Raw genomic sequence first — 72,089 nt, 5'->3', positions numbered from 1 at the left:
TTGTAGTTCAAACTCCTTTTTCCTCACGAACCGGTTTCGTACCACCACTAGTGTCTTCTCCACTATCCTCCGGCCTTAGAACGGGATTGTGGAATCCGGTGAGTGACTAAACTTGGGAGGGATTTTGTATATATGAAGAGAGTGTTTGTGAGAGGTTTTTTCTCAAGGTTTTTCACCAAGAAGAAGACCTTCCATGTACCATGATTACTCTATTTAAAGAGTCATGTTTGCATGTTAATGCAAATTTGAGTTCACCAAATTTTGACACTCAAAATTCCACTCAAATGTTTGGGATTATGTGGCAAGCATGCATGTTTGAGTTAACCAAATTTTAACACTTAAAATTCCACTCAAACTTGTGGGGTTTATTTGGCAAGCATGAAAGTTTGGTTAAAACCAAATTTTGACACCTCAAAATTCCACTAACATGTATTTTTCTATTAAATGAAGTCAACATTTTGACTTTCTTCATTTTAATTCAACAATTAATTTGAATAATTAATTTCAAATTAAAGTAACATTAAAGGATTAATTAAACTATTTAATTAATATTTAATATTAATTCAAATGTCAATCCCAATCAATTCCGACACATAATTGATTAAGATATTTAAATCTTATTTAAATATCTCATATTCTCTCTTTTTGTTTAATTCGTAAATAAAACAAAAATGCGATTAAATATATCGTATATATGTAGCGCATATTCCCTAATTTGAATTCGAACACTTCGAACTCACTCGTCACACTGTTCTATGGTTTAGTCCGATATGAGCTAGCATAGGGACCTAATGGACCTATAGATCATGGGCTCCAACGATCCAAGATTAACAGGTTAAACTCATTAACCTACTTCCAACATTCGTTAACTACTAGGACACTCCACTATAGCCTAGTAGTTGCACTCCCTTCACTATAGATATATTTCTGTCCATTTGATATAACCATGATTAGTAAGTCGATCCTTCACAGGTTGTTCGTAACTAGACCTGGGTCAATTTACCGTTTTACCCCTAAAGTTACTTCTTGTTCCTTATGTCTCACTGATCCTCTAATGAACAATTGGTTTGTGGTCCAACCAGTAAATCGAATCCCTCTAAGGCCAATGAGAGGGTGGGGCCCCTTGTTCAAGACCTGGCGTCAGTGCTTAAGGGAACTACCTCTCTTCTATCCCTAAAAGTGGGTAGGAGTGAATTCCATCTTGCACCCCACGTCCCCAACCATTCACCCAGTTTTACCCCTGAAATGGGAGGCCTATTGAGTTGGCGAACTAGAGCCACTCTCACCCATGCAAATCTAAGGATAATTCCGAATAAACAGGAGTTCATGGTTAGCTCAGGATTAAAATCGAGTTACCTAGGTTATCGAATGAAAAGAAAATCAGTCTCAACAGTAAACGACATTATAAAGTGAGAGTGGTTTTCTTCATGGTCCGATCTTATACAATACTCATTGCATAGGACGCCCCCACTCACATGTCTCCACATGTACAATTTAGTGATCACATTGTTTATATCATATACAAAAGTGGGCCGCATCCATAGTGTCCCCAGAATAAGGTACTCAGCCTTATCCTTGTACTATAGATCATTTTGACTATATACTTGAACTTGATCCACTCTTATGTCTCTACATATAGTTCAAGTAATCATACTATAGCCAGAGTGTTCTTAGTTTATTCTATTTAGATTAATGATCGTAAAATTCTCTTTATTCAATAACAATCTTTACTGAATAAACAACAATAATAACTTTATTGAAAATAGAATATCTTTTTGTTTACAAACTATGAGTTTTAGGACATAAAACCCAACAAACTCCCACTTGGACTAAAACTCTAGTGGGGTTTTATAACGTTGAGTAGAGAGAAATACAATAAACTAGGGCATCACATACTCATGTCATTTCTCCCACTTGCCCTAGATTACATTACTCGTAGTCCTAGACTCACTAGGTGCCCTTCAAACACTTTAGCCGTGAGGGGCTTTGTAAATGGATTAGCAATGTTGTGCTCTGAAGCTATCTGTGTGACGATCACATCTCCTCGTTGCACAATCTCCCTTATGAGATGATATTTGTGCTCAATATGTTTTCCTCGCTTATGGCTTCTTGGTTCTTTTGAATTTGAAACTGCTCCACTGTTATCACAATAAAGAGTGACGGGAAGATGCATATTTGGAACGACTTCCAAATCAGTTAAGAACTTCCTAAGCCATACAGATTCTTTCGCTGCTTCACAAGCAGCAACATACTTAGCCTCCATGGTGGAATCAGCAATGCAACCTTGCTTTATGCTTCTCCATATTATTGCTCCTCCGTTCAGAGTGAAGACAGATCATGATGTCGATTTTCTCGAATCTACTTCGGTCTGAAAATCTGAGTCAGTGTACCCTGTAAGGATCAGATCCTTAGCACCGTACATTAGCATATAGTCCCTCGTTCTCCTAAGATACTTGAGGATATTCTTAACAGCAGTCCAATGAGCACGTCCTGGATTGGACTGATATCTGCTGACAATTCCCACAGCATAGCATATGTCGGGTCGGGTACATAGCATGGCATACATCAGACTGCCGACCGCTGATGCATAGGGAATGTGTCTCATATCCTCAACTTCTTGAGGTGTCTTAGGACTTTGTTCCTTCGACAAATGAACTCCATGCCTGAAAGGTAATAATCCTTTCTTGGAGTCCTACATCTTATATCGAATCAACATTTTGTCGATGTACGATGCCTGAGACAATGCTAGTGTTTTGTTCTTGCGATTCCGAACAATTTGGATTTCAAGAACAAACTGAGCCTCTCCCAAATCTTTCATTTGGAATTGTGTCGCTAGCCAATGCTTAATGTCAGTCAGAAATCCCACATCATTTCCAATGAGTAGGATATCGTCAACGTACAACACTAGGAAAGCTACTGTAGAGTTGACTATCCTTTTATAAACACGAGGTTCGTCAACATTCTGTTTAAAGCCATAAGATTTGATCGCAGTATCAAACTTTATATTCAAGGATCGAGATGCTTGCTTCAACTCATAAATGGATCTTTTAAGCTTGCAAACCCTTTGCTTGTGATCCTGTTCAATGAACCCCTCTGGTTGAGCCATATAGATACTCTCTTCAAGATTTCCGTTTAGAAAGGCTGTCTTAACATCCATTTGCCAAATTTCATAATCATAAAATGTGGCAATAGACAAGAGTATTCTAATCGATTTAAGCCTAGCAACAGGAGAGAAGGTTTCTTCATAGTCAACCCCCTCTCTTTGGGTATAACCCTTTGCTACTAGTCGAGCTTTAAAGGTCTGTACCTTACCAGTTTGGTCTCATTTCCTCTTATAGATCCATTTGCAACCAATAGGTTTTACCCCATCTGGTTGATCTACAAGTTCCCAGATTGAATTGAAGTACATTGACTCCATTTCAAGATTCATGGCTTTAATCCACAGATCTCTATCTTCATCATTCATTGCCGTTTTATAGGAAATGGATCCTCAACGCCATCATCAGGTATGATGACTTGAGTTTCTGCTAAACCCAAGTAACGATCGGGTTGAGTTATAACCCTCCCCTACGTCGAGGCATTCTCAACTCTTGAGAAGGATGTGATTGACCAGAAGTGTCAGCTCCATCAACAACTCTAGTTGAAGGACCAGCTTGATCAACAACTCTTGTTCTTTTATCAGTAGCTTCTTTAGAAATCTCACTTAATACTAGTTTGCTACGAGGTTGATGATTTCTTACGTGGTCTTCCTCTAAGAATGTAGCGTTTGTTGATACAAACACTCTATTTTCTTGAGGGTCATAAAACAAACCACTTTTCGTCTCTTTGGGGTATCCTACGAATAGACATAATTTTGAACGACGTTCTAATTTCTTGGGGTTTTGCAACAACACGTGCTGGACATCCCCAAATTCTGAAGTGACGTAAACTACCTTTACGCCCTTTTCATAACTCATAAGGTGTTTCTGAAACACTCTTAGTAGGAACCATGTTCAAAATGTATGTAGCAGTCTCCACTGCATATCCCCAAAACGGATCGGGTAATTGAGCGAAACTCATCATAGACCAAACCATGTCTAATAGAGTTCTATTTCTCCTTTCTGATACACCATTTTGTTGAGGCATACCAGGGGCTGAGAGTTGAGATCTTATTCCATGTTCTATCATATAGTCCTGAAATCTTAAGTCCAGGTACTCTTCTTCTCGATCTGATCGAAGTGTTTTAATAGTTTTACCTAATAGATTCTCAACCTCAGTCTTATACTCTCTAAATTTTTCAAGAGCTTCGAACTTGTTATGCATTAGGTAAAGATAGTCTCATACCTTGAATAATCATCAATAAAACTGATGAAATATTCATACCCTCCTCGTGCTTTGACATTCATTGGACCACAGAGATCTGTATGCACGAGTTCTAAGGTTTTTTTGGCTCTATAACCTTTTTCGGAAAATGATCGTTTAGTCATTTTACCCTCAAGACAAGACTCACATGGAGGTAAAGAGTTGTCTTCTAACTCATTTAGAAGTCCTCTTTTAACCAATCTCTCAATCCTATTGAGATTAATGTGGCCTAGTCTTAAGTGCCAAAGATAGGTATTAGGAGAAATCTTTTGTCGTTTATTTTGAGTTTCAGCTGTTTGAAACATCTCGGTATTTAAAATAGCTTTTGTTTCGCTCGGTTTTAACATATATAAGTTGTTTTCTAGTTTTGCAGAACAAATATGAATACCTCTTTTGCAAATGAACACTTCATTGATTTCAAAAGATACTTTATACAATTGTTCTAATAAACAAGAGATAGATATTAGATTTCTTTTCATTTCAGGAATAAAAAGTACATTATCTAATATATGAATCTATCTCCAAAAAACAACTTTAAATTTCCTACTGATCTTGCTGAGACAACCTCTCCTGTTCCAACCCGTTGTGTTATCTCGTCGTCCGCAAGCATTCTCCAGGAGCTAGTTTCCTGGTAAAAAGAACAAATATGATTAGTCGCCCCTGAATCTAGTATCCAAGTTGAGTTGTCATACTCTACTAAACATATGTCTACAACGAGTAAATCATATTTACCTTGTTGTGTCTTTTCGGCTTTCTTCTCTGCAAGGTATTTTGGGCAGTTTCTTTTCCAGTGCCCGTTTTCGTTGCAATGGAAACATTTTCCTTTATCTTCTTTTTGAACCTTGTGTTTGCGGTCAGTAGGAATCTTATTTTTCCCTTTACCCTTCTTCTTCATCAAAACACTTTTAGAAGTTGAAGGTCCAGACTTATTGTTGGAGGACGATCCTCGTAGTAATTTCTTGGAGATAGCAACATTTGCTTCTCCTATTTGTCCCTTGTTCGTTAAGAGGGACTGATAAGTCTGTACCTCATTGAGAAGAGCAGTCAAGTTATATTCTATTTTATTCATTACCACATTGGTGCGGAACTGGAAGAAGCTCTTCGGAAGAGACATCATGATAAAACTGACTTGACTCTTCTCATCAATGACAGCTTCATTTTCTTCTGCCACATTGAAATGGACCATCATGTCCAGGACATGTTCTCTAACTGAGGTCCCTTCTTTTGTACGACAGTTGTAAATGTATTTTATGGCTTCATGTCTAAGGGAGAAGGACGGTTGTCCAAACATCCCTTTTAGAGATTCCATAATCTCTTTAGCAGTACCCATAACATCGTGTTTCTTAGCCAAAACATCAGATATGCTGGCTAGAATGTACACTCGGGCTTTTGTCATTTGCCTATATCCATCTGCCATATGCATCCCGAACTGTTCGGTTTGCATTTGAGATGGGGTTTGGAGGACACTCCTCAGTTAAAACAAACTTTAAATCATCAATGACCACTATTGTGTTTAGGTTTGATTTCCAAGTTGTGTAATTGTCGCCGTTTAATTTCTCAGAAGCGAGTAATCATACTATTGAGTTTGTCATGCTGTGATATAAAGAAAATTCTATTAGTGATTTGACTTAATCCTGTTTAATCCAATTAGTTTTAGCAAATGTAATAATGTACCCAAATCATTATTAATTTGCAACGATACTTTAGTGAGTTAGAGCAACTGCTACCGAGGGGCAGTCAATCACTCATTCATTAAACCAAGACATTCTTGACTTAAACACTAATCCCAGAATAACTCTTGTTCCTATAGTGTTCTTAGTTATCGCTGTTTTGGTCAAGAATATACCAACTCTTAGTATTTCTTCGTAAGTGTGACCTGCCATTTTCAGACCTCATAGATCGGTCCCAACAATGCTATCGAATGAAAAAGCCAAAGTTGGGAACGGACCTAAGAAATGCTATCCATTTCTGGAGTTTGCGTTGTTTCGACTCCCATGTTACGACCCTCCGAATGGGTAGTTGCTCTAGGGCAACATGCAGGTGGAACATGGGAATCTCACGGTGCAACCTAGTGGTGGAGACCATAGGACGTATTTGATATACTTTCTTCTCCCACTTACTATAAATACTTTCTCTATTCACCTTGTTATTGACTCATGCAAATACCTTCCGAATGGAGGACGCTCCCAGGGCGACACGAGGCCGAGCATGAATCTCACTGTGTGAATTTTACAGAGAGCGTAAAAAGAAAACGATGTATCTTATACACCTTTTTCCTCCCACTAAGTATTTTAGATGGTTGGGTATACTCATTACTTAAGTATATTCTGGCTAATTAAATATAACTTAAGTCTAGGTGATTTTTCTAAATTTTACATCACTTAAGCATGCTCATAAAACTGGGCTAACTAAGCTCAAGTACTGGTCCGATCTCCAGGTAGTAGGTGTTCCGTAAACCGTCAACTTAAGTACCTCCAACCTTAGACAAGATCGTGCCAGGTGAGCTTTCTCGTAACCCCAATTTCGTAAGACATCGACCTATTTTAACTATTAAAATTGATCGTGCTCGGTTCTTAACCCTAAGTGAGCATGCACTTATCTTTATTATAGATTTTAATGTCTATCTCGTTTTATGACGTTGAAAATAACCTATAACATGCATCTAACATGCTTTATATAACAATTATATAATCATCCATTCCATGCAATAATATAACAATTTATATCTATCACTCTTGGAACCCTAAACATGCATACTATACATTATAACACTTATAACATACTTGGAATGCATGAAACATGCTTAGCCTATGGTGGGATTTTAAATCTATATGACATACTTTATGCATATAAATTTTCTATTTAATTAAAACATACATTCATAATGCATAATTAATTAAACACACTAAAGTCGGTTGGTTTTTGGGCATTTTAAAGCAAGCAATTAACTAAATTATTTCATTAATAATTAAAAATAACTTGAGCCACTCCCGAGGATCACGAACTGGGCGAACCAACCCTTAAAAACGTTGAATCGGACCCCAACGGCAGAAAAAACACCCGAACCGCCTCTTCCATCTTCTTCGGTTCAGCTTGCTATCTCTTCCATTTTTGATCAATTACAACCTAAAATGGACTCTAATGACTCCATAAAAATTACAGACATTTCTTCATTCATTAAAGCTCATACACATTAGGCTTATTACAATAATTGTATCAAATGGAAGCATAAAAAAAATGCCAAAACCAAAACCATCCACTTTAGCGACCACAAATTTCATTCATGAAATGGTACCCACCATGATCAAATTAATGTAAATAAAGTGCCTAAAACTTGCTCTGATACCAATTGATGGTGTTAATATAACACATGCGAAAGCAATTTGGATCTTAGGCACTTTTAGAACATCAATTATAGTAAATAACTAGCATGTTCATAAGTATTAAAACTTAATGAGTTTAGATACTAACCTTTTGTAGTTCAAACTCCTTTTTCCTCACGAACCGGTTTCGAACCACCACTAGTGTCTTCTCCACTATCCTCCGGCCTTAGAACGGGATTGTGGAATCCGGTGAGTGACTAAACTTGGAAGGGATTTTGTATATATGAAGAGAGTGTTTGTGAGAGGTTTTTTCTCAAGGTTTTTCACCAAGAAGAAGAAGACCTTCCATGTACCATGATCACTCTATTTAAAGAGTCATGTTTGCATGTTAATGCAAATTTGAGTTCACCAAATTTTGACACTCATAATTCCACTCAAATGTTTGGGATTATGTGGCAAGTATGCATGTCTAAGTGGTATGATTATCATTTTGGGTGTGAGACGTCTCAAGTTCGATTCTCAAAATGCCCCCAACAATATTATATCAAAATGAATTATGCAGAATAATATGATTTAAAATGTGGTTTTTAAACATTGAACCAAGAATATGAGAAGATAATATGATTTAAAATGTGGTTTTTAAACATTGAACCAAGAATATGAGAATAGAGAATGAAACATATTCTAGGAAGAATAAAGATCGTCTCGAGCCGCTCTTCAAAAATCGCATTACACAAATTGTTCTATTGTATTCTTTCTAGGAACTTTTCAGTCAAATAGGTCATCTGTTGTCACAATCCTTTTAAGGAAGATGCGCCGAAATAACCGATGAAGAAGTTTCAGAGAGCCATAGGTTCGAATCCTGTCACCTTGATGTGTTATTCTCAGGGGCCCAAGTGCAAAGCCCCGTAGTCTATCCATGGTCAGGAAGGCTGATGGTGTTAATATAACACATGCGGAAGCAATTTGGACCTTAGGCACTTTTAGAACATCAACTATAGTAAATAACTAGCATGTTCATAAGTATTATAACTTAATGAGTTTAGATACTAACTTTTTGTAGTTCAAACTCCTTTTTCCTCACGAACCGGTTTCGAACCACCACTAGTGTTTTCTCCACTATCCTCCGGCCTTAGAACGGGATTGTGGAATCCGGTGAGTGACTAAACTTGGGAAGGATTTTGTATATGTGAAGAGAGTGTTTGTGAAGAAGAAGCCCTTCCATGTACCATGATCATTCTATTTAAAGAGTTATGTTTGCATGTTCATGCAAATTTGAGATCACCAAATTTTGACATTTAAAATTCCACTCAAATGTTTGGGATTATGTGGCAAGCATGCATGTTTGAGTTAACAAAATTTTGACACTCAAAATTCTACTCAAACTTGTGGGGTTTATTTGGAAAGCATGCAAGTTTGGTTAAACCAAATTTTGACACCTCAAAATTCCACTAACATGGATTTTTCCATTAAATGAAGTCAACATTTTGACTTTCTTCATTTTAATTCAACAATTCATTTGAATAATGAATTTCAAATTAAAGTAACATTAAATGATTAATTAAACTATTTAATTAATATTTAATATTAATTCAAATGTCAATCCCAATCAATTCCGACACATAATTGATTAAGATATTTAAATCTTATTTAAATATCTCAGATTCTCTTTTTTTGTTTAATTCGTAAATAAAACAAAAATGCGGTTAAATATATCATATATATGTAGCGCAATTCCCTAATTTGAATTCGAACACTTCGAACTAACTCGTCACACTGTTCTATGGTTTTGTCCGATATGAGCTAGCATAGGGACCTAATGGACCTATAGATCATGGGCTCCAATGATCTAAGATTAACCGGTTAAACTCATTAACCTTGTTAACCAACATTCGTTAACTACTAGGACGCTCCACTATAGCCTAGTAGTTGCACTACTCTCACTATATACATATTTATGTACATTTGATATAACCATGATTAGTAAGTCGATCCTTCACAGGTTGTTCGTAACTAGACCTGGGTCAATTTACCGTTCTACCCCTAAAGTTACTTCTTGTTCCTTATGTCTCACTGATTCTCTAATGAACAATTGGTTTGTGGTCCAACCAGTAAACCGAATCCCTCTCAGGCCAATGAGAGGGTGGGGCCCCTTGTTCAAGACCTGGAGTCCGTGCTTAAGGGAACTACCTCTCTTCTATCACTAAAAGTGGGTAGGAGTGAATTCCATCTTGCACCCCACGTCCCCAGCCATTCACCCAGTCTTACCCCTGAAATGGGAGGCCTATTGAGTCGACAAACTAGAGCCACTCTCACCCATGCAAATCTAAGGATAATTCTGAATAAACAGGAGTTCATGGTTAGCTTAGGATTAAAACCGAGTTACCTAGGTTATCGAATGAAAAGAAAATCAGTCTCAACAGTAAACGACATTATAAAGTGAGAGTGGTTTTCTTCATTGTCCGATCTTATGCAATACTCATTGCATAGGACGCCCCCACTCACATGTCTCCACATGTCCATAGTGTCCCCAGAATAAGGTACTCAGCCTTATCCTTATACTATAGATCATTTTGACTATATATACTTGAACTTGATCCACTCTTATGTCTCTACATATAGTTCAAGTAATCATACTATAGCCAGAGTGTTCTTATTTTATTGGATTTAGATTAATGATCGTAAAGTTCACTTTATTCAATAACAATCTTTACTGAATAAACAACAATAAGAACTTCATTGAAAATAGAACATGTTTTTGTTTACAAACTATGAGTTTTAGGACATATAACCCAACAAAGGCAGGCATGTTGTCCACTGTCGTCAAATAGGTCATCTGTCGTCACATTTCTTTTAAGAAAGATGCGCCCAAATAACTGATGAAAAAGTTTCAGAGAGCCATAGGTTCAAATCCTGTCACTTTGACGTGGTTTTCTCAAGGGCCGAAGTGCAAAGCCCCATAGCCTATCCTTGGTCAGGAAGGCAAGAAGATTCAGAGAGCCATAGGTTCAAATCCTGTCACCTTGATGTGGTATTCTCAGTGGCCGAAGTGCAAAGCCCCATAGCCTATCCATGGTCAGGAAGGCAGGCAAACCGCGTACACTAAAAAAAAAAGAAGATCTCCTTTTCTAACACACGTAGAATTGTCATTCTTTTGTCTTTTGAAACCCCTTACCTTATCAGTCATCAGGCAGGTTTTTGGTATCATATATCAAGATAATTATTATGAAAAAGCTATTCCACTAGTGTGACTTAGATACCCTTTCTCTGTGGTATTGGTCATGCTATTTGAATAGCCTGAAGTCATCATAGCCTCTCCACCGGTTCCGAAGACTCCTTCGGCATCAATGTGCTCCAATGAAAGAGATCAGACCCTTTCCTGAACTAGAACCGGGCACAAAACACCAAGGAGAAAGTCGAAAGCGAGCTCTTTTCGCTTATACGCAATCTCGAAACCCAATTAGCTCAGGGACTGTCTCCTCAACCCTGGCGAGTAGGAGTGCTTGGTAAGAGAGAATGTCAAATGAGAGAGACATTCGATTACGGCAACATTCGCAACTACCAAAGTGCACTAAACCTAGTAGAGATCTTCGACCTAATGATAATGAAACTTCAAGCCCATTTAATCAATCCGCTTTGTACCTTATTGTTGACCGAATCGGATGCACGCCAAGCCTAAATTCTCTCTCAGTCACCCGGAGACGAAAGAAAGATTAAATCCGAAGTTTACGAATCGAAGAGAAAGTGGATCTGAGTTCTACATGCTTTCATTTTAAAAAGCTTCGCTTGCCTACGGTACTTTATTCAGGATGTGCAACAATACGGTCATCTCTCAGCCGTGTGTAGAGAATTCCTTGATCATTTCCTTGGCGGATAGCACAAATGAAATCGCTTCCCTGACCGCCATTCTTATGAGTCCATTCTTGTCTTGTTGGTTTGTTGTACTATTCTATACCTCTCTCGATTGATAGAAATACGTTCGGGAGCTGGGAGGGCCTATCGTGAGGGAACTTTCCTTTTTATGGTAGGCAAAGGTAAAGCGGGAGCTGCATATGTCCACGGTGATCAAGGCAGAGCGACTCCTTCTTTAAAAGATGTTGGTTTTATCGAAACTGTTAGATCAGCTTTCGTTAAAGAAAAAATAGGAGCTCTTGGTTTGGCCGATGTCGATTCGTATGGCAATGTGGACTCGACTAAGGATGAGGATTTCACTTTTCATACTGCTACTATGAGCCGAAAGAGCTGGTAAGCTATCTCGCTAAACAAAAGGAAAAAGCACATATGCGTTGACCTTGTTACAAGGGGCGGGGGCCAGCCAAAGAAGGTCAGTCGGACTAGGTTAGGACCCTTGATCCAGGTCAGCTAGGTTCTTCCATGCAAGAATGTATGCGTATCGGTATCCTCTTTAGGACTGGTTGCTTCCTCTTTTTGTTTATACATTTGGAGAAACCTGCTAAGCCCGCCTTTCTTATCAGGTGTGATTCAATCTTTCAGCTCAAACTATCCTATCGTCCGACGGAAAAGGTAGGAGTATGACTACCTTTTCCTTTTCTTTCCCTAGCCAAGGGATCATTCAGTTTCTACCAAAAAGTTCACTATCTATTAGTTGCCGTAATCGAATGTATTTCTCATTTCACGTTAGCTCCTCCAAGAGTTTCCTGGTCCGTAGTAGACGAAACCTTGGACTTCTATCGGACTTATAGCATTGCCTGGTGAGCTCGCCGTTGAGGGTTGGCCTTACAGGAGATCGAGTAGCCTTTTTTTCCCTACCTGGTATGCTTTCCCGCTTATTGTGCAACTAGCCAACTAGCCAAAGAGAGAGGGAGAGGGATCATGTCAATCAATTTGTATGTGCATTTTGTCCGTCCTGTACTTGTCTGCTTAGCTTTCTTAGCCAACATCTCCGGTTTCTCCCGAACCAAGAGGTCCTGCTTATCCATACCCAAAAGTCACACTTTCAGCTGAAAGACTGATTTTTTTCATAAAGTCGGTTCATAGATCAAGAAAGAATGAAGCTGCTTACAGGGACAGTTACGCGATACGTCTTTTCATACTCGCCTTTTCTTTAACCCTACTATCAACCTAGCCATTCTCGCTTGTTGCTTTAAGGGGTCTCCCCACTGTAGATTACTCGGATTGGTTCTCGCGTCCCTGTGCCAAAAAGGATGGGCAAGTTTGGATTGAGTGTTCATCAATTGGGTGGATCCATATGCTCCGGGGGGGGGGGGGGGGGGTCAGACGAGGTGTAGCGCAGTCTAGTCACCGCATCTGTTTTGGGTATGTTGTCCGCTAAAGGTTTTAGGAAAGGGGGTACAAATTTTCTACATAGGTCATCTGTGGTCACAATCCTTTTAAAGAAGATGCTCCCAAATAATCGATGAACAATAGCCTTTAAAGAAGTTTCAGAGAGCAAGAAGAAGCAGAAAAGAGAATAGGAGTGAGTCGTGCAAGGAAGAAGGAACTAGTAGGTTTAATTTGGGTTCCTTTGAACTAAAAAACGAACAAAAGTTTTTCAAACGAACTCAAATTTAAGACTCACTAGCCCAAAGTCCATATGTGGTAAAAAAAAAAAAAAAACTTCCGTTGCCCAACCCTTATTTGGAGTCTGCATCGAACAATTTCTTTTTCAACCTACACGTATGCTCTAGGCCAAACTCACGTAACTAGTTAGAAGATGCGGCCCACAACTAAACGGAAGACAAGTGTCACAATCGCACTCTTGCAGTAGTGAGACAATGATTATGTGACATTTGTTCTAATCCAATGAACAAGTCAACCATGCAAAATTTAGACTAAATGAACAATAGCAGTGTATGCTCGAATCACGTTTAGAAGAAATAGTTTAGAAAACTTGAGCGAGGAAATACATTAAAAACAATTTCAAATAAAGCAATGTTATAAACTAAAAGTGAAGAAACAACAACTGGTCACGTTCTCCTATAGTACATTTTGGGACATTTTAGTCCTGATGGGTGTAGATATGATTTTGAGGACTAATCATACACCCCGTATTGGCACAACAATAATAGTAAAGGCCTATCTAAGATGAAAGCAAGTAAAACGTGTTTGGAATGAGCATGCCACCATGAACCACAAATCGTTTACAGGAATAGCTGAGACATCTAACATGCAGCCACAGGCAACATGCCTCGGCCAATCATGACCGCGATATCTGCCCTTACACAATTTGTCAATATCTCTATCAACCGGCTCTTCATAAACTCAATGTTGTAGGATGAGGCTGACTTTAGGTCTCGCGAGGCGCTTCTAGTTGATCTCAGTATTGAGGAGTCTTTTCCAACCTACTAGGAGCTATTGAAAATCACTTCTCGGTTTGTTAACTCTTCAAGTCTTCTCTGTTGGTGTATTTCCTACTTTTTTCGCTTGAAACAATTTCTTCTTTGCATGACGTCATACCACCTGCTTTTACTTGATGTTTTCTTGGTCCAAATAATAACATTTCAAGTTACTGACGTGGACAACAGGGTTAGTCTGTATCCATAGGAGCAATTGGATCCTATATGATGTCTTCCTAATCTTGTGGATAACTTCGACTAGTCCATAGAATTTTCGCACCAGTCTTTGGTTCTTGTTGCTTTGAACTCAAAGTTGATCTAACCTTAACTTATCATAACTCTCTATTTGCTTTGAAATTATTGTGGTCGACCCTTCTCTTCATCCGTCTGGATGGTATTTTTGCGTGAACATGTGTTGCTTTAGGGGTTTGTTTTTGTCTCCCTTCTTCAGTAGAGGTGTTGGCTTGGTGTCTTTGCCAAGCATTTGAGTGATTAGTGACAAGAGCCTTTGGAGGTCAAATAAACCCGACTGTGAACTTGCCATTTTTCTATTTGTAGAATTCAACTAGCTCAGGCTGAGCCGCATGACATCTATTTGTGGTACGCGACATAAAACTAATCTTGTGATTTATCTCTCTTGGTGGGGTTAAACCCAATATCTGACCTTCTTGTTTTGGGTCGTGGTATTCATGTAGTGGCAAAAATTTTTTTGTTGAGGTTGGCACACTTGAGCTTCCCCTTTTCAAATACAACAATGGCAGCAAGTGTAGATTCATCATGCCTAAGATTCTTTCTCAATTGTACTATCGTCATCATTTTCACCCCTCTTAGTTGATGGATGTTTGTCTGAATGATCGTTGGGTTAGACTCCGTTACTACTATGCATTTTGCTAGGGGCATGTAAATAATTTTGTGTTCTAGCAGGATGTCAATCCCTGACTATTTGGGCTCTAGAATGTTGGATATGAAGGCTGACTATTTATAGTAAAATTCTGATAGAGATATATATACTAAATAATTATATATAGTAGGTGGTTACATATAGTGAAGTTATATATAATAAACTGAAATCATATGTATACCCATTAGTCAGTGCTTCCTAAATGTACATTTCTCATTCTCCATATCCTCTCTTTGCATACCTGAAGTCATTAATACAAAACCATTAGTCAATATTTCTTCTTACATATTCTCTATCATGTTTTTTGTGTTCATTTAGATCAAGTGTGTGCGTTGTTGTGTTATTCTAATAACTGGTATCAGAGCGAGGAGAGATTCACCACGATCTGTGAATATAGAAAGTTCAAAGACTGGAATTGAAAAGTTTGATGGATTCGATATCAGTTTCTAGAAGATGCAGATTGAAGATTATCTATACGAGAAAGATATTCAGGAACCCATTTTGGGGGTGAAGCTGGATACCATGACCACGGAGGAGTGGAAGCTCAAGGATTGTCACGCCGTAGGGTTAATCTGGTTGACACTACCAAGGAACCAAAGAAAGTGCGATTGGAAATGGTCCATACAGACGTTTAGAGACCGTCTCCAGTTTCTTCGTTTCTGGTACCAAAATTTCATGGATTAGAGGTCTCGCACTGTGCAACGACAACTCTCTGTTTTCCTAAGGCTAGTCAGATATCTCATGACCACTCTTTTCCTCCTCACCATATCTAGACACTATAACGTTGATCCAGTATTGTCTTATATAGTTAACGTTCACTCTTTAACGTCCAAGGACATTTTATAACTACCACGAAAATCATAACATACAATAAATTCATACAAGTTTTACAATATATCATATACTACAAAAATAGGGTTAGACTGCTTAGTTGGTCACGGAGAGACGTGTCATCGAGCTGAGTCATAGAGATATACGACTCTTTATCCTAAGAAAAATCTATATAATTTAAAATCTAGCTGCTCTGATACCAATCTGTCACAACCCAAATTTCAAGGGTTCAAAACTCAAATAGAAACTAAAATTGAGAGTGAAAACAAATAAAAATAAAAGTAAATTAATATAAAATAAGAAAATGTTGTAAAATTAAAATGAGATTGAGAAAAAACACAACATTAAATATAAAATTAAATTAAATTATAAGACGGTGTTGTTCAAATTTATCCAAACAAAAAAAAAAGTGTTTCGGATACAATTAAAAAAAAAAAAAAAGTACAAAAAAAACTCAAACGCAAAGACAGACTAACACTACATACAACCCCATCTGTGAGTGCACAACCTTTGAAGGCTCCCTCATCTCAACGATAAGTTCTATTACGAACCCATCCAAAATAATCACACCTTGTTTATTTGATAACCCTTGTATATTATAACAATTCAACTTTTCGTTTTATAGCTAAAAATATATTTGAGTAGAAGCTAAGAGGAAAATATATTTGAGTAGAAGCTAAAAATATTGGGTGTTCACGAAAAGTCATTTGGTTTAGTGGTATGATTCTCACTTGGGGTGCAAGAGGTTTTGAGTTCAATTCTTGAAATGCCCCTATGTCTAAGTCTTTTCTTATCTAAGGACTTCATATTCGAATTTTATACTTACCATCATGCTCTTAATACTCATAGTCTTTCTTAACATCCCATCCCAAGGCTTTATTCTCCAAGACAAATTCTACATCCGAGGACTTACATCCCATCCCAACAAATTCTACATCCGAGGACTTCACGTACTTACCATCATGCTCTTAATACTCATAGTCTTTCTTAACATCCCATCCCAACAAATTCTACATCCGAGGACTTCACGTGTTTCCTGCAATACGACCTGAATACCTAGGCCTAAGGCTTCATACATACATTTCAAGTGGTATAACAAGGGCATTTGGTCTAGTGGTATGAAAGTTCGATTCTCAAAATGCCCCTTCAAGATTGTAGTGTGAAAGACATTTACCAAGTAAATAAATACATTAAAATAACACAAGTGACACATATGTAAACTATGTTATTAATATTTTATTTCTATTACATCTTTCCTTATTTATGAAACAATGAGCGGAGATATTTTTCATTTTTACTCTATTACATCTTTCCTTATTTATGAAATAATGAGCGGAGATATTTTTCATTTTCACAATTACTGATGACGGGAGGTTTAGGATTTTTTAATGTAAGAATCGTGGGGATGTAGCTCAGATGGTAGAGCGCCGCTTCCGATGCGGAGAGTACGAAGATCGATACCTTGCATCTCCAAATGAATCGATCACTAAAGTTATGAAATAATGAGCGGAGATATTTTTTCATTATCACTAAATATATTATTCCATCTTTCCTTATTTACGAAATAATGAGCGTAGATATTTTTTCATTTTTACAATTATTGTGACGGGAGGTTTAGGGTTTTCTGATGTAAGAATCGTGGGGATGTAGTTCAGACAGTAGAGCGCTCACTTCTGATGTGGAAAGTACGGGGTTGATACCTTGCATCTCCAAATGAATCGATCACTAAATATATTATTTCTTTTCAATTTTTTCTTATTTACGACATAATGAGCATGGATAGTTTTTCATGTCACTATTATTGATGACGAGACGTTTAGGATTTTGTGACATAAGAATCGTGGGGATGTAGCTCAAATGGTAGACCGCTTGCTTTGCATGCGAGAGTTACGGGGATAGATACCACGCATCTCCAAAAAAAACTATCTATTGTTAAATATATTATTGAAAATTATTTCTTTTCAATTTTTCCTTATTCGTGACAGGTTGAGTAGTGATATTTCTTCATTTTCACTATTATTGATGATGGAAAATTTAGGGTTTTGTGATGCAACAATTGTGGGGATGTAGCTTCGCTTAGCATGCGAGAGGTACGACTTAGCATACGAGAGGTACGAGGATCGATACCTTGCATCTCCAAAAGAAACTATTTATTATTAATATTTTATTTCTATTCAATATTATCTTATTTATGACATAATATGCAGAGATACTTTTTTATTTTCACAATTATTGATGAAGGGACGTTTAGGGTTTTCTGATGTAAGAATCGTAGGGATGTAGTTCAAATGGTAGAGCGTTCATTTCCCATGTGAAAAGTACGGGGATCAATACCTTGCATCTCCAATTGAATCGATTACTAAATATATTATTTCTTTTTAATTTTTTCTTATTTAGGACATAATGAGGCGGGATAGTTTTTCATTTTCACTATTACTGATGACGAGATGTTTAGGACTTTGTGACATAAGAATTGTGGGGATATAGCTTAGATGGTAGAGCACTCGCTTTGCATGTGAGAGGTATGGGGATCGATACCCTGCATCTCTAGATTTTCTTCATTTTCACTATTATTGATGATGGGAATTTGAGGGTTTTATGATGCAAGATCTAGCTTAGATGGTAGAGCTCATTTAGTATGAGAGGCAAAGGGATATCCCCATCTCCAAAAGAAACTATTTGTTATTAATATTTTACTTTTATTCAACCTTTCCTTATTTATGACATAATTAGCAGAGATATTTTTTCATTTTCACTAGAATTGTTCACTAGAATTGATGACCGGACATTTAGGGTTTCTGATATAAGTATTGTGGGAATGTAGCTTAGATGGTAGATTGCTTACTTAGCATGCGAGAGGTACGGGGATCGGATTGATACCCCATATCTCCAAAAAGAAACTATTCGTTATTACTATTTTATTTCTATTCAATTTTTCCTTATTTATGACATAATGAATAGCTTTATTTTTTTATTTTCACTATTATTGATGACGAGATGTTTAGGATTTTGTGACATAAGAATCTTGAGGATGTAGCTTACAATTTACATGTTTTCATTTTTCTACTTTGTCTGCCTACATTTAGAAATGAAGCAAAATTAGTCCGAGGGTTTTAGGCAGATTGTTATAATTCAAATTTTTAACTAAAAAACAAAATTAGTCTCGTTGCACGCTTAAAACTACACTATAGGTATAATCGACCTATTATTCTTCCACCAATAGGAGTAAAAAGCAACGTTACTATGTAAAACTAGTTTCATGGACGATGCATCTCATGGACGATGCAAAACTATGGTGGCGCTTGAAGGTGAATTGTATAAAAAACTGGTCATGCACCAAAAGATTATGGGAAGACCATTGATGGAATTGAAGCACTCGACGCTCCCCTGTATGGGTTTCCAATCAAAGACCTAATGTTTGATGTTGACTCTTTTGAAGAAAGAGCCACTTATCGAACAACAAGAAACGTGGCGGTATCTCTGAGAACTCTATCACACACATAAAAAAAAGAGTCCAAGAGTTAGACATTACACAGAAGATCTGGCTTTCATCGAGGAGACCCGAGTTTAATTCTCGACAATGAAATTTTATTTTCTTATTTCTTTTATTTTATAGTTTCATCTTTTGTCACCAATTATATTTAAACTTTACCTAGAGAAGCACTATAATGGATGAGTTCAATAATATCTTAAATTCAAAAGACTTTTATGAAGTTGGTTTGAGAGGCAGTATAATGGTCAAGTTCAATAGTATCTTAGATTAAAAAGACTTTTATGAACTTTGAACCTTTAATAGTGTTATGTCATAGATATTTGATTCGATTTCAACAAGTGAGGTTGAGGTCATTCAAATGGTTAATGTGACAAGGTCATTTTCAAGGTCTCTTTTGTTGAACGCCATCATGGCTGAGATGACTGAGATGAGCACCAGAGTGAGTTTGACAAGGAGAGTCGTAGAGAACCACACCCCAAGCCAAGCTCATGTTGGGCTTAACAAACTGAAAATCCAAAAACACAAACCCTTAAATGGGAACCAGGATGGTAAGGAATTAAAAAAACTTTATTTTTGACGTTGAACAATACTTGAAGGTTACAGGAACTTGCTCATAGGACCTAAGAGTTACGTTGGCCACAATGCATCTCATGGAGGGTGGCGCTCGAAGGTGGATGATATAAAAAATGGGTCATGCACCATAAACTCATGGGAAGACCGTTGATGGAATCAATGCAATCGACTCTCCCCTTGATGGGTTGCCAATTAAAGACTTGACGTTTGATGTTGACTCTTTTGAAGAAAAAGTCACACGATCGAATACCTCGAAATGTCATGGCAGCTTTAAGAACTCTATCATACGACCTGAGAGTTGAGTGCTACAGGAACTTTCTCATACGACCTGAGAGTTACGTTAGCCGCAATGCATCTCATGGACGATGCAAAACTATGGTAGTGCTCGAAGGTGAATGGTATAAAAAATGGGTCATGCACCATAAACTCATGGGAAGATCGTTGATGGAATTGATGCAATCAACGCTCCCCTGGATGGGTTGCCAATCAAAGACCTAACATTTGATATTGACTCTTTTGAAGAAAGAGCCACACAATCGAACAGCTCGAAACGTCGCGGTAGCCCTGAGAACTCTAACACACACAGGGAAGGACGTGTCGAAGAGTTACTCAATAAGCAAAAGATCGTGCTAAAACTCTTCAGCGATCTGACAAAAGACTTCAGGACATCTACACCAAAAATCCATTGTCGTCTAGCGGTCAAGATATCTGGCTTTCACCCAGGAGATTCAAGCTCGATTATGGGCAATGGAATAGAGTTATGTTATAGATATTTTTTTCAATTCAAATTGTTAATGTGATAATCCAGTCGTTTTCGAGGTCTCTCTTGTTGAACGACATCATAGTTGAGATGAGCACTCGAGTGAGTTTGACAAGTTGGGCTGTAGAGAACCACACCTCAAGCCAAGTTCATGTGGGCTTAACAAACTTAAAATCCAAGAACACAACCCCTTAAATGGAATTTGGGATGCTAAGGAATTAAAAAGCTTTATTTTTGACGTAGAACAATGCTTGAAGGTTACAGGAACTTGCTCATAGGACCTAAGAGTTACGTTGGTCACAATGCATCTCATGGAAGATGCAAAACTATGGTGGCACTCAAAGGTGAATTGTTTAAAAAATGGGAAATGCAACATAAACTCATGGCGCTCGAAGGTGAATGGAATCGATGCAATCGACGCTCCTCTGGATGGGTTGACAATCAAAGACCTGTTGTTTGATGTTGACCCTTTTGAAGAAAGAGCCACACGATCGAACAGCTCGAAACGTCACGGTAATTCTGAGAACTCTATCACACACATGAAAGGACATGTCGAAGAGTTAGACATTACCCAAAACATCATAGTAAAACTCTTGAGCGATTAGACAAAAGACTTTAGGACAACTACACAAAAAATTCATTGTTGTCCAACGGTTTGGATATTTGGCTTTCACCTAGGAGATTCTGGTTTGATTCTCTGAAATTGAATATTATTTTCTTATTTCTTTTTATTTTATAGTTTCATCTTTTGTCACCAATTATATTTAAACTTTACCTCATTTTGAGAGGCAGTTTAATGGTCAAGTTCAATAGTATCGTAGATTAAAGACTTTTATGAACATCGTACCTATGTTAGTGTTATGTTATAGATATTTGTTTCAATTTCAACAAGTGGGGTTGAGGTGATTCAAATGGTTAATGCGATAATCCGGCTATTTTCGAGGTCTCTCTTGTTGAACGCCATCATGGTTGAGATGAGCACCCGAGTGAGTTTGACAAGGAGACTTGAATTTAAACTTTACCTACGTTTGAGAGGCACTATAATGGTCAAGTTCAATGGTATTTTAGATTAAAAAGACTTTTATGAACTTTGTACCTTTGTTAGTGTTACTTTGTACCTTTGTTAGTGTTATGTTATAGACATTTGGTCAAGTTCAACAAGTGGGGTTGAGGTGATTCAAATGGTTAATGTCACTTTATTTGATTTAAATTGTTAATGTGATAATCCAGTTGAATAGTTACAGGTTATTTCCAAGGTCTCTCTTATTGAACGCCAACAGGGTTGAAATGATTGAGATGAGCACCGGATTGAGTTTGACAAAATTGAAATAAAATCAAATAAAATTACTAAAAAAAATCAATAAAATTGAAAAAAATTCAAAAAAAACTAGCCTTATGACACTTCCTTCAACTAGAAGGGCGGTAAATCAAGGATTCCTTCGCCCAAGACCCATGATCCAACTCCCAACATGGAAATGATAAGCTATAGAATCATTCCAGAACCTCAATAGATGGGTTACAAACTCACATTACCAATCTCGACAACTAGACATGTCATCGGCGTTAGAAGAACGACCGCATCAGAGCAAGTCATGGGGATAGAAGATCCCGTTGAAGGATGATAGACCAATCGTAATCTTCAGCCCAATGAGCCAAGCTTTTGTAGAAGCAAGAACCCTTGTTCTAAGTTGAGTCAAAGCTAAAATTAGATAATGAGATCGAAGATTGAGAAACAAGATTTGGAACTTTATTCTAAATTGAGTCATTTCACAATCGATCAAGGCTTGATTGAATGAGTAAGATGCAATCTACCACAAGAATTGCATGAAACTTAGAAATGACAAAGATATGCTCAGATTTCTATGAGGGGGATCGTCTCAACTTGAGAGATCAATTTCATTGATCACAAATATGCTTTTACATAATAATTTGTGGGTATTTATAGTCTCCCAACAAAGAAGTTAGTGTTCGTGATTTAATCTCGATCCCTTTAAATCTCCATAGAAAACGAAGTTAATTTGAGCATTACAAACTTTATGAAATTAAAATAATATATAAAGTTTTCTAACCACTCATGAAATGATGATTGCAACTTCATCCACTACTTCAACCGTGCAAATATTTACTTTTGAATCCCCAAATGGTCTTGACTCAAACGAATCAGCTTGTAACACATGAAATGATGGTTGAACCTAGCCTATCCAATTTTGTAGATGAAGTATGAATGCTTGTTGAATCTTCTTGGCCTTGGGTTGTGTAATAGGTCCAGTTGGAATACCGTGATTCTTATCATCATCCCCTTCTTCAAAAAAATTCGTTCTAGAATCAGAAAAATCATCACCTACGGGAACATCAATTTTATTGTTCCATGCAATAAGATGAGTCATTTTACCAAATATCTTACAGAGCATTTATAGTCAAATAAAGAATTCTTATAGAGCAGTTATAGTGAAATAAAAAATTAGGAATCCACGCCATCTTTAGATCTACAGACCCACTCCCACTTCAGCTATCCAGGCTAACATTAAAATAAAAATTCATGAGTAAAATTATTTACGCTAATTCATTGAAATTTTAAACTACAGACCCACTCCCACTCCCAATTCAGCTATTCACGCTAACATTAAAATGAAAATTCTGAAATTCTAAAAAGAAATAATCACTAAATTTAGATTTCACTATTTATTGAGATTTTAAAAAGAAATAGTCACTAATTTTAGATTGAATAGTCGCCTTATACAACTTAGTTAACTTGAATCACGTGGGGTGAACGTGGATCAAACACGTGACTCTGAGATCTACAGTGACGCTTTCCCAACTAAGCTATCCCGGCAAACATTAAAAATGAAAACTCATTGATATTTTAAAAAGAAATAATCACTAATTTTAAATTGAATAGTCAGGAGTCAAGTTATGTGACGTGAATCAGGTGTGGTGAACGTGGATTCGAACACGTGACCTTCAGATTTTCAGTCTGACGCTTTCAAACACGTGGAGATTAAACACGTGACCTTCAAATCTTTAGTTTGACACTCTCCCAACTGAGCTATCCCTGCTAACATTAAAAGTAAAAATTCATAAGTAAAGCTATTTCCACTAATTCATTATATTTTAAAAAGAAATAATAATAAACTAAACCATAAGGTGCAATGAATGCACATCCCTGCTAACATTAAAAGTAAAAATTCATAAGTAAAGCTATTTCCACTAATTCATTATATTTTAAAAAGAAATAATAATAAACTAAACTATAAGGTGCAATGAATAATGCAGATCAAACACAAGACCTTCCAATATTCAATCTAATGCTCTCCCAACTAAGCCATCCCAGATAACATAAAAAATGAATAATGGTCAACCTATGCCAATTGGATCGAACACGTGACCTTCAGATTTTCAATCTGACGCTCTCCCAACTGAGCTAAACCCGCAATCATTAGAAATAAAAATTCATGAGTAAAGATATTTTTGCTGATTCATTGAGATTTTAAAAAGAAATAATGACTAATTTTTTATTGAATAGTCAGGTTATGCAAATAGAAACATGTGCGGTGAACGTAGAGATCGAACACGGGACATTCAAATCTTAAATCTGACGCTCTCCAAACTAAGCTATCCCCGCTAACATTAAAAAGGAAAGTTTTTAAGTAAAGGTATTTTCGCTAATTAAATGAAATTTTAGAAAGAAATGATCACTAATTTTAGATTGAATAGTCAAATTGTGCAACGTGAACCATGTGTGGTGAACGTGGATCAAACACGAGACCTTCAAATCTTCAATCTAACGCTCTCTCAACTGAACTATCCACACTAACGTAAAAAAAATGAAAATTCATTAGTAAAGGTATTTTCGCTACTTCATTGAAATTTTAAATAGAAATAATCACTAATTTTTAATAAGATATTCAAGTTATCCAACTTGTATAAGGTGCGGTGAACTAGAACACGTTAGGTATTTTCGATAATTCATTGAGATTTCATAAAGGAACAATGACTAATTTTAGATTGAATAGTCGGGTTATGCAACTAGAATCAGGTGCGGTGAACGTGGAGATCAAACACGTGACCTTCAAGTCTTCAGTCTGACGCTCTCCCAACAGAGCAATCCCCGCTAATATTAAAAATGAAAATTCATAAGGTATTTTCGCTAATTCATTATGTTTAAGAAAGAAATAATCACTAATTTTAGATTGAATAAACAAGTTATGTTTTTAGATTGTATAGTCAAGTAATAAACTTGTATTAGGTGCGTTGAATGTGGATAAAACACGTGTGACCTTCAAATCTTCAGTCTAACAATCTCCCAACTTAGCTACTCTTGCTAACATTAAAAATGAATATTCATCAGTAAAGGTATTGGGTACACTTCTGGAAATTCAACAAAAGGCAATAGTATTAGACTGAGATGCCAGATTTAAATCTCGCTTCTGGAAAATTAAACAAAAGGAATTGGGTACGCAGTTATAGTATGACATTCCACCCATAAACAGATGGTCAAACAGAAATGCTCAAGCAAATATTGAAAGACATGTTGAGGGTATATGTGATGGATTTTGTAGGAAGCTCAGATAAGTACCTACCCCTTATGAAATTCGCTTATAATAATACTTGCCAAGCCACCATACAAATGGTCACATACGAGGTTCTTTATGGACGGAGATTTCGATCCCCTATCTTTTCAGAAGAAGGGGGGCAAACGACAACTATTGGGCTAGAGCTGGTGCAAATTACCAACGCCGCAGTCCAGAAGATTAAAGCTAGGATACAAATCGTACAAAGCTGAGAGAAAAGCAATGCAGACCTAAGGCGCAAGGACATGGAATTGTAGGTAGGGGATCATATATACCTAAAGGTAGCACCCCATGAGAGGGGTGCTCAGGTAGGGTAAAAAGGGGAAGCTAAGCCCTAGGTTTATCCCTCCCTTTGAGATATTAGTAACCATTATCTGCATTACGATGTGTACTAAAAGGCCCCTATTCTTCTTTAGGTAGGATGTCCTACAATATGTATCATGAGCTGGATGTTATGATAGGCCTACCTTTCCCATCAGCTAAACGAGATGTCCTGCACAACGATTTACCAGTAGGATTACATGATTATGACGACACCACTCATGTGTTCCTGGGGAGAAAATTGAAGATTATTTTAGGGGAAGATTTTCAGGATCATTATATGATACATGACACGATGACCTCTAAGTTCTAAGATCCTGAAAACATAACAAGAAGTAATATCCTAGCTTAAGGTCGCGATTAAGAACTTACTAGTAGGCTACTGACTAAGTTTTACACACTCCATGTTTATCATTTTTTTTCAAGTAACTAAGAGTTGGTCGTGGATGACTAGACTTTGGAGTGTGGGCCATGTACTAACTTCTATTTTTAATCTAGTATTTTTTGTTCTTCTTTTGAGTCTGCTTCTTATTTTGTATTTGTAACGAATATGTATATGTAACACCCAAAAATGAAGAAAATTAGCTCCCATAAGAATAAGCCACTCATGAAAGACCCAAAGGATAGAAAGGAAAAAAATTAAAGGATTAAGCAAGAACAAAGGACTTAGTTAAGTCACTTGTGTACCACCCTTTTGAAAAGGATTGGAAAGGAAAAAGTAAATCAAAAGGGCAAAAAAGTCATTTTATCAATTATCAAGAATCTTTCCAGATTTGTAATTCCTTGTCTAAAAGGAATCTCAAGATTAAAAAAAAGCTAAAAATGATCAAAAAGCGATGAGCAATTTGTAGAAAAATTATAATTTTTCGAGAAAAATAATAATAAAATATTTGAAAAGTGGCAAATTACCAAAATACCCCTAGAAGAATGGATAATTACAGAAATGCCAGTTAATTAGAATCAGAGCATCTACCGTGACCATCCGAGCAAAATCCTTCGAACTCAAATTTCAACCGTCGGATCTCCTCCAAACTTTGATATGATCTAGAACGAACACGCACGGATCACCACATCCAACGACTAGTATTCAAAGCCATGGTCGGTAAGGGTATGATCGGAGTTGATATCTCCGAAAAATTATCCAGAAAGTTTGATCTCTAAATAACAAAGATTCTGGAGCTCTCAATGTCGGTTTAAGCTCCTCCTATAAAGTCTTAAGTAGGAGCAACAATACGGAATAAGAATCGAGAAAGGTCGATCCCCCAATCGAAGGCAATAAGCGTTTAGATTGTGGGTCTCCTACTCTCAGGTTTCTTCCAAATTCGAGAGCAATCCTCCACCATTTCTCTTCAAACTTCTACATAACGAAGAATCTGGAGCTCTCACTGTCGGTTTAAGCTCCTCCTATAAAGTCTGAAGTAGGAGCAACAATACGGAATAAGAATCGAGAAAGGTCGATCCCCTAATCGAAGACAATAAACGTTTAGATTATGAGTCTCCTACTCTCAGATTTCTTCCAAATTCGAGAGCAATCCTCCACCATTTCTCTTTAAACTTATTCCTACCATTTCTCAACAAGATTACCCACAAGTTCTATGAAGAAATAGAGTGCTGAAAGTGCCTAGAAACCATGCCCCCAATTCAATCAGCCATTGAAGAACTTCAAGAAAATCTTGAAAATCCAATCCGAGGATACATGATGATTCGTCGAGCAAGAATGATTCCAATAAGTTTCTGCACCTACAAGGAATGCTTCCATAGAAGACCACGAAGAAAAATAACCTCGAGAGCATGCCGAATTGAAGGAAATAGGTTTCAAAATTAAATTGGGGATAAGAGTCGAATTCCTATCTACGATCTCTTTTCCTTCAAATTAAGGATTCCTCTAACTTCAGAGGAAGAAGTTGAGTAAACTTGAGGAAGGAATCGAGAGATGAAACATCGTAGAATAAGCTACCCAAGAGATCGAAAATTTGGCGTTTTGAGTGAGTTGCATACCGAGAACGATTTTTTGAAATTAAGGTCTTACACTCAAAGACGTTCCTCCAAACCACTTCCTTTGGCCTGAAGAAAGGATATGGAAGAGGTTCAATGAAGAAATAGGGCCTTGAAATCCCTAGAATCGGCTACCCAATAATAAATCCTTTGTTTTATCTCCAACGATAAATCAGATTTTGGATGAACTTTGGAACCGAATATCTTAGGCTACTATCCACGAGAAGGTATCAAATCAAATCCCAAGCCTTTCCTTGTAATACCCATCTTTAAGTTTCACGAAGAAATCGAGGAGAGAAATGCTGTAAATGTGGCTGGACAGGCCGAGTTTTAGATGGCGGCAACGCGAAAAATGCGCATCTTCTTCCTGTTCAGAGGAAGAAAACGATGATATGGCCAGTTCAACTGAACTGTCCAAGTCAACTCAAAATTTGATCTTTTCTCGGGTTTTCTCAGTAGATCTTATTTTATGAAATGTTGTATGAATCCTTATCCCGAGAGGTTATATAAGGTAATGAAGTTTGGGAGTTATTAGAAAACTGTAGTTAGCGAAACCAAGATATGGGAGAAAATGCTCATCACGATCCATATAACTTTACCTCCTAGGATAACTAAAGTGGTATCCCTGAAATAATAGATTCCCCAGATGTACCCTTGGTCTCTAATAGATACTACGTGCACAATATCATGCTGGGCTATTCCTAAGCACTTATAAGTTCCAAGCTTGACCCAAGACGTTATGCATAAACCTAGGATCACCAAGAATCCAAGAAAACACCTAGGTTAATGCAAACATCATGCTTAAGAAGTTGCTAGGATCCATGCCTGAAGTAACCATTATCTCACTTCACGAAGTGTACCGCGAGGCCCCTATTTCTCTTTAGGTGGGATGCTATGGTATATGTACCATGAGCAGGATTCCATGATGAACTTATTATCTCCCTCACCTAAATGAGATTCCCTGCACCACGATTTGCTAGCAGGATGCCACGATTATGACAACGCCACCTATGCACTCATGGGGAGAAAATTAAGAGTTACTTCGGAAGAGTTTTCATGGTTAAAATACGATGCATGACATGACAACCTCTAAGGTTTAGTTCCTAAAAACGAAACAAGAAGTCATATCCTAGCTCAGGGCTTAGACATGCTCCAAATTACCAACTATTTTCTGTAAGGCCTATTTTATATGACATGAGAATAAATTCAATTCAAGTTGGTTGGAGCAAGTTCGGAACCTAAAACTCATGCTAGTTATTATGGGTTCAAATGATTACGGAGGTCATGTTCATGAAGCCTTGGAAGGCATTGGAAGGCATGAAGCGGAGCAAGTTCGAAATAACTCAAGAAAGTTACACCTTATGCCTCAAGAAAATTTGTGTTTTCGCATCGAATGCTAGGTAACACCCTTTTGTTTTAAAATGTCTTGTGTTGTTGTTCCTTATTCTGTGTTTTCGCATCAAGGTCATTTCATAAAGGTCCTACTAGGAGTTGAATCTAGGTCGTTGGATTCAAAGTCCAAAGTGCTAACCACTGCACCATAGAATCCATTATAAAAATTTATTTTGGAATGGTTTTCCTATTTTATGCAGATTCCACAAGAAGAGAGATCCTATCACGAGTCAAACTCAAGTTATTGGATTCAAAGTTCTAGAGCTGTTTTATCTAACTCGTTGTGATCTTGATCTCCTTTAGAGTGGTTGCAGAAGTATCCCTCCAATGTTGATTGAAGCTCTTGGAGAACATGTAATTTTATATATTTCTTATAGTTAATTTATATATTGTTGTATATTACAAACAAATTGAAATAATACTTTACATCCCAGTCTTTCTTTCTTCCGTGCAAAACTTAACATGAAAACTATATTATTTCAATATTCACTCGAGAAACAAGGGGTGAAAACTATATTATTTCAAACCCTCCACTATTGCTTCTACTTTGCGTGAAAATGCTTCCACTAAATCATGTTGCTAACTAGGTTGTCTGATTTGGTTCAATTCTTGGGTCCACTAGATTGAATCGACCTAGCTCAATTAAACTCTTGATAATATAAAAATCATAAGTTTCTTAAATTACCTTAACTTAAAAGTTTAACCCCTAATTTTTTTTAGAATGTTTAGCTTTGTTTCTAGTTGATCTCTAAATGCTTAGAAGTATCTAATAAGACTTCTATTAAAGGAACTTCTCTCTATAAAAGATGTAAGACTTCAGGTTTATTATTAAGGAATTTCAAATGCGTGATTTGATATATCATAGAGGACAAAAATATTTATTTGTTTCAAATATCTTATGTTGACCATTCTTTTTTGTCAAGTATTTTGAATATTATCATTGTGAATTACTAATGGCATTAGATTGAATCTCATTAATAACAATATCCCAAAACTCAGGTTAAGATGACATCAAAATTAATACTTTAATTTCATCTTCAAAATTTATTTCCACTTGACTAGATTGACATGTAATCATAATAGTCACCCGTGCACAAATATTTACAACCTTAAAAGGTAGAAATTATAAGGAGTACAAGAGAAGAGTGCTTAAAATAGTTTCAAAATATAGAAAAAAAAATAGTAGGAATTGGTCAAAGTCAACATCCATTGATCACTTATGGCACAACAACACAGATGAGGGTAACATTTTTTTTATTTCTCTACTATATTAGGCCCTTTGGTTTATTGGCCTTACAAGATGGAGACATGAAGTTTTCTATGTTTGAAATAAATTTGGTTTGATTGTTTTCGGGTTAGCATTGGTACCATCAAAACTTATTTATTTCTTTGAAATGTTCGAGTTTACAATTTACATGTTTTCATTTTTCTACTTTGTTTGCCTGCATTTAGAAATGAAGCAAAATTAGTCTGAGGGTTTTAGGCAGATTGTTATAATTCTAATTTTTAACTAAAAAAAAATTAGTCTCGTTGTCACCCTTAAAGAAGTTAGTGTAATAGGTCCGAGGGGGATCGTCTCAACTTGAGAGATCAATTTCATTGATCACAAATATGCTTTTACATAATAATTTGTGGGTATTTATAGTCTCCCAACAAAGAAGTTAGTGTTCGTGATTTAATCTCGATCCCTTTAAATCTCCACAGAAAACGAAGTCAATCTGAGCATTACAAACTTTATGAAATTAAAATAATAAATAAAGTTTTCTAACCACTCATGAAATGATGATTGCAACTTCATCCACTACTTCAACCGTGCAAATATTAACTTTTGAATCTCCAAATGGTCTTGAGTCAAACGAATCAGCTTGTAACACATGAAATGATGGTTGAACCTAGCCTATCCAATTTTGTAGATGAAGTATGAATGCTGGTTGAATCTTCTTGGCCTTGCGTTGTGTAATAGGTCCAGTTGGAACACCGTGATTCTTATCATCATCCCCTTCTTCAAAAGGATTCATCCTCGAATCAGAAAAATCATCACCTACATCAAAAGGACTCAACTAAGCAACATTGAAAGTAGAATGTACACCGTGATTCTTATCATCATCCCTCTCTTCAGGATTCGTCCTCGAATCAGAAAAATCATCACCTACGGGAACATCAATTTTATTGTTCCATGCAATAAGATGAGTCATTTTACTAAATATCTTCCCGAGCATTTATAGTCAAATAAAGAATTCTTATAGAGCATTTATAGTGAAATAAAGAATTAGGAATCCTAGCTATCTTTAGATCTACAGACCCACTCCCACTTCAGCTATCCAGGCTAACATTAAAATAAAAATTCATGAGTAAAATTATTTACGCTAATTGATTGAAATTTTAAACTACAGACCCACTCCCACTCCCAATTCAGCTATTCACGCTAACATTAAAATTTAAAGAAATAGTCCCTAATTTTAAATTGAATAGTCAGGAGTCAAGTTATGTGACGTGAATCAGGTGTGGGGAACGTGGATTCGAACACGTGACCTTCAGATTTTTAATCTGACGCTCTCAAAACTGTGTTATCTTCGCTAATATTTGAAAAAAAAACAATCATAAGTAAAGATATTTCTGCTAATTCATTATATTTTAAAAATAAATAATAACTAATTCTTTATTGAATAGTCAGCTTATGCAAATGGAAACAGGTGCAGTGAACGTGGAGATTAAACACGTGACCTTCAAATCTTTAGTTTGACACTACTCCCTTCTCTAAGAATCAACATAGCATAATCATTCCATGAAGGCCGAGGTAGTCTTATAAAAGAAGATGAGGCTACCACTTTCAAATCATTCCATGAGGACTTGAGAAAGTTTTGTAAAAGAAGATGAGGGTACCACTTTCTATTGCAGAATTTCGATGTGAATAGAGAATGAACCATATTCTTGGGAGACAAGATAGAGCCTCGAGCCTAACTTCAAAGGCATTACACAAATTGTTCTATGATATTTTTTCTAGGAACTCTTTGTTATGTTGTCCGCTGAAGGTTTCAGGAAAGGGACACAGATTCTCTATTGCACTGATCTCCCAATAGAAGTTTTACCTAGGTCATCTATCGTCACAACCCTTTTAAGGAAGATGCGCCCAAATAACCAGTGAACAATAACATTTAAAGAAGTTTCAGAGAGCGAGAAGAGGATTGTGATAAAAGTTGCTCTAGGTAAAACTTTTTTAAATGTCTTAGCCAACCATGACCTCATAATGAGGAGTCTCTTGGACAACAATAACATATGGACAACAAATGTCTTAGCCAATTGTGACGGTCATGATTGCTCAAGGCGTGTCGCCCAAATAATCGGTAAACAATAACATTGCACAAATAACCGCCTTGGACAACAAATCGTTTACAAGAATGGCTAAGACATGCACATGCAACCACAGACAACACGCCTTGGGCAATCATGACTATGACATCTGCCCCCACACAATTTATTGGATGAGGCTGACTTTAGATCTCTCGATGCGCTTCCAGCTGATCTCATAATGAGGAGTCTCTTTCAACCTACTAGGTTGAAATCACTTCTCGGTTTGTTGAGTCTTCATGTCTTCTTTGTTCGTGTCTTTCCTACTTTCTTCGCTTGAAACTTTTTTCTTATTTGTATGACGTCATACCACCTGCTTCTGCTTGATGTCTTTTGGGTCGAAATAATAACGTTTCAAGTTACTAACGTGGACAACAAGGTTAGTCCGCATCCATAAAAGCAATTGGATTCTATATGATGTCTTCATAATCTTATGGATAACTTTAACTAGTCCATAGTATTTTCACACCAGTTTGTGGTTCTTGTTGCTTTGAACTCGAAGTTTATCTGAACTTAACTTATATGAACTCTTTATTTTTCTTGAAATTATTGTGGTTGACGCTTCCGACTGACCCTTCTCTTCACCGTCTAGATGATATTTCTGTGTGAACAGGTGTTGCTTCAGTGGTTTGTTTCTGTCTCCCTTCTTCAGTATCTAACCTTGTTTTTGTCTCTTCTGGTGGGGATAAATCCATTATCTGACCTTGTTTTGCGTGGTGGTGTTCATGTAGTGGCAACAAGGTTTCTATTGAGGTTGGCTCACTCGAGCTCCCCTTTTTAATTACAACAGTAGCAGCAAGCGTAGATTCATCATGGCTATGATTCTTTCTCAACTGTAGTATCGACATCATTTTCAACCCTCTTGGTTGATGGATGTTTTTCTGATGATCATCGGGTTAGACTCCATTACTACTAGACATTTTGCTAGGGGCATGTAAATGACTTTGTGTTTCAGCAGGACGTTCATTCCTGACACGACGTGGAAGTCATCCATTTCAACTATCACTAAACAATTTGCCTAGTCCAAGGCTCCAGCTTGATTAGAGTTCTCATTGTGACTCCTAAGACAGGTAAAGCTTCCAATTTGACGGCGTTCATCTTTCCTGTATCTTGATGCCAAAGGATGTTAAAATATTTTGCATCTGTCTCCATCATGCGTTGTGGGTGGCTCTAGAGTTGACAATGGTGTTCCTTACTACTTTGTGCTTTACCCAAACCTCGACATACATAATATATATATATATATTCATTTAACTATAGCACATATGGTCCATGAAAGAATTGTAACTCTTATGCTCATTAATATTATAATGGCTACTACCTAAATTATAACCTAAAGTTGATAATAGATGTCCAATTAGCCAACCCTAAATTTGTAATCATTGTGGAGTGATTGAAATTACAATGGAAGTAGTTTAAACTCCTAGTACCTTAAAGGAAGTTGGTCTCTTCTAATAAAACACGAAGTTCTCTTTAATATCATTAATACAAATATGCTAGACATGAAACTACAACTGCGTTCAATTTAACTCCATTTTATTGTCATCTTGAATGACGTGTGAATATATATTCTTGAATTACCTTGATATTTCATATTAGTTAAGCTTTTTGCAAAATCACAATTAGACAACAACAAAGATGAACTTTGGTCTGTTTATTATTTTAAAGAAAATTTCTTTCTCCATCTTATTCCTAATAACTCTGCAACTAAATTCATATTATGTTAAGAAACAAATTTTTTACTCGCAAGAAGTAAAATATGCAACTTTAACTAAAATTTCATCTAAACAAATTTTATTGCCATACAACATAGATGACAATTATAGCCTTCAAACAAAAACTAGAGTAGTTGTGGTGAACGGGATAGAAACTCTAGTGTTCATCCATAATATACAACCACTACCTAAATTATGACCTAAAAATTTGAAAACATAAGTTGTAGTTGAAAATTACATAAAACAATCCCCTAAATCAAAGAACTCGTGTCTAATTAGTAAACCCTAAAGATAGTAGCTAACATAGAGTAATTGAAGCTCCACATGAAGTAATTTAAAGTTCCAGTTACTTAACTAAAGTTTATCTCGTCTTTAATGAAGCATGAGTTGCACTTAAGTTCATGAAATATTTACAGACTCAAACTCTTAGTACTATTAATGCAATTATATTTCATATGAGTTTGTCATAAATCAAACTATGGTACATTCAATAGAACTTCATTTTCTTGTCATACGAAGCAAAATAGAAGAATTAAATCAAACAAACCGACAAACTGAGCCGAATAAATCCAACCCAACCCAAACTGATTAGTTTGATTCATTTGTTGGGTTGTAGTTTATTCGGTAACACTTGCATATTAGAACAATTCAACATTACATGCCTTACTTACAAGTAAAATACTAGACCATCAACTTTTTGTTTTATAGTCCAACAACCGCTCAAGAAAATAGATTTCAAACTTGAGAGAAAAAAATATATTGAGTAGGAGTTAAAAATGTTGCATTTTTTTTAGAAAGGGCATTTGGTCTAGTGGTATGATTCTCGCTTAGGGTGCGAGAGGTCTCGAGTTCAATTCTCGGAATGCCCCTATGTTCATTTCTCAAAAGATGAGCCTTAGAGAAAGATAATGCTCTTATTAATATCATTTACTTGTGTACTCCACGATATATGTCTATAGTCCATAATAAGGGCATTTGGTCTAGTGGAATGATTCTTGCTTTGGGTGCAAGAGGTCTCGAGTTCGATTCTCGGAATGCCCCTCCAAAAAAGATAAAAATGACAATTTTGAAAGAAAAAAAAACAAAATGAAATAAAAATAGTATAGTCATCAATGGGGCCTAACCCAAAGGAATGCGTGGCAATGCACAACTTCAACTTATATAAATTTCATATATCGAGGCACAGAAAATATATAGACTAGCAACTAAGAATTATAGATTTGCTATAAAGGCATGTGGTCTAAGTGGTATGATTATCCTTTTGGGTGTGAGAGGTCTCAAGTTCGATTCTCAAAATGCCCCCAACAATATTATATCAAAATGAATTATGCAAGATAATATGATTTAAAATGTGGTTTTTAAACATTGAACCAAGAAAATTGTCTCGGACTTCGAAAAGAGCATTATTATCCTTTTGGGTGTGAGAGGTCTCAAGTTCGATTCTCAAAATGCCCCCAACAATATTATATCAAAATGAATTATGCAAGATAATATGATTTAAAATGTGGTTTTTAAACATTGAACCAAGAAAATTGTCTCGGACTTCGAAATTATTGTATTCTTTCTAGGAACTAGGTCATCTGTTGTCACAGAATCCTTCTTTCTAGGAACTAGGAATTCGAAATTATTGTATTCTTTCTAGGAACTAGGTCAACTAGGAACTTTTCATGTTGTCACAATCATAGGAACTTTTCAGTCAAATAGGTCAAACTCGAAATTATTGTATTCTTTCTAGGAACTAGGTCAACTAGGAACTTTTCATGTTGTCACAATCATAGGAACTTTTCAGTCAAATAGGTCAAACTTTTCAGTCAAATAGGTCAAACTTTTCAGTCAAATAGGTCAAACTAACTTTTCAGTCAAATAGGTCAAACTTTTCAGTCAAATAGGTCATCTGTTGTCACAATCTTTTGTTCTATTGTATTCTTTCAAGGAACTTTTCAATCAAATAGGTCATCTGTTGTCACAATCCTTTTAAGGAAGATGCGCCGAAATAACCGATGAAGAAGTTTCAGAGAGCCATAGGTTCGAATCCTGTCACCTTGATGTGTTATTCTCAGGGGCCTAAGTGCAAAGCCCCGTAGTCTATCCGTGGTCAGGAAGGCAGGCATGTTGTCCACTGTCGTCACATAGGTCATCTGTCGTCACAATCCTTTTAAGAAAGATGCACCCAAATAACCGATGAAGAAGTTTCAGAGAGCCATCGGTTCGAATCCTGTCACCTTGATGTGGTATTCTCAGGGGCCGAAGTGCAAAGCCCCATAGCCTATCCGTGGTCAGGAAGGCAGGCGAACTGCACACACTGAAAAAAAAAAAAAAAAGATCTCCTTTTCTATCACACGTAGAATTGTCATTCTTTTGTCTTTTGAAACCCCTTTACTTATCAGTCATCAGGCAGGTTTTTGGTATCATATATCGAGATAATTATTATGAAAAAGCTATTCCACTAGTGTGACTTAGATACCCTTTCTTTGTGGTATCGATCATGCTATTTGAATAGCCTCAAGTCATCATAGCCTCTCCACCGGTTCCGAAGACTCCTTCGGCATCAATGTGCTTCAATGAAAGAGATCAGACCCTTTCCTGAACTAGAACCGGGCACAAAATGCCAAGGAGAAAGTCGAAAGCGAGCTCTTTTCACGTATACACAATCTCGAAACCCAATTAGCTCAAGGACTGTCTCCTCAACCCTGGCAAGTATGAGTGCTTGGTAAGAGAGAATGTCGAATGAAAAAGACATTCGATTACTGTCACATTCCCAATTACCAAAGTGCATTAAACCTAGTAGAGATCTTCGACCTAACGATAATGGAACTTCAAGCCCATTTAATCAATCCGCTTTGTACCTTATTGTTGACCGAATAGGATGCACGCCAGGCCTAAACTCTCTCTCAGTCACCCGGAGACGAAAGGAAGATCAGATCCGAAGTTTACGAATCGAAGAAAAAGTGGATCTGAGTTCTACAAGCTTTCATTTTAAAAAGCATCGCTTGCCTGCGGTACTTTATTCAGGATGTGCAACAATACGGTCATCTCTCAGCCGTGTATAGAGAACTCCTTAATCATTTTCTTGGCGGATAACACAAATGAAATCGCTTCCCTGACCGCCCATCTTATGAGTCCATTCTTGTCTTGTTGGTTTGTTGTACTATTCTATACCTCTCTCGATTGATAGAAAGACGTTCAGGAGCTGGGAGGGCCTATCATGAGGGAACTTTCCTTTTCACGGTAGACAAAGGTAAAGCGGGAGCTGCATATGTCCACTGTGATCAAGGCAGAGCGACTCCATCTTTAAAAGATGTTGGTTTTATCGAAACTGTTAGATCCGCTTTCGTTAAAGAAAAAATAGGAGCTCTTGGTTTGGCCGATGTTGATTCGTATGGCAATGCGGACTCGACTCAGGATGAGGATTCCACTTTTCATACTGCTGCTATGAGCCGAAAGAGCTGGTAAGCTATCTCGCTAAACGAAAGGAAAAAGCACGTACGCGTTGACCTTGTTACAAGGGGCGGGGGCCAGCCAAAGAAGGTCAGTCGGACTAGGTTAGGACCCTTGATCCGGTTCAGCTATGTTCTTCCATGCGAGAATGTATGCATATCGGTATCCTCTTTAGGACCGGTTGCTTCCTCTTTTTGTTTATACGTTTGGAAAAACCTGCTAAGCCCGCCTTTCTTATCAGGTGTTATTAAATGTTTCAGCTCAAACTTTCCTATCGTCCGACGGAAAAGGTTTTCATTTTCTTTCTGGAGCCAAGGGATCATTTAGTGTCTACCAAAAAGTTCACTATCTATTAGTTGCCGTAATCGAATGTATTTCTCATTTCACGTTAGCTCCTCCGAGAGTTTCCTGGTCCGTAGTAGACGAAACCTTGGACTTCTATCGGATTTATAGCATTGCCTGGTGAGCTCGCCGTTGAGGATTGACCTTATAGGAGATCGAGCAGCCTTTCTTTCCCTACCTGGTATGCTTTCCCGCTTATTTTGCAACTAGCCAACTAGCCAAAGAGAGAGGGAGAGGGATCATGTCAATCAATTTCTATGTGCATTTTGTCCGTCCTGTACTTGCCTGCTTAGCTTTCTTAGCCAACATCTCCGGTTTCTCCCGAACCAAGAGGTCCTGCTTATCCATACCCAAAAGTCACACTTTCAGCCGAAAGACTGATTTTTTTCATAAAGTCGGTTCATAGATCAAGAAAGAATGAAGCTGCTTACAGGGACAGTTATGCGATATGTCTTTTCATACTCGCCTTTTCTTTAACCCTACTATCAACCTAGCCATTCTCGCTTGTTGCTTTAAGGGGTCTCCCCACTGTAGATTACTCGGATTGGTTCTCGCGTCCCTGTGCCAAAAAGGATGGGCGAGTTTGGTTTGAATGTTAATCGATTGGGTGGATCCATATGCTCCGGGGGAGGGGGGGTGAGACGAGGTGTAGCGCAGTCTAGTCAGCGTATCTGTTTTGGGTATGTTGTCCGCTAAAGGTTTTAGGAAAGGGGGTACAAATTTTCTACATAGGTCATATGTGGTCACAATCCTTTTAATCTTTGGTCACAATCCTTTTAAGGAAGATGCTCCCAAATAATCGGAGAAAATTAGCCTTTAAAGAAGTTTCACAAAGCAAGAAGAGGCAGAACAGAGAATAGGATTGAATCGTGCAAGGAAGAAAGAACTAGTAGGTTTAATTTTGGTTCGTTTGAACTAAAAAATGAACCAAAAATTTTCAAACGAACCAAAATTTAAGACTCACTAGCCCAAAGTCCATATGTGGTAAAAAAAAAACCTTCCGTGGCCCAACCCTTATTCGCAGTCCGCATCCAACAATTTCTTTTTGAACCTACACGTATGCTCCAGGCCAAACTCACATAACTAGTCAGAAGATGCGGCCCACAACTGAACGGAAGACAAGTGTCACAATCGCACTCTTGCAGTAGTGAGACAATGATTATGTGACATTTGTTCTAATTCAATGAACAAGTCAACCATGCAAAATTTAGACTGAACGAACAATGGCAGTGTATGCTCGAATCACGTTTAGAAGAAATAATTTAGAAAACGTGAGCGAGGAAATACATTAAAAACAATTTCAAATAAAGCAATGTTATAAGCTAAAAGTGAAGAAACAACAACTGGTCACGTTCTCCTATAGTACATTTTGGGACATTTTAGTCCTGATGGGTGTAGATATGATTTTGTGGACTAATCATACACCCCGTATTGGCACAACAATAATAGTAAAGGCCTATCTAAGATGAAAGCAAGTAAAACGTGTTTGGAATGAGCATGCCACCATGAGCCACAAATCGTTTACACGAATAGCTGAGACATCTAACATGCAGCCACAGGCAACATGCCTTGGCCAATCATGACCGCGACATCTGCCCTTACACAATTTGTCAATATCTCTATCAACCGGCTCTTCATAAACTCAATGTTGTAGGATGAGGCTGACTTTAGGTCTCGCGACGCGCTTCTAGCTGATCTCAGTATTGAGGAGTCTTTTCCAACCTACTAGGAGCTATTGAAAATCACTTCACGGTTTGTTAACTCTTCAAGTCTTCTCTGTTGGTGTCTTTCCTACTTTCTTCGCTTGAAACAATTTCTTCTTTGCATGACGTCATACGACCTGCTTTTACTTGATGTTTTCTTGGTCGGAATAATAACATTTCAAGTTACTTACGTGGACAACAGGGTTAGTCTGTATCCATAGGAGCAATTGGATCCTAAATGATGTCTTCTTTATCTTGTGGATAACTTCGACTAGTCCATAGAATTTTCGCACCAGTCTTTGGTTCTTGTTGCTTTGAACTCAAAGTTGATCTAATCTTAACTTATCATAACTCTCTATTTGCTTTGAAATTATCGTGGAAAGTACGGGGATCAATACCTTGCATCTCTAATTGAATCGATTACTAAATATATTATTTCTTTTCAATTTTTTCTTATTTAGGACATAATGAGCCGGGATAGTTTTTCATTTTCAGATGACGAGATGTTTAGGACTTTGTGACATAAGAATTGTGGGGATATAGCTTAGTTGGTAGAGCACTCGCTTTGCTTGTGAGAGTTATGGGGATTGATACCCTGCATCTCTAGATTTTCTATATTTTCACTATTATTAATGATGGGAAATTTATGGTTTTACGATGCAAGAATTGTAGGGATGTAGCTTATGATGGAAAATTTAGGGTTTTATGATGCAAGAATTGTGGGGATGTAGCTTAGATGGTAGAGCTCATTTAGCATGCGAGAGGCAAAGGGATATCCCCATCTCCAAAAGAAACTATTTATTATTAATATTTTACTTCTATTCAATCTTTCCTTATTTATGACATAATTAGCGGAGATATTTTTTCATTTTCACTAGAATTGATGACGGGACATTTAGGGTTTTCTGATATAAGTATTGTGGGAATGTAGCTTAGATGGTAGATTGCTTGCTTAGTATGCGAGAGGTATGGGGATCGGATCGATACCCCATATCTCCAAAAGAAACTATTCGTTATTACTATTTTATTTCTATTCAATTTTTCCTTATTTATGACATAATGAATAGCATTATTTTTTTTTATTTTCCTTATTATTGATGACGAGATGTTTAGGATTTTGTGACATAAGAATTTTGAGGATATAGCTTAGATGGTAGAGTGTTTGCATCAAATGTGAGAAGTACTGGTATCGATACCATGCATCAACAAAGGAAACGATTACTAAATAAATTAGTTCTTTTAAATTTTTCCTTACTTACGACATAATGAGCGGGGATAGTTTTTCATTTTCAATATCATTGATGACGGGAAGTTTAGAGTTTTTTTTATGTAAAATCATGGGAATGTAGCATGCGAGAGATACGGGGATCGATACCTCGCATCTCCAAAAGAAACTATTCGTTATTACTATTTTATTTCTATTCAATATTTCCTTATTTATGACATAATGGGTAGCGATATTTTTTCATTTTCACTATTATTCATGATGAGAAGTTTAGGGTTTTGTGACGTAAAAATTGTGGAGATGTAGCTTAGATGGTAGAGCGCACGCTTTGCATGCGAGTTGTACGGGGATTGATAACCCGCATCACCAAACCAAACTATTTGTTAATATTTTGATTTTTTTTTATTTTCACTATTATTGATGACGGGAAATTTAGGGTTTTGTGATGCAATGATTGTGGGGATGTAGCTCAGATGGTAGAGCGCTCGCTTAGCATGTGAGAGGTCGGGGATCGATACCCCGCATCTCCAAAAGAGAGAAATTATTTTTTTAAGTATGAGTTAATTTAACATGTTATGTATAAGGTGGGTACGAGAGAAAAAGAAAAGATACTTATATTAAGGATTTATATCATTATGGCTATGCCATTTTTATAGATAAAAGAGAGTAGTGTCCGAGAAGCACATATAGAGAGAGGACTCTTTGTAAGTAAAGAAAGCAATCTAGTAGTTATACTGCTACTTATGGAGAGGGAATTTGAAGAATTCCACAAAAGATAAGAGCTTATAGGATGGCGGTAGCGTCCGATGCATATGACAGAACTTCTTCACAATTGCAATATCTGACCAATGAATGTTATTGTCATTTATAGCTTCTATCACAATAATATAAAATTTGGGGTCAAAGCCTATATGGGACTGAAAAGACCATTCACCACACGCTTGTAAATTAAATTATATCTACCACCTCTGAAATTTTCCACGGCAAACCTTCCAACAGCTTGCACTTCTTCATCATTGACATCCTTAATTGGAACTAGATTTTAAGGCAAATCTTCTCCACGACTCACTTTGGAACACGTTTATAGATAGTTTCAACAAACTTACTTTGCTCGTGAATACTTTGGAGTTCAATATTTATAGTTGGAGAACGCTATTCAAATTGATATGGTCGAATCTTACAACAAAGTCTAATTGAGCCTCCCTCTATTAGGAGATAGCTTCGAATCAAATTCTTTAGTTTGGACAATGGTTGCATTGTTTTAGTCAAACAACCAAGACTAATGTATTACCAATATATAAACATTTTGTACGTGTATTTTCTTACATATTAACAATTGTATACAAATAATAATTAAATTTATGAGTAGAAGTTTGGATGGAGTTTTATTAAATAGGTAATCTTAAATTATATCTAAAAATATATAAGATTTTTTTTTCTTTTTATATACATTTAGGAGAACAAAACAAAGATTCAAAAAGATGTCATTCAAAAAGATGTTTTAATTTTTATTCTTTCTTATTTCTCAAAGATTAAAAAAAAAATAAAAAATTATCATCTCTCAAATATGGTTCGTTATAAGATTAATTAATGATACATTAATTAAAAAGAATACGAAATTAATATTAACTTAATCAACAAAAATTTGTATTTTTTTTTTAAATTATAATCCAAATTAATAAAAAAATACCATTGAACTTTGCAATTTCTCTATAAAAAATATAATCATAATTATTTAAAAAAAATACCATTGAATTTTCAAAAAAAAAAAAAAAAAAAAAAAAAAAACTTCAAAACTACTCTTTAACTTTCATAAGTGTTTAAAAAAAGATAAATTGGGAGAAAATTGAAGTTTATTTTAGGGGAAGGTTTTCAAAATCAGTATAAGATCCTGAAAACATAACAAGAAGTAATATCCTAGCTTAAGGTCTTGATTAAGAACCTACTAGTAGGCTGCTTACTAAGTTTTACTCACTCCATGTTTATCATTTTTTTTCAAGTAACTAAGAGTTGGTCGTGGATGAGAGCGGACTGTGGAGTGTGGGCCATGGACTAAGCTATGTTTTTAATCTAGTATTTTTTGTTCTTCTTTTGAGTCTGCTTCTTATTTTGTGTTTGTAACGAGTATGTATATGTAACACCCCAAAAATGAAGGAAATTATCTCCCATAAGAATAAGCCACTCATGAAAGACCCAAAGGATAGAAAGGAAAAAAATTAAAGGATTAAGCAAGAACAAAGGACTTAGTCAAGTCACTCGTGTACCCTAACAAGTGATTTCAAGGAGTTAAAGGCCTTTTGAAAAGGATTGGAAAGGAAAAAGTAAATCAAAAGGGCAAAAAAGTCATTTTATCAATTATCAAGAATCTTTCCGGATTTGTAATTCCTTATCTAGAAGGAATCTCACGATTCAAAAAAAGGGAAAAATGATAAAAAAGCGATGAGAAATTTGTAGAAAAATTATGGATTTTTCGAGAAAAATAATAATAAAATATTCGGAAAGTGGCAAATTACCAAAATACTCCTGGAAGAATGGATAATTACAGAAATGCCACTCTAATTAGAATAAGAGCATCTACCGTGACCATCCGAGCAAAATCTTTCAAACTCAAATCTCAATCGTCGGATCTCCTAAAAAATTTGATATGATCTAGAACGATCACGCACGGATCATCACATCCAACGACTAGTGTTCAAAGCCAAGGTCGGTAAGGCTATGATCGGAGTTGATATCTCCAAAAAATTATCCAGAAAGTTCGATCTCTAAATAACGAAGATTCTGGAGCTCTCAATGTCGGTTTAAGCTCCTCCTATAAAGTCTTAAGTAGGAGCAACAATATGAAATAAGAGTCGAGAAAGGTCGATCCCCCAATCGAAGACAATAAACGTTTAGATTATGGGTCTCCTACTCTCAGATTTCTTCCAAATTCGAGAGCAATCCTCCACCATTTCTCTTCAAACTTATTCCTACCGTTTCTCAACAAGATTACCCACAAGTTCTATGAAGGAATAGAGTGCTGAAAGTGCCTAGAAACCATTCCCCCAATTCAATCAGCCATTGAAGAACTTCAAGGCAAACTTGAAAATCTAATCCGAGGATACATGATGATTCGTCGAGCAAGAATGATTCCAATCAGTTTCTGCACCTCCAAGGAATGCTTCCATAGAAGACCAAGAAGAAAAATAACCTCGAGAGCGTTCCAAATTGAAGGAAATAGGTTTCGAAATTAAATTGGGGATAAGAGTCAAAATTCCTATCTACGATCTCTTTTCCTTCCATTAAGGATTCCTCTAGCTTCAGAGGAAGAAGTTGAGTAAACTTGATGAAGGAATCGAGAGCTGAAACGTCGTAGAATAAGCTACCCACGTGATCGAAAATCTGGCGTTTCGAGTGAGTTGCATACCGAGAACGATTTCTGGAAATTAAGGTCCTACACTCAAAGACGTTCCTCCAAACCAATTCCTTTAGCCTGAAGATAGGATATGGAAGAGGTTCAATGAAGAAATAGGGCCTTGAAACCCCTAGAATCGGCTACCCAATAAGAAATCCTTTGTTTTATCTCAAGCGATAAATCAGATTTTGGATGAACTTTGGTAGCGAATATCTTAGGCTACGATCCACGAGAAGTTATCAAATAAATCCCTCGTCCTTTCTTGTAACATCCATCTTTAAGTTTCACGAAGAAATCGAGGAGAGAAACGCTGTAATATGGCTGTACAGGCCGAGTTTCAGATGGCGGCGACGCGAAAAATGCGCATATTCTTCCTATTCAGAGGAAGAAAACGATGATACGACCAGTTCAACTGAACTGTCCAAGTCAACTCAAAATTTGACCTTTTCTCTTGTTTTCTCAGTAGATCTTATTTTATGAAATGTTGTATGAATCCTTATCCCGAGAGGTTATATAAGGTAATGAAGTTTGGGAGTTATTAGAAAACTGTAGTTAGCGAAACCAAGATATGGGAGAAAATGCTCATCACGATCCATATAACTTTACCTCCTAGGATAACTAAAGTGGTATCCCTGAAATAATAGATTCCCCAGATGTACCCTTGGTCTCTAATAGATACTACGTGCACAATATCATGCTGGGCTATTCCTAAGAACTTATAAGTTCCAAGCTTGACTCCAGACGTTATGCATAAACCTAGGATCACCAAGAATCCAAGAAAACACCTAGGTTAATGCAAACATCATGCTTAACAAGTTGCTAGGATCCATGCCTGAAGTAACCATTATCTCACTTCACGAAGTGTACCGCGAGGCCCCTATTTCTCTTTAAGTGGGATGCTATGGTATATGTACCATGAGCAGGATTCCATGATGAACTTATTATCTCCCTCACCTAAATGAGATTCCCTGCACCACGATTTGCTAGCAGGATGCCACGATTATGACAACGCCACCTATGCACTCATGGGGAGAAAATTAAGAGTTACTTCGAAAGAGTTTTCATGGTTAAAATACGATGCATGACATGACAACCTCTAAGGTTTAGTTCCTAAAAACGAAACAAGAAGTCATATCCTAGCTCAAGGCTTAGACATGCTCGAAATTACCAACTATTTTCTGTAAGGTCTATTTTATATGACATGAGAATAAATTCAATTCAAGTTGGTTGGAGCAAGTTCGGAACCTAAAACTCATGCTAGTTATTATGGGTTCAAATGCTTACGGAGGTCATGTTCATGAAACCTTGGAAGGCATTGGAAGGCATGAAGCGGAGCAAGTTCGAAATAACTCAAGAAAGTTACACCTTATGCCTCAAGAAAATTTGTGTTTTCGCATCGAATGCTAGGTAACACCCTTTTGTTTTAAAATGTCTTGTGTTGTCGTTCCTTATTCTGTGTTTTCGCATCAAGGTCATTTCATAAAGGTCCTATGAGGAGTTGAATCTAGGTCGTTGGATTCAAAGTCCAAAGTGCTAACCACTACACCATAGAATCCCTTATAAAAATTTATTTTGGAATGGTTTTCCTATTTTATGCAGATTCCACAAGAAGAGAGATCCTATCACGAGTCAAACTCAAGTTATTGGATTCAAAGTTCTAGAGCTGTTTTATCTAACTCGTTGTGATCTTGAGCACCTTTAGAGTGGTTGCAGAAGTATCCCTCCAATGTTGATTGAAGCTCTTGGAGAACATGTAATTTTATATATTTCTTATAGTTAATTTATATATTGTTGTATATTACAAACAAATTGAAATAATACTTTACATCCCAGTCTTTCTTTCTTTCGTGCAAAACTTAACATGAAAACTATATTATTTCAATATTCACTCGAGAAACAAGGGGTGAAAACTATATTATTTCAAACTCTCCATTATTGCTTCTACTTTGCGTGAAAATGCTTCCACTAAATCATGTTGCTAACTAGGTTGTTTGATTTGGTTCAATTCTTGGGTCCACTAGATTGAATCGACCTAGCTCAATTAAACTCTTGATAATATAAAAATCATAAGTTTCTTAAATTACCTTAACTTAAAAGTTTAACCCCTAATTTTTTTTAGAATGTTTAGCTTTGTTTCTAGTTGATCTCTAAATGCTTAGAAGTATCTAATAAGACTTCTATTCAAGGAACTTTTGTCTATAAAAGATGTAAGACTTCAGGTTTATTATTAAGGAATTTCAAATGAGTGATTTGATATATCATAGAGGACAAAAATATTTATTTGTTTCAAATATCTTATGTTGACCATTCTTTTTTGTCAAGTATTTTGAATATTATCATTGTGAATTACTTAATGGCATTAGATTGAATCTCATTAATAACAATATCCCAAAACTCAGGTAAAGATGACATCAAAATTAATATTTTAATTTCATCTTCAAAATTTATTTCCACTTGACTCGGTTGACATGTAATCATAATAGTCACCGGTGCACAAATATTTACAACCTTAAAAGGTAGAAATTATAAGGAGTACAAGAGAAGAGTGCTTAAAATAGTTTCAAAATATAGAAAAAAAAATAGTAGGAATTGGTCAAAGTCAACATCCATGGATCACTTATGGATCACTTATGGCACAGCACAACACAGATGAGGGTAACATTTTTTTATTTCTCTACTATATTAGGCCCTTTTGTTTATTGGCCTTACAAGATGGAGACATGAAGTTTTCTATGTTTTAAATAAATTTGGTTTGATTGTTTTCGGGTTAGCATTGGTACCATCAAAACTTATTTATTTCTTTGAAATGTTCGAGTTTACAATTTACATGTTTTCATTTTTCTACTTTGTCTGCCTGCATTTAGAAATGAAGCAAAATTAGTCTGAGGGTTTTAGGCAGATTGTTATAATTCTAATTTTTAACTAAAAAAAAATTAGTCTCGTTGTCACCCTTAAAACTACCTTATAGGTATAATTGACCTATTATCTGTTGGCTTTTTTTCCTTAATCTTTCGATGATAACAAACCTACCTTCAATTATTAACAATTCTCAGTATTTTTGTCCACAGTGTAAGGTTGGGAACAACGATTTCAACGTCTTTTTTGGTTCACTCAAATTAGAGATAAAACGAAGAAGTTCCAGTCAAAACAAATACCCGACGTGATGATGTGGTGGCAAAATTGACACTATGGACCAATCAAATTCAAAACAAGATACCTGACGTGATGATATGGTGAAAAAATTGATGATGTGGTGACAAAATTGACATCATAGACTAGCGGCAAAATTGACATCATAGACCAATCGAAGTATGACATTTATAAATTTGGTAGAGTAATAAGGTGGAGTTTTCAATTACATTTATAAAAGTTTTCCATTACTTTTAAATTATAAAATCATTTCAATTACATTTATAAAAGTTTTCGGTTACCTTTTAAATTATAAAATCATTTCAATTACATTTATAAAAGTTTTCGATTACCTTTTAAATGGCAAAAAATTATAAAGATTTCATTTACATTTATGAAAACTAGTTGTTACTTTTAAATGAAAAAAAAATTATAATGATTTTATTTATGAAAACGAGTTATTACTTTTAAATGGAAAGAAATTATAATGATTTCATTTAGTTTTATAAAACTTTTAATTATTTTTAAAATGTTACTCACAGTTTTCATTAACATTTTTTTTATAGTATTACATTTAAATATGTTATATATATATATATATATATATATATATATATATATATATATATATATATATATATATATATATATAATAAAATGAATTTAAAATATTTTTAATATTTATTTAAAATAATATATATATATATATATATATATATATATATATATATAAATGAAACATGTGGTCTATAATTTTTTATGATAAATTTAAAAATAAATAAATATTATTTTTCGTGTTGCACGTTTGGGTTCACGTTTTAGTGGTCCGTATCAATTCCTATTTTTACAACTTAATCGCTATTTAAACTCATCACCTCTTAGTATTTTTCACAGCACAACATACAAAACATTTGTTTCCTCGATCTAAATTTTTTTAAAAAAGCCTCCATTGTTGCTACGTACAAAACTTCCAATTCTATTTTGTTTTATCTTATTACTGAGAGAGATGTCTATTATTTAAGAGTGTTGTAGTGTGTTTCTATAAGATTTCAGACAATTGTACTGGTTTGATCCTAAGCCGTTGAAAGGATTGAGCTTGCTCTTGAACTCGTAAAAAGAGCGGTATACCGGTTTGATCCTGAGCCGTGGAAAGGATTGAGTTTGCTCTTAAACTCGTAAAAAGAGCGGTGTACCGGTTTGATCCTGAGCCGTGGAAAGGATTGAGTTTTCTCTTGAACTCGTAAAAAGAGCAGTGTACCGGTTTGATCCTGAGCCGTGGAAAGGATTGAGTTTGCTCTTGCAGTCGTAAAAAGAGCGGTGTAGCGGTTGGGCTCTGATCCGAGGAAGGAGTCAGAAAGTTTTATTCAAATTCCCACTATAAAACTATGGTGTTATATTTTCTAACCCTTTTCCTATTTAAGTTCTAAATTATTGTTAAGTTTTATTGCATGGTATCAAGTTTGATTGTTATTAAAAAAAAATTTAATAATTAGATTGTTGAAACCCTATTCACCCCTCTAGGGTTGTCATATCGATCCAACATTATCCTTCCACCAATAGGAGCAAAGGCAACGTTACTATGTGAAAGTTTCATGTCATTTATTCAACAATAAGGGTGTTAGCATGCATTTGGAAATGAACCCATATTTAAAAAATTTAGATAAAATAGAAAAGAATTGTTATCTCAAAGACAATGATACTATGTGAAACTAGCCTCAAGATGCTTCCTTAACTCTTAGGGGCGGTAAACCAACGGTTCCTTCACCCATGACCCAACTCCCAACATGGAAGGGATAATCTAGAGAATCATTCCAAGAACCCTAACGGATGGGTTACAAACTCACATTATCAAGCTCGACAACAAACAATGTCGTCGGCAAACTTAGGAAGACTACATGAAATTACGAATATATCAATATAGGATTTTTTAATTTACCGATTTTTAAAATGTTAAATTATGTGAAATTACTTGCAAAGAAGAATATTTTAGAGAGCTCTTCCTTTTTATTTAAGATTTTGATATTTAAGAAAAGAGAAAATGAATAAAAATAGGAGACATTTTAAAGATTATATTCGAGTAAGTGAAAACAAAAAGGGAGTCATGACCCATTTTCGGTGGGTTCTCGAGGCACGGATTGCAAGTTAAAACATATATATTTACATTATATTCGAAATAGAGTTTATAGGTTCATAGTACAAAATAAGGGAAATGTTGAAAAAAATAATTTTAAAACATAAAAAATAGTTGGTGTTGTTTAATTGTAAGTTGGGGAACTACTCTTAGTTAAATGAAAGATATGGAAAACATGGAGTGAGTACAAAGTTGACTAATTGTAAGTTTTTAACCATGTTCATAGTGGGTGCTTGGATACCACACTCTTTTCTTAATGTACATGGAATCGGTAATTATTCTTATTTCTTTTCCCTTTAGACACTCGGTGGTCGGGAGTGTCCAAAATAAAAGGGCCCAACCAGATTTGAACTGGTGACCTCTTGATCTGCAGTCAAATGCTCTACCACTGAGCTATGGACCCATTTTGCATGATTTTAACTTTAGTGACTCTTTCTACAGAGTGTCAATCCAAAAGTGTAAAAAGTGTCTGTCCAAAATAAAAGGGCCCAACCAAGTTCAAACGGGTGACCGGTCAAATTCTCTACCACTGAGCCATGGATCCATTTTGTAGGATTTTAACCTTAGTGACCCCGTAGACATAGTGTCGGTCCAAAAAGTGTAACAAATTTCTATCCGAGATAGAAGGGCCCAACTAGGTTCGAATTGGTGACCTCTTGATCTGCAATTAAATGCTCTAACATTGAGCTATGGTCCCATTTTGTATGATCTCAATCTTAGTGACCCCTTCTACAGATTATCGGTCCAAAAGTGACCCTACCGAATCGACTATGGACCAATTTTGTATAAATTGGTGGATTACCTATCGGGAATTAAACACAGGTCGTTAGATTCAAAGTCGAAAGTGCTAACCACTACACCATAGAACCACTCGTTAAACTTTATTTTGGCAGCGATTTTGATAAGCGTCAACAACGCTGGATTTTGCAAAGCTAGAGGTCGTAGTATGCTTATAGACTTTCACAAGGTGTTTTCAACTTCTTTTATAGGTAATTGAACTTTTGAGTCCATGTTGGATTAGTATGAGTTTAAGAAGAGAGACTTTGTTAGAAACTCACCCATAGGTAATCTCCCAAGATGTTTTCAACTTCTTTTATAGGTAGAATTTTAAAATCAAACCACAACAAAATTTACTTCTATCTAGCAAAATTATTTTTTGTTTGAAACAAGATTATAGATAAATTTTAAATCCAAGAAAACGGATCTGAGTTTGATATTATTTGATTTTGGGTATGGACACAACTAGGTATGGACACAGCTAGCTGATTTCTTTTGATTATATTAATGAATGTATGTAGATGTTTAAAGTGTTGATCTTAATGGTTTTAGAAAATATCAACACATCATCAATATAAACTATCGAAATTTTTTGAAAGGATTGAAAATATCATTCATAATCTTCTGAAATTCTGATGGAGCGTTTTTTAGCCTAAATGACATGACGTTCCCCTCATATTTTTAATTGGACATTAAATGCTATTTTATATTTGTCCTTTTAAGAAATTAGAATTTTCCGAAATCCCAATTTCATGTCGAATTTTATAAAACCATTTGACTCTAAATTCTTTTTATCAAATCATTTTTGTTTGGGATTGGATATCTTATCTATTCTAAAACCTTATTCAAAGGTTTGTAGTTAATTACTGGTATCAGAATTTCTGGTTACTTTTCACCATGTTGTTAACCTAAAATGTCAGAAATGACCACCTGCTCTTTGGAGACCTTATCAGCTTCCTCTGCAAAATATCACCTAAAATGTCACAGTATTTAGTGTTTGATACTTTTTGACTTAACCCTAGGGTTCTATTTACGGTGAACTTGTGATTATTTTTGTCAAATTATATATTTGAATACCTAATACATTAAGATATAATATCTTATTTAAATAATATTAGAATGTGGTAGAATATCATAATATATGTTTAATTAATATGAATATCATTCAAATTTCAAATATATATTTTTATTTAATGTTTATGATACACATCAATTATTTTAATATTTAACATATCAAATACGTTAATATGTTTTGATATTATACTTCAAGACTATAGGAACTTTCTCAGAGGACCTGAGCGTTACATCGGCCCACAATGCATCTCATGGACGATGCAAAACTATGGTGGCGCTTGAAGGTGAATTGTATAAAAAACTGGTCATGCACCAAAAAATTATGGGAAGACCATTGATGGAATTGAAGCAATCGACGCTCCCCTGTATGGGTTTCCAATCAAAGACCTAATGTTTGATGTTGACTCTTTTGAAGAAACAGTCACGTGATCGAACAACAAGAAACGTGGCGGTATCTCTGAGAACTCTATCACACACAGAAAATCTGGCTTTCATCGAGGAGACCCGAGTTTGATTCTCGACAATGAAATTTTATTTTCTTATTTCTTTTATTTTATAGTTTCATCTTTTGTCACCAATTATATTTAAACTTTACCTAGGTTTGAGAAGCACAATAATGGGTGAGTTCAATAGTATCTTAAATTCAAAAGACTTTTATGAACTTGATTTGAGAGGCACTATAATGGTCAAGTTCAATAGTACCTTAGATTAAAAAGACTTTTATGAACTTTGAACCTTTAATAGTGTTATGTCATAGATATTTGGTTCAATTTCAACAAGTGAGGTTGAGGTCATTCAAATGGTTAATGTGATAATTCGGTCATTTTCAAGGTCTCTTTTGTTGAACGCCATCATGGCTGAGATCACTGAAATGAGCACCAGAGTGAGTTTGACAAGGAGGGTCGTAGAGAACCACACCCCAAGCCAAGCTCATGTTGGGCTTAACAAACTGAAAATCCAAAAACACAAACCCTTAAATGGGAACCACGATGCTAAGGAATTAAAAAAACTTTATTTTTGACGTTGAACACTACTTGAAGGTTACAGGAACTTGCTCATTGGACCTAAGAGTTACGTTGGCCACAATGCATCTCAAGGACGGTAGCGCTCGAAGGTGGATGATATAAAAAATGGGTCATGCACCATAAACTCATGGGAAGACCGTTGATGGAATCGATGCAATCGACGCTCCCCTTGATGGGTTGCCAATTAAAGACCTGACGTTTGATGTTGACTCTTTTGAAGAAAAAGCCACACGATCGAACACCTCGAAATGTCGTGGTAGCTCTAAGAACTCTATTATACGACCTGAGAGTTGAGGGCTACAGGAACTTTCTCATACGACCTGAGAGTTACATTAGCCACAATGCATCTCATGGACGATGCAAAACTATGGTAGTGCTCGAAGGTGAATGGTATAAAAAATGGGTCATGCACCATAAACTCATGGGAAGATCGTTGATGGAATCGATGCAATCGACGCTCCCCTGGATGGGTTGCCAATCAAAGACCTAACATTTGATATTGACTCTTTTGAAGAAAGAGCCACACAATCGAACAGCTCAAAACGTCGCGGTAGCCCTGAGAACTCTAACACACATAGGGAAGGACGTGTCGAAGAGTTAGACATTAAGCAAAAGATCATGCAAAAACTCTTCAGTGATCTGACAAAATACTTCAGGACATCTACACCAAAAATCCATTGTCGTCCAGCGGTTAGGATATCTGGCTTTCACCCAGGAGACCCGGGTTTGATTCCCGGCAATGGAATGTTATTTTCTTATTTCATTTTATTTTACAGTTTCTATCTTAGACTAAAAAGACTTTTTATGAACTTCGTACCTTTGTCAGAGTTATGTTATAGATATTTTGTTCAATTTCAAATGGTTAATGCGATAATCCAGTCGTTTTCGAGGTCTCTCTTGTTGAACGACATCATGGTTGAGATGAGCAGGTTATTCAAATGGTTAATGCGATAATCCAGTCGTTTTCGAAGTCTCTCTTGTTGAACGACGTCATGGTTGAGATGAGAAGGTGATTCAAATGGTTAATGCGATAATCCTGTCGTTTTCGAGGTCTCTCTTGTTGAACGACGTCATGGTTTAGATGAGCGCTCGAGTGAGTTTGACAAGTTGGGCTGTAAAGAACCACACCTCAAGCCAAGTTCATGTGGGCTTAACAAACTTAAAATCCAAGAACACAACCCCTTAAATGTAAACCGGGATGCTAAGGAATTAAAAAGCTTTATTTTTTACGTAGAACAATACTAGAAGGTTACTGTTACTTGCTCATAGGACCTAAGAGTTACGTTGGTCGCAATGCATCTCATGGACGATGCAAAACTATGGTGGCGCTCGAAGGTGAATGCTATAAAAAATGGGTCATGCACCATAAACTCATGGGAAGACTATTGATCCAATCGATGCAATCGACAATCCTTTGGATGGGTTGCCAATCAAAGACCTGATGTTTGATGTTTGATGTTTACCATTTTGAAGAAAGAGCCACACGATCGAACAGCTCGAAACGTCACGGTAATTCTGAGAACTCTATCACACACATGAAAGGACGTGTCGAAGAGTTAGACATTACCCAAAACATCATAGTAAAACTCTTGAGCGATTAGACAAAAATTCATTGTTGTTCAAAAATTCATCTTTTGTCACTAATTATATTTAAACTTTACCTCTTCTTGAGAGGCACTTTAATGGTCAAGTTCAATAGTATCTTAGATTAAGACTTTTATGAACATAAACTATAAGGTGCAATGAATGCAGATAGAACCAAGACCTTCCAATATTCAATCTAATGCTCTCCCAACTAAGCCATCCCAGATAACATAAAAAATTAATAATCACAAGTTTTAGATTGAATAGGCAAGTTATGCATATGCCAGTTGGATAAAAAACGGTATTTCCACTAATTCATTATATTTTAAACATAAATAATCACTAATTTTGGAAAGAATAGTCAAATTATGCAATGTGAACCAAGTGCGGTGAACGTGGATCGAACACGTGACCTTCAGATCTTCAGTCTGACGCTCTCCCAACTGAGCTATCCCCGCAATCATTAAATATGAAAATTCATCAGTAAAGATATTTTCGCTGATTCATTGAGATTTCAAAAAAAATAATGACTAATTTTTTTATTGAATAGTTAGGTTATGCAAATAGAAACAGGTGCGGTGAACGTGGAGATTGAACACGTGACCTTCAAATCTTAAATATGACGCTCTCTAAACTGAACTATCCGTGCTAACATTAAAAATGAAAGTTTTTAAGTAAAGATATTTTCGCTAATTAATTTAAATTTTAGAAAGAAATGATCACTAATTTTAGATTGAATAGTCAAATTGTGCAACGTGAACCATGTGTGGTGAACGTGGATCGAACACGAGACCTTCAAATCTTCAATCTAACGCTCTCTCAACTGAACTATCCACACTACTGTTAGAAATGAAAATTCATCAGTAAAGGTATTTTCGCTACTTCATTGAAATTTTAAATAGAAATAATCACTAATTTTTAATAAGATATTCAAGTTATCCAACTTGTATAAGGTGCGGTGAACTAGAACACGTTAGGTATTTCCGATAATTCATTGAGATTTCAGAAAGGAACAATGACTAATTTTAGATTGAATAGTCGGGTTATGCAACTAGAATAAGTTGCGGTGAACGTGGAGATCAAACACGACCTTCAAATCTTCAGTCTGACGCTCTCCCAACAGAGCTATCCCCGCTAATATTAAAAATGAAAAATCATAAGTAAAGGTATTTCCGCTAATTCATTATGTTTAAAAAAGAAATAATCACTAATTTTAGATTGAATAAGCAAGTTATGTTTTTAGATTGTATAGTCAGGTAATAAACTTGTATTAGGTGCATTGAACGTGGATAAAACACGTGTGACCTTCAAATCTTCAGTCTAACAATCTCCCAACTAAGCTACTCTTGCTAACATTAAAAATGAATATTCATCAGTAAAGGTATTGGGTACACTTCTGGAAATTCAACAAAAGGCAATAGTATTAGACCGAGATGCCAGATTTCAATCTCGCTTCTGGAAAATTCAACAAAAGGCATTGGGTACGCAGTTATAGTATGACATTCCACCCATAAATAGATGGTCAAACAGAAATGCTCAAGTAAATATTGGAAGACATGTTGAGGGTATATGTGATGGATTTTGCAGGAAGCTAGGATAAGTACCTACCCCTTATGAAATTCGCTTATAATAATACTTGCCAAGCCACCATAAAAATGGCCACATACGAGGTTCTTTATGGACGAAGATTTCGATCCCCTATCTTTTCGGAAGAAGGGGGGCAAATGACAACTATTGGGCCAGAGCTGGTGCAAATTACCAACGCCGCAGTCCAGAAGATTAAAGCTAGGATACAGACCGCACAAAGCCGAGAGAAAAGCTATGCAGACCTAAGGCGCAAGGACATGGAATTGTAGGTAGGGGATCATATATTCCTAAAGGTAGCACCCCATGAGAGGGGTGCTCAGGTAGGGTGAAAAGGGGAAGCTAAGCCCTAGGTTTATCCGTCCCTTTGAGATATTAGAAAGGATTGGATCTGTGGCCCATAGAATCGGGCAATGCCCAAACTTGTCTGCAATACATAATATCTTTCATGTATCCATACTACGGAAGTATACCCTAGATCGTTCGCACGTACTGGCTCATGAAACTCTCTTCTTGAGAGATGACCTAACATATAAAGAAGACCCGATTCAAATAATAGACAAGAAAGTCAAATGATTGAGAAACAAGGAAATCTCTCTCGTTAAGGTCCTATGGAAGAATCATAGAGTAGAAGAATCCACTTGGGAAACAAAAGGCAAATAAGAACCTTGTACCCTGACCTATTTTAGAATAAGCACTTTGGATGGAAAGTTTTCAAAGGAGAGGAGAATTTGCAACACTCAAGGTCGCCAATAAGAGACAGTGTATAATCCCTACTAGGTTGTATCTAGAAGCAAAGAACAAGTAAAATTGAAAAAACATTAAGAAAATGGTACTTTTTCTAATTTTTATAAACTTCCCGAATCATTAAATTTTTTATAGAATAAGAATAACAAGGTGCTTAAAAAAGGAAGGCTCTGATCGGAGAAGACTTTTCTGGCAGAAGATTCAGAAAAATAAAGAATGAAATTATAGAAATTCTAGACGTTTCAAAGTGGAAAATTCGTCTATAAATTATGAATTAGGGTAGACTATTAGGGGCAAGAAGCAAGCTTAATCGAGTACCCAATCGAGAGATACAAGTTTTTTGTTTTGGGGTATCGTGTTCATGGGTTTACCTCGAATTCGAGAACTATAGTCCACTATTCATTTCCAAACTTGTTCCTACACCTTCTAAATAAGTTTACCCATAAGTTTGGTGAAGGAAAGAGGTCCTCAAAGTGCTAGTAGGTTTTCACACGAATTAGTCCACGTTAGGTTACCCTCTAATGTTTTCCTAAGCAAAAACCTCAACTCCTAAAGCCTAACCGATGACATTATGTATAAACCTAGGTTCATCAATAATCCATGTACCAAGTACCTAGAACTATGTGAATAACATGCTAAATAAGTTGCTAGGATCCATACCCATAAGTAACCATTATCTGCATTACGATGTGTACTAAAAGGCCCCTATTCCTCTTTAGGTAGGATGTCCGGCAATATGTATCATGAGCTGGATGTTATGATAGGCCTACCTTTCCCATCAGCTAAACGAGATGTCCTGCACAACGATTTACCAGTAGGATTACATGATTATGACGACACCACTCATGTGTTCATGGGGAGAAAATTGAAAGTTATTTTAGGGGAAGGTTTTCAAGATCAGTATATGATACATAACACGATGACCTCTAAGTTCTAAGATCCTGAAAACATAACAAGAAGTAATATCCTAGCTTAAGGTCGCGATTAAAAACCTTCTAGTAGGCTACTTACTAAGTTTTACTCACTCCATGTTTATCATTTTTTTTTAAGTAACTGAGAGTTGGTCGTGGATGAGTGGACTTTGGAGTGTGGGGTATGGACTAACTTCTATTTTTAATCTAGTATTTTTTGTTCTTCTTTTGAGTCTGCTTCTTATTTTGTGTTTGTAACGAATATGTATATGTAACACCCCAAAAATGAAGGAAATTTGCTCCGATAAGAATAAGTCACTCATGAAAGACCCAAAGGATATTAAGAAAAAAAACTTAAAGGATTAAGTAAGAACAAAGGACTTTGTCAAGTCACTCGTGTACCCTAACAAGTGATTTCAAGGAGTTAAAGGCCTTTTGGAAAGGATTGGAGAGGAAAAAGTAAATGAAAAGGGCAAAAAAGTCATTTTATCAATTATCAAGAATCTTTCCGGATTTGTAATTCCTTATCTAGAAGGAATCTCAAGATTCAAAATAAGCGAAAAATGATCAAAAAGCGATGAGGAATTTGTAGAAAAAATATGGATTTTTCGAGAAAAATAATAATAAAATATTCGGAAAGTGGCAAATTACCAAAATACCCCTAGAAGTATGGATAACTACAGAAATGCCACTCTAATTAGAATCAGAGAATCTACCGTGACCATCCGAGCAAAATCCTTCGAACTCAAATTTCAACCGTCGGATCTCCTCCAAAATTTGATATGATCGAGAACAAACACGCACGGATCATCACATCCAACGACTAGTATTCAAAGCCAGATCGGTAAGGATATGATTGGAGTTGATATCTCTGAAAAATTATCCAAAAAGTTCGATCTCTAAATAACGAAGATTCTGGAGCTCTCAATGTCGGTTTAAGCTCCTCCTATAAAATATGAAGTAGGAGCAACAATACGGAATAAGAATCGAGAAAGGTCGATCCCCCAATCAAAGGCAATAAGCGTTTAGATTCTGGGTCTCCTACTCTCAGATTTCTTCCAAATTCGAGAGCAATCCTCCACCATTTCTCAAAATTTGACATTTTCTCGGGTTTTCTCAATTTTAACCCCATTCCAGACCGATTCTCATAGAAAATCTTATGGTTTCAGAAACTAGACACAATAAGGAGTATGTGGAAGGAAATTTGAAGTAATTCAGATACTGGAAGCTCAAGAATGGACGTCCCAAACGTCGACGACGAGGCAAGTAGCCACCTTGGACTTTTTGTTAAGAAATACTTGTAGAAATTGCTTAGATTTTCATATGAACCCTAAACCAAGTATGAATTAAGGATATATAAAAAAAAAAAAAAAACCCAAAGAACCGTGAGTTAAGACCCTGAACTGATAAAATAGCTCAAGATTTAAGTAACGTTAAAGTTGATGGTGTTAATATAACACATGCAGAAGCAATTTGGATCTTAGGCACTTTTAGAACATCAAGGTTTTTCACCAAACTTGGGAGGGATTTTGTATATATGAAGAGAGTGTTTGTGAGAGGTTTTTTCTCAAGGTTTTTCACCAAGAAGAAGACCTTCAATGTACCATGATCACTCTATCTAAAGAGTCATGTTTGCATGTTAATTCAAATTTGAGTTCACCAAATTTTGACACTCAAATGTTTGGGATTATGTGGCAAGCATGCATGTTTGAGTTAACCAAATTTTGACACTTAAAATTCCACTCAAACTTGTGGGGTTTATTTGGCAAGCATGAAAGTTTGGTTAAACCAAATTTTGACACCTCAAAATTCCACTAACATGTATTTTTCCATTAAATGAAGTAACATTTTGACTTTCTTCATTTTAATTCAACCATTAATTTGAATAATTAATTTCAAATTAAAGTAACATTAAATGATTAATTAAACTATTTAATTAATATTTAATATTAATTCAAATGCCAATCCCAATCAATTCCGACACATAATTGATTAAGATATTTAAATAGATTTAAATATCTCATATTATCTCTTTTTGTTTAATTCGTAAATAAAACAAAAATGCAGTTAAATATATCGTATATATGTAGCGCATATTTTCTAATTTGAATTCGAACACTTCGAACTCACTTGTCACACTGTTCTATGGTTTAGTCCGATATGAGCTAGCAGAGGGACCTAATGGACCTGTAGATCATGGGCTCCAACGATCCAAGATTAACAGGTTAAACTCATTAACCTAGTTAACCAACATTCGTTAACTACTAGGACACTCCACTATAGCCTAGTAGTTGCACTCCCTTCACTATAGATATATTTCTGTCCATTTGATATAACCATGATTAGTAAGTCGATCCTTCACAGGTTGTTCGTAACTAGACCTGGGTCAATTTACCGTTTTACCCCTAAAGTTACTTCTTGTTCCTTATGTCTCACTGATTCTCTAATGAACAATTGGTTTGTGGTCCAACCAGTAAACCGAATCCCTCTCAGGCCGATGGGAGGGTGGGGCCCCTTGTTCAAGACCTGGAGTCAGTGCTTAAGGGAACTACCTCTCTTCAATCCCTAAAAGTGGGTAGGAGTGAATTCCATCTTGCACCCCACGTCCCCAGCCATTCACCCAGTCTTACCCCTGAAATGGGAGGCCTATTGAGTCGGCGAACTAGAGCCACTCTCACCCATGCAAATCTAAGGATAATTCCGAATAAACAGGAGTTCATGGTTAGCTTAGGATTAAATCCGAGTTACCTAGGTTATCGAATGAAAAGAAAATCAGTCTCAACAGTAAACGACATTATAAAGTGAGAGTGGTTTTCTTCATGGTCCCATCTTATGCAATACTCATTGCATAGGACGCCCCCACTCACATGTCTCCACATGTACAATTTAGTGATCACATTGTTTATATCATATACAAAAGTGGGCCGCATCCATAGTGTCCCCAGAATAAGGTACTCAGCCTTATCCTTATACTATAGATCATTTTGACTATATATACTTGAACTTGATCCACTCTTATGTCTCTACATATAGTTCAAGTAATCATACTATAGCCAGAGTGTTCTTATTTTATTGGATTTAGATTAATGATCGTAAAGTTCACTTTTTTCAATAACAATCTTTACTGAATAAACAATAATAATAACTTCATTGAAAATAGAACATGTTTTTGTTTACAAACTATGAGTTTTAGGACATATAACCCAACAAAGGCAGGCAAGTTGTCCACTGTCGTCAAATAGGTCATCTGTCGTCACAATTCTTTTAAGAAAGATGCGCCCAAATAACCGATGAAGAAGTTTCAGAGAGCCATAGGTTCGAATCCTGTCACTTTGACGTGGTATTCTCAGGGACCGAAGTGCAAAGCCCCATAGCCTATCCTTGTCAGGAAGGCAAGAAGATTCAGAGAGCCATAGGTTCGAATCCTGTCACCTTGATGTGGTATTCTCAGTGGCCAAAGTGCAAAGCCCCATAGCCTATCCGTGGTCAGGAAGGCAGGCAAACCGCGCACACTGAAAAAAAAAAAGATCTCCTATTCTAACACACGTAGAATTGTCATTCTTTTGCCTTTTGAAACCCCTTACCTTATCAGTCATCAGGCAGGTTTTTGGTATCATATATCAAGATAATTATTATGAAAAAGCTATTCCACTAGTGTGACTTAGATACCCTTTCTTTGTGGTATCGGTCATGCTATTTGAATAGCCTGAAGTCATCATAGCCTCTCCACCGGTTTCAAAGACTCCTTCGGCATCAATGTGCTCCAATGAAAGAGATCAGACCCTTTCCTGAACTAGAACCGGGCACAAAACGCCGAGGAGAAAGTCGAAAGAGAGCTCTTTTTGCGTATACGCAATCTCGAAACCCAATTAGCTCAGGGACTATCTCCTCAACCCTGGCGAGTATGAGTTCTTGGTAAGAGAGAATGTCGAATGAGAGAGACATTCGATTACGGCAACATTCGCAACTACCAAAGTGCACTAAACCTAGTAGAGATCTTCGACCTAACGATAATAGAACTTCAAGCCCATTTAATCAATCCGCTTTGTACCTTATTGTTGACCGAATCGGATGCACGCCAGGCCTAAATTCTCTCTCAGTCACCCGGAGACGAAAGGAAGATCAAATCCGAAGTTTACAAATCGAAGAGAAAGTGGATCTGAGTTCTACATGCTTTCATTTTAAAAAGCTTCGCTTGCCTACGGTACTTTATTCAGGATGTGCAACAATACGGTCATCTCTCAGCCGTGTGTAGAGAATTCCTTGATCATTTCCTTGGCGGATAGCACAAATGAAATCGCTTTCCTGACCGCCATTCTTATGAGTCCATTCTTGTCTTGTTGGTTTGTTGTACTATTCTATACCTCTCTCGATTGATAGAAATACGTTCGGGAGCTGGGAGGGCCTATCGTGAGGGAACTTTCCTTTTTACGGTAGGCAAAGGTAAAGCAAGAGCTGTATATGTCCACGGTGATCAAGGCAGAGCGACTCCTTCTTTAAAAGATGTTGGTTTTATCGAAACTGTTAGATCAGCTTTCGTTAAAGAAAAAATAGGAGCTCTTGGTTTGGCCGATGTCGATTCGTATGGCAATGTGGATTTCGCTTTTCATACTGCTACTATGAGCCGAAAGAGCTGGTAAGCTATCTCGCTAAAGAAAAGGAAAAAGCACGTACGCGTTGACCTTGTTACAAGGGGCGGGGGCCAGCCAAAGAAGGTCAGTCGGACTAGGTTAGGACCCTTGATCCGGTTCAGCTAGGTTCTTTCATGCAAGAAAGTATGCGTATCGGTATCCTCTTTAGGACTGGTTGCTTCCTCTTTTTGTTTATACGTTTGGAGAAACCTGCTAAGCCCGCCTTTCTTATCAGGTGTGATTCAATCTTTCAGCTCAAACTTTCCAATCGTCCAACGGAAAAGGTAAGAGTACGACTACCTTTTCCTTTTCTTTCCCGAGCCAAGGGATCATTCAGTTTCTACCAAAAAGTTCACTATCTATTAGTTGCCGTAATCGAATGTATTTCTCATTTCACGTTAGCTCCTTAGAGAGTTTCCTGGTCCGTAGTAGACGAAACCTTGGACTTCTATCGGACTTATAGCATTGCCTGGTGAGCTCGCCGTTGAGGGTTGGCCTTACAGAAGATCGAGCAGCCTTTCTTTCCCTACCTGGTATGCTTTCCCGCTTATTGTGCAACTAGCCAACTAGCCAAAGAGAGAGGGAGAGGGATCATGTCAATCAATTTGTATGTGCATTTTGTCCGTCCTGTACTTGCCTGCTTAGCTTTCTTAGCCAACATCTCCGGTTTCTCCCGAGCCAAGAGGTCCTGGTTATCCATACCCAAAAGTCACACTTTCAGCCGAAAGACTGATTTTTTTCATAAAGTCAGTTCATAGATCAAGAAAGAATGAAGCTACTTACAGGGACGGTTACGCGATATGTCTTTTCATACTCGCCTTTTCTTTACCCCTACTATCAACCTAGCCATTCTCGCTTGTTGCTTTAAGGGGTCTCCCCACAGTAGATTACTCGGATTGGTTCTCGCGCCCTGTGCCAAAAAGGATGGGCAAGTTTGGATTGAGTGTTCATCGATTGGGTGGATCCATATGCTCCGGGGGGGGGGGGGGGGTCAGACGAGGTGTAGCACAATCTAGTCAGCGCATCTGTTTTGGGTATGTTGTCCGCTAGAGGTTTTAGGAAAGGTGGTACAAATTTTCTACATAGGTCATCTGTGGTCACAATCCTTTTAAGGAAGATGGTCCCAAATAATCGATGAACAATAGCCTTTAAAAAAAGTTTCAGAGAGCAAGAAGAGGCAGAAAAGAGAATAGGAGTGAGTCGTGCAAGGAAGAAGGAACTAGTAGGTTAAATTTGGGTTCGTTTGAATTAAAAAACGAACAAAAGTTTTTCAAACGAACTCAAATTTAAGACTCACTAGCCTAAAGTCCATATGTGGTAAAAAAAAATAAAAAAAAACCTTCCGTTGCCCAACCCTTATTCGCAGTCTGCATCCAACCATTTCTTTTTCAACCTACACGTATGCTCCAGGCCAAACTCACGTAACTAGTCAGAAGATGCGGCCCACAACTAAACCGAAGACAAGTGTCACAATCGCACTCTTGCAGTAGTGAGACAATGATTATGTGACATTTGTTCTAATCCAATGAACAAGTCAACCATGCAAAATTTAGACTAAACGAACAATAGTAGTGTATGCTCGAATCACGTTTAGAAGAAATATTTTAGAAAACTTGAGCGAGGAAATACATTAAAAACAATTTCAAATAAAGCAATGTTATAAACTAAAAGTGAAGAAACAACAACTGGTCACGTTCTCCTATAGTACATTTTGGGACATTTTAGTCCTGATGGGTGTAGATATGATTTTGAGGACTAATCATACACCCCGTATTGGCACAACAATAATAGTAAAGGCCTATCTAAGATGAAAGCAAGTAAAACGTATTTGGAATGAGCATGCCACCATGAACCACAAATCGTTTACAGGAATAGCTGAGACATCTAACATGCAGCCACAGGCAACATGCCTCGGCCAATCATGACCGCGATATCTGCCCTTACACAATTTGTCAATATCTCTATCAACCGGCTCTTCATAAACTCAACGTTGTAGGATGAGGCTGACTTTAGGTCTCGCGACGCGCTTCTAGTTGATCTCAGTATTGAGGAGTCTTTTCCAACCTACTAGGAGCTATTGAAAATCACTTCACGGTTTGTTAACTCTTCAAGTCTTCTCTGTTGGTGTCTTTCCTACTTTCTTCGCTTGAAACAATTTCTTCTTTGCATGACGTCATACGACCTGCTTTTACTTGATGTTTTCTTGGTCGGAATAATAACATTTGAAGTTACTAACGTGGACAACAGGGTTAGTCTGTATCCATAGGAGCAATTGGATCCTAAATGATGTCTTCCTTATCTTGTGGATAACTTCGACTAGTCCATAGAATTTTCGCACCAGTCTTTGGTTCTTGTTGCTTTGAACTCAAAGTTGATCTAACCTTAACTTATCATAACTCTCTATTTGCTTTGAAATTATCGTGGTCGACCCTTCTCTTCATCCGTCTGGATGGTATTTTTGCGTGAACATGTGTTGCTTTAGTGGTTTGTTTTTGTCTCCCTTCTTCAGTAGAGGTGTTGGCTTGGTGTCTTTACGAAGCATTTGAGTGATCAGTGACAAGAGCCTTTGGAGGTCAAATAAACCCGACTGTGAACATGCCATTTTTCTATTTGTAGAAATCAACTAGCTCAGGCTGAGCCGCATGACATCTATTTGTGGTACGCGACATAAAACTAATCTTGTGATTCATCTCTCTTGGTGGGGTTAAACCCAATATCTGACCTTCTTGTTTTGGGTCGTGGTATTCATGTAGTGGCAAAAAAGTTTTTGTTGAGGTTGGCACACTTGAGCTCCCCCTTTTCAAATACAACAATGGCAGCAAGTGTAGATTCATCATGCCTAAGATTCTTTCTCAATTGTACTATTGTCATCATTTTCACCCCTCTTGGTTGATGGATGTTTGTCTGAATGATCGTTGGGTTAGACTCCGTTACTACTATGCATTTTGCTAGGGGCATGTAAATGACTTTGTGTTCTAGCAGGATGTCAATCCCTGACTATTTGGGCTCTAGAATGTTGGATATGAAGGCTGACTATTTATAGTAAAAATCTGATACAGATATATATACTAAATAATTATATATAGTAGGTGGTTACATATAGTGAAGTTATATATAATAAACTGAAATCATATGTATAACCATTGTTAGTGCTTCCTAATTGTACATTTCTCATTCTCCATATCCTCTCTTTGCATACCTGAAGTCATTAATACAAAACCATTAGTCAATATTTCTTCTTACATATTCTCTATCATGTTTTTTGTGTTCATTTAGATCAAGTGTGTGCGTTGTTGTGTTATTCTAATAACTGGTATCAGAGCGAGGAGAGATTCACCACGATCTGTGAAGATGGAAAGTTCAAAGACTGGAATTGAAAAGTTTGATGGATTCGATATCAGTTTCTTGAAGATGCAGATTGAAGATTATCTATACGAGAAAGATATTCAGGAACCCATTTTGGGGGTGAAGCTGGATACCATGACCACGGAGGAGTGGAAGCTCAAGGATTGTCACGCCGTAGGGTTAATCTGGTTGACGCTGCCAGGGAACCAAAGAAAGTGCGATTGGAAATGGTCCATACAGACGTTAAGGGACCATCTCCAGTTTCTTCATTTCTGGTACCAAAATTTCATGGATTAGAGGTCTCGCACTGTGCAACGACAACTCTCTGTTTTCCTAAGGCTAGTCAGATATCTCATGACCACTCTTTTCCTCCTCACCAGATCTAGACACTATAACGTTGATCTAGTATTGTCTTATATAGTTAACGTTCACTCTTTAACGTCCAAGGACATTTTATAACTACCACGAAAATCAAAACATACAATAAATTCATACAAGTTTTACAATATATCATATACTACAAAATAGGGTTAGACTGCTTACTTGGTCACGGAGAGACGTGTCATCGAGCTGAGTCATAGAGATATACGACTCTTTATCCTAAGAAAAAATCTATATAATTTAAAATCTAGCTGCTCTGATACCAATCTGTCACAACCCAAATTTCAAGGGTTCAAAACTCAAATAGAAACTAAAATTGAGAGTGAAAACAAATAAAAATAAAAGTAAATTAATATAAAATAAGAAAATGTTGTAAAATTAAAATGAGATTGAGAAAAAAAACACAACATTAAATATAAAATTAAATTAAATTATAAGACGGTGTTGTTCAAATTTATCCAAAAAAAAAAAGTGTTTCGAATACAATTACAAAAAAAAAAAAAAATACAAAAAAACTCAAACGCAAAGACAGAGTAACGCTACATAACAACCCCATCTGTGAGTGCACAACCTTTGAAGGCTCCCTCATCTCAACGGTAAGTTCTATTACGAACCCATCCAAAATAATCACACCTGTGACCGCATCTCCTGACTTTAAACTGCTAGTCTAAACATGGTTTCGTCACGAAAACTTTAGAGATAAATCTATCTTTACAAAAATATTTTTCTCTTAATTTATAATTAGTCATAAAAAGAAATAATTAGGTATAAATTTTGTCTAGAATTCAAAACTTTCAAATCCTACCGTTCCTTAACAGGAAGTTCCTAGTACCATAGGAATTTGGTATCCTCTAATAAAACAGGAAGTTCTCTTAAGATCATTAAATTCTTATAGACTCCAGGCTCAATATCATTAATACAATTATGTTTTATCTTGAACACGCCAAACATGAAACTAAAGTGCGTTCAATTTAACTCCATTTTATTGCCATCTTGAATGATGTGTAGGGTATATTCTTGATTTACCTTAAAGTTCTTGTTACATGACAGTTCATATTAGTTAAGCTTTTTGCAAAATCACAAGTTAAAAGACAACAACGATGAACCTAGGTCTATTAGTCAATTCAAAGACAATTTCTTTCTCCATCTTATCGATAATAATAGTTCAACTAAATCCATATTATGCAAAGAAACAAGTTTACGACTCATAAAAACAACTACCTAAATATGTCCTAAAAATTTGAAAACATAAGTTGTAGTTGATAATTACACAAAAATTTCCGTAAATCCATGAATTCGTGTCCAATTATTCAATCCTAAAGATTGTAACTAGCATATAGTAAATGAAGCTCCACATGAAGTAATTTAAAGTTCCCCTTACCAAACTAAAGTTTATCTCATCTCTAATGAAGCATGAATTGCACTGAAGTTCATGAAATGCTTATAGACTCCAACTCTGAGTACTATTAATGCAATTATGTTTCATATGAGTTTGTCATAAATGAAACTAAGGTGCATTCAATACAACTTTATTTTCTTGTCATACGAGGCAAAATAGAAAAATTAAACCAAACAAACTGATGAACTGAACCGAATTCAATCCAACCAAAATTGATTAGTTTGTTTCTTTTGTTGGGTTGTTGGTTTATTTGATAACCCTTGTATATTATAACAATTCAACTTTTCGTTTTATAGCCCTCCAACTACTAAGAGAAAAATATATTTGAGTAGAAGCTAAAAATATTGGGTGTTCACGAAAAGTCATTTGGTTTAGTGGTATGATTCTCACTTGGGCTGTAAGAGGTTTTGAGTTCAATTCTTGAAATGCCCCTATGTCTAAGTCTTTTCTTATTTAAGGACTTCATATTCGAATTTTATACTTACCATCATGCTCTTAATACTCATAGTCTTTCTTAACATCCCATCCCGCTTTATTCTCCAAGACAAATTCTACATCCGAGGACTTCATGTGTTTCCTGCAATACATACATTTCAAGTGGTATAACTTTGGTCTAGTGGTATGAAAGTTCGATTCTCAAAATGCCCCTTCAAGATTGTAGTGTGAAAGACATTTACCAAGTAAATAAATACATCAAAATAACACAAGTGACACATATGTAAACTATGTTATTAATATTTTATTTCTATTACATCTTTCCTTATTTATGAAATAATGAGCCGAGATATTTTTCATTTTCATAATTACTGATGACGGGAGGTTTAGGATTTTTTAATGTAAGAATCGTGGGGATGTAGCTCAGATGGTAGAGCGCTCGCTTCCGATGTGGAAAGTACGGAGATCGATACCTTGCATCTCCAAATGAATCGAGCACTAAAGTTATGAAATAATGAGCGGAGATATTTTTTCATTATCACTAAATATATTATTCCATCTTTCCTTATTTACGAAATAATGAGCTGAGATATTTTTTCATTATCACTAAATATATTATTCCATCTTTCCTTATTTACGAAATAATAAGCGTAGATATTTTTTCATTTTTACAATTATTGTGACGGGAGGTTTAGGGTTTTTTGATGTAAGAATCGTGGGGATGTAGTTCAGACAGTAGAGCGCTCACTTCTGATGTGGAAAGTATGGGGTTGATGCCTTGCATCTCCAAATGAATCGATCACTAAATATATTATTTCTTTTCAATTTTTTTCTTATTTACGACTTAATGAGCATGGATAGTTTTTCATGTCACTATTATTGATGACGAGACGTTTAGGATTTTGTGACATAAGAATCGTGGGGATGTAGCTCAAATGGTAGACCGCTTGCTTTGCATGCGAGAGTTACGGGGATAGATACCACGCATCTCCAAAATAAAACTATCTATTGTTAAATATATTATTGAAAATTATTTCTTTTCAATTTTTCCTTATTCGTGACAGGTTGAGTAGTGATATTTCTTCATTTTCACTATTATTGATGATGGAAAATTTAGGGTTTTGTGATGCAACAATTGTGGGGATGTAGCTTCGCTTAGCATGCGAGAGGTACGACTTAGCATACGAGAGGTACGAGGATCGATACCTTGCATCTCCAAAAGAAACTATTTATTATTAATATTTTATTTCTATTCAATATTTCCTTATTTATGACATAATATGCAGAGATACTTTTTTATTTTCACAATTATTGATGAAGGGTCGTTTAGGGTTTTCTGATGTAAGAATCATAGGGATGTAGTTCAAATGGTAGAGCGTTCATTTCCCATGTGAAAAGTACGGGGATCAATACCTTGCATCTCCAACTGAATCGATTACTAAATATATTATTTCTTTTCAATTTTTTCTTATTTAGGACATAATGAGGTGGGATAGTTTTCATTTTCACTATTACTGATGACGAGATGTTTAGGATTTTGTGACATAAGAATTGTGGGGATATAGGGTTTTATGATGCAACAATTGTGGGGATGTAGCTTATGATGGGAAATTTAGGGTTTTATGATGCAAGAATTGTGGGGGATGTAGCTTATGATGGGAAATGGAAATTTAGGGTTTTATGATGCAAGAATTGTGGAGATGTAGCTTAGATGGTCGAGCTCATTTAGCATGAGAGGCAAATGATATCCCCATCTCCAAAAGAAACTATTTGTTATTAATATTTTACTTTTATTCAACCTTTCCTTATTTATGACATAATTAGCGGAGATATTTTTTCATTTTCAACTATTTGTTATTAATATTTTACTTTTATTCAACCTTTCCTTATTTATGACATAATTAGCGGAGATATTTTTTTATTTTCACTAGAATTGATGACGGGACATTTAGGGTTTCTGATATAAGTGTTGTGGGAATGTAGCTTAAATGGTAGATTGCTTACTTAGCATGCGAGAGGTACGGGGATCGGATCGATACCCCATATCTCCAAAAGAAACTATTCGTTATTACTATTTTATTTCTATTTAATTTTTCCTTATTTATGACATGAATAGCTTTAAATTTTTTTTTTCACTATTATTGATGACGAGATATTTAGGATTTTGTGACATAAGAATCTTGAGGATGTAGCTTACAATTTACATGTTTTCATTTTTCTACTTTGTCTGCCTGCATTTAGAAATGAAGCAAAATTAGTCCAATGGTTTTAGGCAGATTGTTATAATTCAAATTTTTAACTAAAAAACAAAATTAGTCTTGTTGTCACGCTTACAACTACCCTATAGGTATAATCGACCTATTATTAATCCACCAATAGGAGAAAAAAGCAACGTTACTATGTAAAACTATTTCATGGACGATGCATCTCATGGACGATGCAAAACTATGGTAGCGCTTGAAGGTGAATTGTACAAAAAACTGGTCATGCACCAAAAGATTATGGGAAGACCATTGATGGAATTGAAGCACTCGACGCTCCCCTGTATGGGTTTCCAATCAAAGACCTAATGTTTGATGTTGACTCTTTTGAAGAAAGAGCCACTTATCGAACAACAAGAAACGTGGCAGTATCTCTGAGAACTCTATCACACACATAAAAAAAACGTGTCCAAGAGTTAGACATTACACAGAAGATCTGGCTTTCATCGAGGAGACTCGAGTTTGATTCTCGACAATGAAATTTTATTTTCTTATTTCTTTTATTTTATAGTTTCATCTTTTGTCACCAATTATATTTAAACTTTACCTAGAGAAGCACTATAATGGATGAGTTCAATAATATCTTAAATTCAAAAGACTTTTATGAAGTTGGTTTGAGAGGCAGTATAATGGTCAAGTTCAATAGTATCTTAGATTAAAAAGACTTTTATGAACTTTGAACCTTTAATAGTGTTATGTCATAGATATTTTGTTCGATTTCAACAAGTGAGGTTGAGGTCATTCAAATGGTTAATGTGACAAGGTCATTTTCAAGGTCTCTTTTGTTGAACGCCATCATGGCTGAGATGACTGAGATGAGCACCAGAGTGAGTTTGACAAGGAGAGTCGTAGAGAACCACACCCCAAGTCAAGCTCATGTTGGGCTTAACAAACTGAAAATCCAAAAACACAAACCCTTAAATGGGAACCAGGATGGTAAGGAATTAAAAAATCTTTATTTTTGACGTTGAACAATACTTGAAGGTTACAGGAACTTGCTCATAGGACCTAAGAGTTACGTTGGCCACAATGCATCTCATGGACGGTGGCGCTTGAAGGTGGATGATATAAAAAATGGGTCATGCACCATAAACTCATGGGAAGACCGTTGATGGAATCGATGCAATCGACTCTCCCCTTGATGGGTTGCCAATTAAAGACCTGACGTTTGATGTTGACTCTTTTGAAGAAAAAGCCACACGATCGAACACCTCAAAATGTCGTGGCAGCTCTAAGAACTCTATCATACGACCTGAGAGTTGAGTGCTACAGGAACTTTCTCATACGACCTGAGAGTTACGTTAGCCGCAATGCATCTCATGGACGATGCAAAACTATGGTAGTGCTCGAAGGTGAATGGTATAAAAAATTTGTCATGCACCATAAACTCATGGGAAGATCGTTGATGGAATTGATGCAATCAACGCTCCCCTAGATGGGTTGCCAATCAAAGACCTAACATTTGATATTGACTCTTTTGAAGAAAGAGCCACACAATCGAATAGCTCGAAACGTCGCGGTAGCCCTGAGAACTCTAACACACACAGGGAAGGACGTGTCAAATAGTTACTCAATAAGCAAAAGATCGTGCTAAAACTCTTCAGCGATCTGACAAAAGACTTCAGGACATCTACACCAAAAATCCATTGTCGTCTAGCGGTCAGGAGATCTGGCTTTCACCCAGGAGACTCAATTTCGATTCTGGGCAATGGAATAGAGTTATGTTATAGATATTTTGTTCAATTCAAATGGCTAATGCGATAATCCAGTCGTTTTCGAGGTCTCTCTTGTTGAACGACATCATGGTTGAGATGAGCACTCGAGTGAGTTTGACAAGTTGGGCTGTAGAGAACCACACCTCAAGCCAAGTTCATGTGGGCTTAACAAACTTAAAATTCAAGAACATAACCCCTTAAATGGAATTCGGGATGCTAATGAATTAAAAAGCTTTATTTTTGACGTAGAACAATGCTTGAAGGTTACAGGAACTTGCTCATAGGACCTAAGAGTTGCGTTGGTCGCAATGCATCTCATGGACGATGCAAAACTATGGTGGCGCTCGAAGGTGAATGGTTTAAAATATTGGTCATGCACCATAAACCCATGGCGCTCGAAGGTGAATGGAATCGATGCAATCGACACTCTTCTGGATGGGTTGCCAATCAAAGACCTGATGTTGATGTTGACCCTTTTGAAGAAAGAGCCACACGATCGAAGTTTGATGTTGACCCTTTTGAAGAAAGAGCCACACGATCGAACAGCTTCAAACGTCGCGGTAATTCTGAGAACTCTATCACACACATGAAAGGACGTGTCGAAGAGTTAGACATTACCCAAAACATCATAGTAAAACTCTTGAGCGATTAGACAAAAGACTTTAGGACAACTACACAAAAAATTCATTGTTGTCCAACGGTTTGGATATTTGGCTTTCACTTAGGAGATTCTGGTTTGATTCTCTGAAATTGAATATTATTTTCTTATTTCTTTTTATTTTATAGTTTCATCTTTTGTCACCAATTATATTTAAACTTTACCTCATTTTGAGAGGCACTTTAATGGTCAAGTTCAATAGTATCGTAGATTAAAGACTTTTATGAACATCGTACCTATGTTAGTGTTATGTTATAGATATTTGTTTCAATTTCAACAAGTGGGGTTGAGGTGATTCAAATGGTTAATGCGATAATCCGGCTATTTTCGAGGTCTCTCTTGT

General features: G+C 36.3%; 7 non-coding genes across 7 annotated transcripts; 4 read left to right on the top strand and 3 right to left on the bottom strand.

The window, feature by feature from the left end:
- Nucleotides 1-28,881: 28,881 nt before the first annotated feature.
- Nucleotides 28,882-28,954, bottom strand: TRNAQ-UUG (transfer RNA glutamine (anticodon UUG)). Its single transcript has one exon. It is a non-coding gene; the product is annotated as a tRNA-Gln (tRNA).
- A 5,703-nt stretch (nucleotides 28,955-34,657) lies between these two features.
- On the top strand, nucleotides 34,658-34,729 carry TRNAP-AGG (transfer RNA proline (anticodon AGG)). The gene has a single exon. It is a non-coding gene; the product is annotated as a tRNA-Pro (tRNA).
- A 100-nt stretch (nucleotides 34,730-34,829) lies between these two features.
- On the top strand, nucleotides 34,830-34,901 carry TRNAP-UGG (transfer RNA proline (anticodon UGG)). The gene has a single exon. It is a non-coding gene; the product is annotated as a tRNA-Pro (tRNA).
- A 6,125-nt stretch (nucleotides 34,902-41,026) lies between these two features.
- Nucleotides 41,027-41,098, top strand: TRNAA-AGC (transfer RNA alanine (anticodon AGC)). The gene has a single exon. It is a non-coding gene; the product is annotated as a tRNA-Ala (tRNA).
- An 8,452-nt stretch (nucleotides 41,099-49,550) lies between these two features.
- TRNAC-GCA (transfer RNA cysteine (anticodon GCA)) lies at nucleotides 49,551-49,622 on the bottom strand. The gene has a single exon. It is a non-coding gene; the product is annotated as a tRNA-Cys (tRNA).
- A 3,146-nt stretch (nucleotides 49,623-52,768) lies between these two features.
- On the top strand, nucleotides 52,769-52,840 carry TRNAE-UUC (transfer RNA glutamic acid (anticodon UUC)). Its single transcript has one exon. It is a non-coding gene; the product is annotated as a tRNA-Glu (tRNA).
- A 1,224-nt stretch (nucleotides 52,841-54,064) lies between these two features.
- On the bottom strand, nucleotides 54,065-54,137 carry TRNAF-GAA (transfer RNA phenylalanine (anticodon GAA)). The gene has a single exon. It is a non-coding gene; the product is annotated as a tRNA-Phe (tRNA).
- Nucleotides 54,138-72,089: the final 17,952 nt, after the last annotated feature.

This window comes from Cucurbita pepo, unplaced genomic scaffold, assembly GCF_057944985.1.
Source record: "Cucurbita pepo subsp. pepo isolate OVF unplaced genomic scaffold, ASM5794498v1 scafford_2, whole genome shotgun sequence".
In the NCBI taxonomy this organism is placed as follows: Eukaryota; Viridiplantae; Streptophyta; class Magnoliopsida; order Cucurbitales; family Cucurbitaceae; genus Cucurbita; species Cucurbita pepo.
This window is presented reverse-complemented; position numbering and strand designations above follow the sequence as displayed.